The 56,989-nt window shown below is 36.0% G+C and overlaps 5 protein-coding genes and 1 long non-coding RNA gene across 8 annotated transcripts; 3 read left to right on the top strand and 3 right to left on the bottom strand.

Moving 5' to 3' along the window:
- The first annotated feature begins 6,279 nt into the window (after nt 1-6,279).
- Nucleotides 6,280-20,664, top strand: LOC111811408 (calmodulin-binding transcription activator 2-like). Of its 2 annotated transcripts, none has more exons than XM_023698234.1 (13): nt 6,280-6,449; nt 9,257-9,376; nt 10,917-11,032; nt 11,271-11,359; nt 12,463-12,505; nt 15,292-15,469; nt 15,670-15,792; nt 15,929-16,236; nt 16,898-17,434; nt 17,686-18,377; nt 18,870-19,452; nt 19,706-20,029; nt 20,226-20,664. In XM_023698234.1, exons 1-13 carry the CDS (start codon nt 6,410-6,412, stop codon nt 20,337-20,339), a joined length of 3,267 nt encoding a protein of 1,088 aa, XP_023554002.1. In that variant the 5' UTR covers nt 6,280-6,409; the 3' UTR covers nt 20,340-20,664. The 2 variants fall into 2 exon arrangements, with proteins under 2 accessions (XP_023554002.1, XP_023554001.1); XM_023698233.1 differs by having other exon boundaries at nt 15,667-15,792.
- Nucleotides 20,665-21,833: 1,169 nt separating this feature from the next.
- On the top strand, nt 21,834-24,257 carry LOC111811134 (pentatricopeptide repeat-containing protein At2g21090). The gene has a single exon (XM_023697875.1). The coding sequence runs from the start codon at nt 22,232-22,234 to the stop codon at nt 24,065-24,067; it is 1,836 nt and encodes a 611-aa protein (XP_023553643.1). The 5' UTR covers nt 21,834-22,231; the 3' UTR covers nt 24,068-24,257.
- A 2,222-nt stretch (nt 24,258-26,479) lies between these two features.
- Nucleotides 26,480-32,446, bottom strand: LOC111776454 (tobamovirus multiplication protein 1-like). 2 transcript variants are annotated; one of them, XM_023655889.1, is made up of 12 exons: nt 32,176-32,446; nt 31,301-31,391; nt 31,164-31,216; nt 30,318-30,410; nt 30,132-30,203; nt 29,932-30,004; nt 29,737-29,782; nt 29,602-29,665; nt 28,930-28,983; nt 28,755-28,832; nt 27,020-27,130; nt 26,480-26,826 (listed from the first exon to the last, which is right to left on the bottom strand). In XM_023655889.1, exons 1-11 carry the CDS (start codon nt 32,311-32,313, stop codon nt 27,038-27,040), a joined length of 855 nt encoding a protein of 284 aa, XP_023511657.1. In that variant the 5' UTR covers nt 32,314-32,446; the 3' UTR covers nt 26,480-26,826; nt 27,020-27,037. The 2 variants fall into 2 exon arrangements, with proteins under 2 accessions (XP_023511657.1, XP_023511656.1); XM_023655888.1 differs by having other exon boundaries at nt 26,480-26,832; nt 32,176-32,445.
- Nucleotides 32,447-33,320: 874 nt separating this feature from the next.
- LOC111776244 (outer envelope protein 64, mitochondrial) lies at nt 33,321-41,032 on the top strand. Its single transcript, XM_023655641.1, has 13 exons — nt 33,321-33,858; nt 33,953-34,105; nt 34,182-34,306; nt 35,164-35,289; nt 35,374-35,556; nt 35,665-35,809; nt 36,715-36,883; nt 37,449-37,583; nt 37,669-37,872; nt 38,584-38,711; nt 38,804-38,855; nt 40,150-40,219; nt 40,648-41,032. Exons 1-13 carry the CDS (start codon nt 33,614-33,616, stop codon nt 40,728-40,730), a joined length of 1,818 nt encoding a protein of 605 aa, XP_023511409.1. The 5' UTR covers nt 33,321-33,613; the 3' UTR covers nt 40,731-41,032.
- Nucleotides 41,033-43,311: 2,279 nt separating this feature from the next.
- LOC111811364 (metacaspase-1-like) lies at nt 43,312-47,938 on the bottom strand. Its single transcript, XM_023698175.1, has 5 exons — nt 47,614-47,938; nt 45,242-45,572; nt 45,066-45,177; nt 44,101-44,286; nt 43,312-43,525 (listed from the first exon to the last, which is right to left on the bottom strand). Exons 1-5 carry the CDS (start codon nt 47,936-47,938, stop codon nt 43,466-43,468), a joined length of 1,014 nt encoding a protein of 337 aa, XP_023553943.1. The 3' UTR covers nt 43,312-43,465.
- A 4,841-nt stretch (nt 47,939-52,779) lies between these two features.
- Nucleotides 52,780-53,962, bottom strand: LOC111776304. The gene is made up of 3 exons (XR_002812233.1): nt 53,801-53,962; nt 53,624-53,681; nt 52,780-52,823 (listed from the first exon to the last, which is right to left on the bottom strand). It is a non-coding gene; the product is annotated as an uncharacterized LOC111776304 (long non-coding RNA).
- Nucleotides 53,963-56,989: the final 3,027 nt, after the last annotated feature.

The raw sequence follows: 56,989 nt of genomic DNA, 5'->3' as shown, positions 1-56,989 counted from the left end.
TAGTACACACTCACACTATCGAAAACCAATAAAATAAAAACAAGAACATGTATGTAGCAATCGGCTTCGATTGCTAGTAGATATTGTCCTCTTTGAGCTTTCTCTTGTAGGCTTTCCCTCAGGGTGTTAAAATGCGTCCACTGGGAAGAGGTTTCCACACCCTATTAAACAATGCTTCTCTCCTCCCTCCAACCGACGTGGGACCTCACAATCCACCTCCATTGGAGCCCTGCATCCTCGCTAGCACACTGCCCAATGTCTGTCTCTAATACCATTTGTAACCGTCCAAATCCACCACCAGCAAACGCATTTTAAAATCATGAGGTTAATGGTGATACGTAACGACCCAAAACGGACAATATATGATAGCAGTGAGCTTTCATTGTCACAAAATCTAATATTATAGTGTTTGCATTCATGCATAACATACGAGAGAAGCAATTCATACTCATATAGCAAACAACATACATGAGGTCCCACATTAAATTTTATACACATAATACTTCCCTACTTAACATGACAAGAAATCCCTATGAGATGTGCATACATATTCACAGTGTTTCATACATAGTAGTACTTCATAATGTCTCACATGCATGAACGTAATCCTATCAATATAACAAAACATTGTTTGATGCATGAACGTAATCCTATCAATATAACAAAACATGTTCTACAAACAAGAACTACACCCAATACTAAAATTCATTAGAATATAATAACATACAATAATATCACATAAAAAAAAGGTTACTAATTACACGATATTCACGTACTAACCAATTCATTCCATTATTTGAACACCCACAAATTAGATTGGAGTCCATTATATATATACATACATATACACATACACATACACGTACACGTACATAGATACACGCGCGCGCACATATATATGTGTGTGTGTTATGTGTGTATGTGTATATGTATATGTATATATATTGTATTAATATAGAAATTGACGCGTGACGACCACCAAAAGCGGGAAAGCAATAGGACATTGGCGATGAGGAGGACAGATGGCGCATGGACTTTAGATTTTGACCCATTCAAACTCACCCTTGGAATTGAAAGAATTCCACTTTTATTCAACACACTTGGATTTTGACCAAGTCTTCCTTCGTCTATTTTACATTCTTATTTGCACTAAAATCCATTTCATTCCCATGCTACCTATCCATAGTCAACGATAACCACAACGATGATAACTATTCGATTGAATTTAGGTGGACCCGTTTAGGATTAGTCGTACGTTTTCAAATAATTATCCGTAATAGTACTTTTAAAAGGATCGTTATAGTATAAGTATTTGATAAATCTCGATTTTAAATTTGGAACATTAGGTTCGGTGAATTAATACTAAGTTATTGTGATTTAGCTATACACAATAACTTTTACGAGATGTTTTTTCTCGAGATGTTCTAATTACAGTTAGGTTAAAAGTTATTTTAATTTTTAACTCCAATAATTACATTTTATGTTTTCAGTAATACCGATATTCTAATGAACAATTTATTTATGATTCAACCATAAATTAAGTTACTCTTGAGCTAGTACAAGGGTCGGCCAATTATTCAAGTCTCAAAATCAATAATTAAAGGAATTACTCCTCTACTAACCCCGGTGTAGAAATGAGTGAATTTCATGTCGTGAAATTACGTTCTTAATTCTCGATTTAGTCAAGTCTCGAAAATGATAAGATTTATTGAATCGACTACAAAAGTCACCTCTCACTCATGTAAATCAAAAGCACTCGCAGACAAAAGTTCATGACTCACTCAATATTGAAATTGAGTCGCTATCATCATTTGAAATAATAATTTTCTCAATTAATAAATTTATAAAAAAAGAGATCGAATATTTCATGGCCTAATTTTCTACAAACTCATTGTATCAGTTAAAAATGAGTCGTTTCAATAGTGTTATCAAGTACCAAATTTCATCCATATACTATACACCAGCTTACGAGAACATGATTCTATTGTATGTCAACCACATAATATTCAAGATTACAAGAACAACCTTAATTTGACATACAATGGACAATATTAAATTGTCATAGAATATACTCTACGCTCAATTTATTATCTCAGCTATCCTTGAAAAAATGAGACACATTTATTAATGGTAGACATCTTAGGTGATTTTCAAACACTTTAGTTTGGACGGTCTTTTAATATAAATCAAGACGGGTTATCATTTATTTAAAAGTTTTGTTTATTTTTAAAAATTAAATATTTATTTTAAAAAAAATTATTGATTTATTATAATTATTAATAATTTTATAAATTGAGATCAATTAATTAATTAAATTTATTCAAAATAAAATAAAGTAACAGAGGAAATATTATCAAATTTTTATATAAATAAATAATATTTTTTAATTCTCCTAATATTATATTAGTTAATTTATATTTAATATTTATTAAGTCAAATAATTAAAATAATTTTAAATAATTAATTTTTCATTAATATATTATTAAGTTTTTTAAGCGGTGGATATTAATAATTAGTGTCAATATTACTAATTATGCTAGAAGAATTAAAAAAGAGAAATAACAACAAACATANAAAAAAAAAAAAAAAAAAAAAAAGATCTCACAATCTACTCTCTCCGTGGTCCAACGTATGTGGGACTCCCAATACACCTCACTTTGGAATTCAACGTCCTTGCTGGCACATCGCCTCGTGTCCACCTTCCTTCAAGACTCAGCCTCCTCGCCGACACATCATTCGGTGTTTGGCTCTGATATTATTTGTAACAGCCCAGAGCCCTACTGCTAACAAATATTATCTTCATTGGGTTTTCTCACTCAGACTTCCCCTCAAGGTTTTTAAAACGCGTCTGCTAGAGAGAGGTTTCAATGTTTCGTTTTCCTCCCCAAACTGATGTAAGATCTCACATAATATAAAGGTATATTTAAAAAAAGTAACACAAAATATGATCTATCGACCAAGATGTTTGAGGTTCAGATATCCCGTATATGATGTTTATATTAAAAAAATAGACTAAATTAATAAAAATGATCATAAAATTAATAAAATGAACATACAATATGTACGAGGTCCAACATTTTAAATTGTTACTTTAATGATACGATACACAATAACATGTATCGAATTAATTTTTTAACGCCTCGAAATACATGTCAATAATCACGTTCATATTCATGAAATCTCGTGTATCATGTATATAGTCATACAAAATCACGATTCATCATACATGAATGCATGCATATCACATAAAGACATATATATATATATATATATATATATATATATATATATATATATATAATCATTCAATTTAATAATGTTAAACAAAAGTTACAAAATACGTGTTATCCATGCATCAAATAATTCCATCGAACTTACTCTGTAGTATTATCGACTATCATTTTTTATTATTTTTTTAAATCCTCATATTTCAATTTATTTCGTCATGAAATCATGTAAATAATTACTTTTTAAAATGTTTTTATAAAATCACTATCGAATGTATTTAGAATATATTCTTTATAAATAATTGGTGGAAATTAAAATGCTATTCCTTTTTATTATTCTACCAGCTATTATTTGACTAATGTACACATTAATGAGTGAGGTACACCATGGACTAATGATAATATTTTTTAATGAAAAAACTAAAGTCAAAAAGTAATAGTTCACCTACAACATTGCCTTTGAATATCTTGAGCAATATGTGATGATATTTACAAAACCTAACTAAAAAAAGTCAAAGTCAACAAGTCAAATGGTTTATGGGTTACTGTAATTAACCAGACTCACTAGCAGATATTTTCCTCTTTGACGTTCCCTATCAGGTTTTCCTCTTTGGCTGTCTTTCCGTTTGAGGCTTTCCTCTTTAGCTTTCCCTTTCAAGCTTTCTCTTAAGGCTTTAAAAACGCGTTTGTAGGGGAAGGTTTCTACACCCTGTGGGACATCACAATTCACCCCTCTTCAGGGCTTACTGGCACACCGTCTCGTGTCTACCCCCTTTCGGAGAACAGCGAGAAGGCTGACACATCGTCTGGTGTCTGGCTCTAATATCATTTGTAACGACCAGGCCCACTGCTAGTAAATATTGTCCCTTTCCCTTTCAGGCTTCCTCTTAAGGCTTTAAAATGACGTCTGTAGGGGAAGGATTCCACACCCTGTGGGACATCACAATCCACCCCCCTGTAGGGCTTACTGGCACACCGCCTCGTGTCTACCCCCTTTCGGAGAACAGCGAGAAGGCTGACACATCGTCTCGTGTCTGGCTCTGATACCATTTGTAACGACCAGACCCACTACTAGTAGATATTGTCCTCTTTGGCTTTCCCTTTCAGGCTTCCTCGTCCTCTTTGGCTTTCCCTTTCAGGCTTCCTCTTAAGGCTTTAAAACACGTCTATAAGGGAAGGTTTCTACACCCTGTGGGACATCACAATCCACCCCCCTTCAAGGCTTACTGGCACACCGCCTTGTGTCTACCTCCCTTCAGGGAACAGCGAGAAGGGTGGCACATTGTCCGGTGTCTGGCTTTGAAACCATTTGTAATGACCCAAACCCACTGCTAGTAGATATTGTCCTCTTTGGGCTTTCCCTTTTGAGTTTCCCCTCAAGGCTTTAAAATTGCGTCTGCTAGGGGAAAGTTTCCACACCCTTATAAAGCGTGTTTTGTTCTCCTCCCCAACCAATGTGGGACATCACAATTAGATTTGACCTATTTTTCACCTACCCGATAGAACTCGCGAAATGTTCTATGAGTCTTTTGAAATCTCACGAACTCAGTCGTTTACCTCATTTATCTTCTGTAACGACCATATTTTTCTTAGTGAAATAGAGTCGCTACCACATGCATGACATGACATGTCTAATATGTGCAAAAGTTCATTCAAAACGATAGACGTTGCTATGGATTTAAGCGTTTGTAAAATTCATTTAAACTAATAATGACGGCCTCAAATAGTGAGAACGAAATAACAAGAATTCAAAGTAAGAAAACATCATGTTCTATCGTAAGGGTTACAACGTCAAATGTAAATGCGACTATCCTAACTTCATTTCCATGGTCCACCCCAGCGACATCGTCACCTGTCATTATCCTAACTCATTCATCTTTTTAGGATAATGACCACAGCAACGAGTTAAGATAGTCGCACCACGAGTGAGTTAAACGAACATTTACACTATGGTAGCAGCACCACGAGTGATTACGTTCATATAGGATGACTATCGTTTTAAAACGTTGATGTTCAAGTTTAATCCTAACTCATCCGTTTTCCATGGCCCACCACGAGTAGAATTAAACGAACATCAACTCAAAAAATTATGGGATGACTAAGCTATGCTATTATTAGCCAAACGGACCATCAAATGTGAGATTTAGCTTATGGAGGCACGATACTTCCATGTAGGATGATATTTTGAAACATTATGGGATATTTTTCTACAAGAATGCTAGTAGTTACTTATTTGTGTACATATGAATTGCGTTGGAACGGTATGATATGATCGTGGGGACGTTACTTATTTGTGTGCATGAGAATTATATCGTAGATAAGTGGGTTGGAGTATGAACTCTATTTTAGTTACTCGAGTCACCAATTCAGCTTGTGTACCGAAAGATACTTTAACCTATTTAACGAGTGAAAGAAGGTACAGAGGTCCCACTTAGAGATTCAGTCGAACTACTATTCTTCGCACGGTTCAAGAGGTCCCGTCATATGCACAAACAACGATACCGAGGAGCAAACCTTAAAGAGTCCAAACTATGGGCCAAAGATGATATTTAATGCTAAGAATTTGAAACCCGAAATTCATGAATTATCTGGTAACTAGAAGTGTGTTTGAACCTTTACAGGAGAGTAAACCAAACTTATTTTTAAGAGTTTAAATTATCGATTTTTAATATAATAATTAATATCTTATATATTAATAATTTAACTAGTTAATTAAAAAAAAAAAAAGGAGAAAATCATTTTAAATGTTTTATGAATTTTTTTAATATATAAAACAAGAGAGCAGTCAAATAAGCTAAAGATATAAATAATAATAATTATAATAATAATAAACAGCTTGAAATTTAATTGGATATTTAATATTTATCTCTTTGAGAGAAAAAAAGAAGAAAAGGACAAAGTGGGTCCCACGTTTTGGAAAATGATTTATTTATTTATTTATTTTTATTTTAGTGTGGTAAGAATATTATTACAGACGAAATAAATACAATAATAATAATAATAATAATAATAATAATATAATATAATATAATAATAGAAGCGAATGTCATCTCCGAGTTTCCCCGATGTTACGTCATTCACATTCACAGAGCTGACTGCCTAAGTCTTTCCCCCATTTCTACCTCTTCCATTTCCCTCCCTTTTCCCCCCTCAAATTCCTCTCGCTGATTCACTCTCCTCCCATGGCGGACCGTGGATCTTACGGCTTGGCTCCTCGTCTAGGTCGGATTCCGATTCTCCTTCTTTCTTTTTCTCTATTTTAGTTCTTATGCCTTTTTCTCTGTTACTTTTTGAACTCTATGATCGTTTCTTTTCTTTGATTCGATGCGAGTTTTTGATTGGNTTTCTTTTGAGCTAGGAACTGTTGTTGAATGGAGGCTTCCGTGGGGATGAATCACCGCGAATGTGATTCCGGATTCTCGGTTTGTTTTAGCAATTATTGAGTGTTTCAAATCTTGAGTTCTGTTGTTGATAAGGTCATTTTGAGTTCTTAATTCTATTGAGTATGGCGCTTGAACTAGTTTTCTTTAGCTGTAGTTGCATCTGCATGAGTCTGTTTTTCTTTTTGTTTGTTTTTTGTGTAATTGACTTGCTTGGAATTTACAGTTTCAATGGGTAGTTCAATTTTTATCATTATGCAGATGCCAATCTGTTTTGCATGATGCTTATGCTCTGTTTCTTGTGAGGAAGAACTCAGGGGATTGTATATTTGAAGGATCTTGTTAGTTACTTACCCTTTATGACCTTAATGGTTACTTACTAGTATTTCCGTGGAAAGTCGAGCTTCCTTCTGCAAACAAACTATTCATGTACTCCTTGGATACCTTGGACTTGCAACTATATTTTTTACCCGCTTATAAATCTTTTTTAAATCCTGCAAATTCGCCTGGTTATGTAGTTAGTTTACTTGTTTCTGAAAACCCCAAAAGGATTCTTTTTTCCATTTTGATGGTAGCTATTGGAAAATTTGTTCAAATTGCTAGTAGTCCAGCTCACAAGAAAAATCCCAGTTTGGCCTCGAGTTCCTGAAGAAACATCTTGTGCGAAAGCTCGGAGGAATATGTTGATCACACTTTAATCAAGTGATCCTTCTCACCCTTACTTCAAGGGAAGTTATGAAGTTTTGCCTAGTTTCCTATTGATAGCTATGGTAATTCATTGGTTTCAAGGCCAATGCTAAATTTATATGAGCTATTGTTTTAAGTTTTCTAGGAAGTTTATAGAAAAAGCCTTTTCAATAGGCATCGATTCAAAGGGGTATGATTTCACAACGTCGTAATACGCTTGCCTAGAAAGTAGAAACGAGCAAGGAAACTGTTTATGAGCACATGGAAATTTCTATCTTGACTTGTGAGCATACAAAATTTAGAAGTTCTTTCTTACCGCATCACGTAACAAGTATCAAGAACTACTTTATTCTCAAGACCTTAACTTTGCCAATACAGGGATGATTGGTGAGGTGTTGAACAAAAATATGGAAATTGGTGCACTTGCATCATTTTTTAATAAGAAATGCAGAACTCCTACCGCCATGCATAGGTCAAAACTAATGAATAATTATAGATGTTCATGGTTTTCTTCGTTTCCCACTGTGGATGTGTCATTGAAGTGAAAGCTAGGTTCTAGATCCCCTTTTGTAGTTTATTACAAATGTTCACAATTAACTGTAAGGACTTGAGTTTTCCACAAGACATGGGATAGCATGGCAGCTTTCCAAAGGATCGTTATGAGCAGCTTGATAGACTCTATCTAGGGTGCAGGAACAAAAAAAAAAAAAACTATTAAATTGATCAAAGGAAATGGAGTGAGGAAATTGTGGTTTTATTTGAGTTATGGGGTTGATGCCAATAAAATGGAACTCCAGTTTGAGAACATTTTGGGAGTTCAGCTCCGTTGCCCTCACGATCCATCTTCCAATCTTTTTCTCATTCATGATCCGCAAGAGCTTCACCTTCAGGCAACATATAGAGTATTATGTTATTTGAAAGGATCTTCGAAAAAAAGAATTTTGTTCAAACGGAACAATTCCTTTGGATTAGAAGCTTACACTGATGCCGATCCTGCTGGATCAATAGTAGATAGAAGATCTACGATGAGTTGTTGTACTTTTCCTGGAGGTAATTTGGTAACATTGAGAAATAAAAAGAAAATGTGGTGGTTAGATGATCTGCTGAAATAGAATTTCGACCTATTGCACAAGGGTTATGTGGTTATGTGAATCTTATGGTTGAAGATAATCCTTGATGACTTACAGATTAAGGGAGAAGGTTCGATAAAGTTATATTGTGACAACAATCTGCTATCAGTAATGCACATAATTTTATCCAACATGATATGACGCAATATATTGAAATTGATCGACATTTTATCAAGGAGAAATTAGAGAATGGTAGGATGCATTAGTTTTGTGCCTTACAACTTCAACTAGTAGATGTACTTACAAAAGAGCTTCATAAGTCATTGTTTCATGAGTTAGTATCCAAGTTGTCAACTTGAGGGGAGTGTTGAAGGAATGACTTTGATTTAAAGAATATTTTTTTAATGTAATTTCTAGCATTTAATTAGGAAATATTTATGTAATCCCATTAAATAAGAGAAATAATTGACCTCCTTAATTATCAGTATTGTTACCTAGTAATTAGGGAATTATTTAGATTTTTTTATTACCTAGTGTATAGGGATTTAGTTAGTTTTTTTGTATTACAATAGACCCATATTCCTCTCTGAAAATTCATATGAATGCAAGCAAGATAATTTATCAACAGTCTGCAATCTTGTTTTTAACTTTGCACTGGTTCTCAAAGCTCCGAGTTGGTCATATACTTGCTCACATCTCACAGCTGTGAAAACTCTTCTCTATTGAGTATTGTCTTCTATTGAACCGTTCTAGTAAGCCTAAAGCGTAGTTTTAATGCCTACCGTTGCCCACCATTTCGACTTGCAATTAAATGCATCTAGTGTTTGGGTTTGTGAAGTTAACTACTGTTTTAATGTCTTCTTTCATGGCTGACACACTTATGTTCATGCAGATATTGACCAGTTATTGATAGAAGCAAAACATCGTTGGTTACGTCCAGCTGAAATTTGTGAAATACTCCGTAACTATCCTAAGTTTCAAATTGCTTCAGAGCCTCCAGATAGACCTTCAAGTATGATTTCCACAATCATTACTATTTTTATTTTTATTTTTTTTTATTGTGTGAACTTAACTGCTGAGGTTGCTTGAGGGTTTCTTAATCACCGGCTTTTGTACATTGTTGGTATCTTTTGTTTTTCTTCTTTGAGATTGATAAACAGAAAGTAAGATAATTGAAAGTTTTTGCCAGGAATATTGCCAACCCGGTAAGTAATTTGAATACAGAATAAAATGATTACTTGTTAATTGGGGAATAATTAGCAACAACCTGAGTTGTATAATCTGAAAATTTAAGGAAATAAAAGAATGATGATTGATGAAACAGAACAAGATCCTCTTTCATGTCCTGCCACACTTGATGTCAGAAACTGGGAATTTTATATTTTTCGGCCATGTTGAAAAATTTTATAAAAGTGACACCAGCAAAAATCTAGACATTTTTTACGTTATATTGCCAGTATATTGATGCATTTAATTTCAAGTACAATCTTTGCCAGTATATTGCCAGTATATTGACGTTAATAGTAGTCTTCAAGTGCAATCTTCAGGGTATTTCTAGTACAATCCTTGCCAGTATAGGCTAAAATTTTCTTATCCAATATATAATTCATTTGCAATTCTTGAGTTATTTATACTTAAGATTCTTCCCCCATAAGAAAGCATAATTGTTTGAAGCAACTATCTATAGTAACGTCAATATACTTGCAAAGATTGTACTTGAAAGACCCTGAAGATTGCACTTGATGTCAGAAACTGGGAATTTTATATTTTTCGGCCATGTTGAAAAATTTATAAAAGTCACACCAGCAAAAATCTGCACATTCTTTACTTGTATTCTTGTAAATTATGTAAGTACAATGGGGGTTTCCTCGTAAATGCATCTATCCTTGTGCTCATCGTAATAGGTAATGTAGAAATTATACACATCTTTCTATGTGTCGGGAGCATGGTAATGCACTCTTAAAAAGTGCTAATTTCGCTCCTTTTTGTATTTTAAAAATGTTTCTTATCCAATATATAATTCATTTTCTATTCATGAGTTAGTTATACTTCAGATTCTTCCCCCATAAGAAAGAATATTGGTTTAAAGCAACTATCTATAGTAACGTCAATATACTGGCAAAGATTGTATTTGAAAGACCCTGAAGATTGCTAGTCTTTACTAAGGCACTAAAGGTAACCAAAAGAGACAATAGCCAATCCAAGGCGAGTGCCTCTTTGAAATTTTTGGCCGTGACTGCCTTCTTGGTGCATTTGTTCTCTTCCCCTTGTTTATTTCCAGTGTCACCCTGAAAGCACTATGCCATAGTACAGGACCTGTGTGCCTTCCCAGCCTTATGTTTCGGATATTATTTTAATATTGCATTGTATTCATAAAAAATGATATTGTTAGATCTTATGATGAGAAATGGAACTTTAATATCTCTCTTTCTTCTCTTCTTCTTTTTAAGTCATCAACTTGAAATAGTTTAACTAGTATTGTTCCATTTACCACTACGGCTAACATTCCTTGGACATAACTTTGGCCGTTGACATGTACTTGTACCTTTCAGGTGGGTCACTTTTTCTCTTTGATCGAAAGGTTCTGAGGTACTTTAGAAAGGATGGACATAAATGGAGGAAGAAGAAAGATGGCAAAACAGTAAGAGAAGCACATGAGAAGCTGAAGGTAACTTACAGAAGACGCCATTTTCTTTATCTAGATTGCTTATCTACACTCTTCATTATCTAAGTTTCACAAAATAAGCTATTTAACTATTTTCTATTTGGTTATTTTATCTTGTTCTGATTTTCTCTTTGGCTTTCCTTGTTTCTTGATTTTTTTTTCCTTATTACTCTTTTTAATGGGAAATACGTATTTTATTATATACTTTTGGAGGTAACTTTCTTTCTAGCTATATTATTAGGTTGGAAGCATTGATGTATTGCACTGCTATTATGCCCATGGAGAAGAAAATGAGAACTTTCAAAGGCGCAGTTATTGGATGCTTGAAGAGTAAGTATGATGCAGCTGTAAATCTTTATCAGCCTTTCCCTTTTACATTATGATTATAATCTACTTTATGCTTCGTTCTTATCTTCTTTAGATTGATCCTCAATTACTACCCCCCCCCCCAAAAAAAAAAAAAGTTTTGAAAAATGTTTGTTCAATTTTTATTTTGTGACTATCACTCTGCATTTGTATTAGAATTATCAGGAAAAGGCTCTTTTTGGGATAAGATGTAGGGCTATCATCATGAAATATGAAATATGAAAATTGAAATTTTAAACAAATAAGGCCATGGAGAATGAATCTAACCAACGATCTATAGTAGAAAGGGAAAAATCGTTACAATTGAAGGCCCAAAATCTCAATAACAAAATTTATAATCTTGTTACAAGGTCTATAATCGTCAATGGTAAACCTAGGGGTAGATTTCATGCCTTTAGAGGTCTAAGATAAAGTGATCATATTTCTCCTTTTCTATTTTTCCTTGTGGTGGACATTCTAAGTAGGATCACCCCTTGAAGGTGAGGGCAATGTCCTTGAGGGTTTTCAGGTGGTTGGAGACAATTGACCTTGTCTCATCTACAGTTCGCCAAAGATATCTTCTTTTCCTTGGGAAGGAAGAGTCCTTTATTAATCTAAATCACTTTCTATTTTTTACCGAGACCATGTCAAAATTAAAGATTAATAGGGGAAAAATCTTCTGTTAGTAGATGGGCTTCTTGGGTGGGTTGTGTGGTAGGACTTCCCTATTTAAAATTTAAAATTTAAAATAATACAAATTTAAAATTCATTATTTACAGAAACATTAGATTTTTTGTTCCGTTTTTGTTTTTGCTTTAATTTAAAAAATTGGTATGTTATAGCATAATTTATGACATAATTTTAATCTTAAGCAATAATATCACATCTGAATAATTTTACCTAATTTGTTTTTTCTTAAAACTATAATTTATAAAATAAAATGCTAAGATTCTTGTTTTAAGAAATTTAATTATTTCTTTTTAATTTATTTTAAAGCTTAAAATTTCAAAATTACTCATTTATTTTATAATAAAGCAATTCCCCCTTTTCGGTGATTCTTTTCCCTCATCCGCTTTTGCTTGTTGCAGGCATTTAATGCACATCGTTTTTGTCCACTACTTGGAAGTTAAGGTAATCTAGTGCTTTACTTGTTCATTCTTTCTGTCGTTTAATTGGTATAATTTTCCTTACTGTTGTTTTAATTTATCATGATTTCTCCGATAAATTATTTTTTTACTCCTCTGGCGATTAATATTGTTAATTGATTTGACCACGGGGTGATATTGTAGCGACCTTACTTTTATCATAAGATTGGACTGTTACTCGTGCATGTCATGGTGTTTTCAACCAATGTCAAGCGGAGATAGAAACTTAACTAAAACAACAAGTACTAACAGAAACTCCATCAATGGAAACTAAATTCAATCTATGCTTATTACGAAAACCATGAACTAAGAAAATTGACACACCTATCTAAAATAACAGAAAACATTATTTACCATGGAAAAACTATCTAGAAGAAACAATGTTCCATAGCCTCCGTTGCAGAAGCCGTTATTCGACCAACGGTCCCTTGCCTTTACCTAGAAAAATGATAGGAAAAGAATGAATATTTAAAAATACTCAATAATTGCAAACACATAAATCATTCAATATGAGTGGTGAAACCTAAATTTATGACTGGCTTTGGCCCTTAAGCTCTACTTTCATTCTCGAGTATAATTGGCTGTATAGTATTTCTCTACACATAACCCATTCATATGCTCATGGACCCACTAAGCGAGCTTGTTAATGTACTCCCTGAGCTTAAATAAGGGCTAGTGCATGCTCATGCTCGATATAAATCATCAATTCAATTGATGTACATAAACACTTTCATACATTTTGTAACTTTAACTTGTCATGAGTATACAATCGGTATTGAAGGAGCCCATGTTAAATATAATTCATGACTCCATGAGCATAGGAGAAACATGCTTTGTTAAAGGAGCCCATGTTAAATGTAATTACTTCCTTTCTGTTTGTTGTGTAAACCAACTGAAAATATTTTTAACTCCCCATTCGGTGTACGCCCCTTCTTTGTTGTGTTCAAGTCCTTTGTGTACTTTCAAACATCGATGGAAAGTTTATGTGTCGTTTGATAGCACTCTTGTTTCTCATTTCCTGTTTTCCATTTCAAATTTTTAGAGTTTTTAAAGGTCTACTGGGCTCCTTTAGCAAAGCATGCTCGAGGCACATGTCTCAATGCCTCAAGCCTGACTGCCTACTTTTTTTATGAAAGAAAATTCTAACTTCTAAGGAAGAAACTCACGAAAATTCTTAGAAGGCATTAATTTTTTTCCTACCATCTCAAATAAAAGCGCTATTTTATTAAGCTCTTCATCATCTTATTTTCTTCATATATCAAAAATTTATTTACATTCCTCTGCTGTGATCTTCAATAAAAAAAAGTACATACTTTCTTTTAGCTTCGCGCTTCATCTCTAAAGAGCTATTGCACTTCAGTATGCTTTGAGCCTTAAAAAGCATGGGATCTTATAATGCAGAGACTTGGTCTCCTTGTTTACAACCCAGGCATTAGTATTTCAAAATTATCCTGCCATGAGAACTTATAGCATGACCAAGCAAAGTTAGATGTTAAATATGAAAGTTTGTAGATGGAAATGCTGTAATATATTACGGTTCTTTTCTATTTTGTTAGATAACAGGTGTGGTGATTATAGATAGAGAGGGAGAGGCTTGAGAGGCGTGCAGGCTGCTTTAGGGGAAGTTTAGTGGAAGTGCTCTAAGATTCTTGAAAATTTAGAAAATCCTTCTAGTCCTTTTAGTAATAATTCCCATCAGTTGTATTTACCACAACTTTCCATCCACAATTCCAGCTCAAAACACTACAGCAAGAACATAATAAACAAGAACATATGCTTATGTTTTTTTTTGTAATCTGAGGGAAACAAACAAGAACATAATAAACGATCTCACTTGTACAACTGTGTTTTTGAGTTCTAAAAACTATGAAATAATAAGATTGCTTCTTATCGAGAAATAAGTGAATGAAGCTTTTTAGGTTAAACATAGCCTTGAATAATAAAATCGTATACAGAGTGTTTTAAAAGGTCCTCCACATTGAAGCACTTAAAGGCATGTACCTCAAAATATTTTTATTAATATTTTATTTTGAAAACAAATAAGAAAACGAATTGCCTAAAAGCCCATATCATTACTGAGTTCCTCCAGAAAAGTTCTCATTTATTTCATTTTTTTATTGAGAAGACTTTCTTTCATTGAGAGGAAAATGATGAATACATGGGCAAGAACCTACAAAAAGGAGGCAGCCTACAAGAAAAGGCTCCCATCAAGATAAATAAGACCTAATGAATAATTTAAAAAAAAAAAGAAAAAGAAAAAAAGAAACTGAGGCTCAGGGAGAAAGAAAGATTCTAACAAAGGAGCAAACATCAGTAGAAGAACTATATTTTCACATACCCTTGATTCATAATACTATGTTTTTACATTTATAAAATTTTTATTTATATTTTTAAATTGTGCAATCAAAACAATTATTTTTCTTTCTTTCCTTTTTTTTCGGTGCTTCATGCTAAAACTGAGAGGACTATTGTGTGTCTGTGTGCTTTGCACTTTAGAAAGTACGGATTGCTCCCTCCATGCTTAAAAGAAACACATACACAAATTTGCCTAAGTTTTTTATTAAATGGCTAAGATCTCATTCTTCATTGGTATGCATCCCCAGATAGCATGAAGCATTTTTCCATCTTTTGCAATTTAATATTTATATTTCTGAGTGTCCTGCCAGTTTGGATTTTTGCTGTACCTGCATAGTTTTTTTAAAAAATAATTTTGGATTCTGTCAATAATATTTAATTTAAATATTCAACTCATATGATCAATTTTTAAATCAGGGTAATAGAACCAATATTGGAGCTGTCGTTGAGACTGATGAGGTTTCATCAAGTTCACAGAAGAGCAGCCCTACGAGTGCTAGCTATTCCAGCAGTTATAATCAAGCAGCTTCTGAAAATGCAGATTCCCCCAGTCCAACTAGCCCTTTGACACCATTTTGTGAAGATGGTGATACGGGTATTTTCATTTTCTTTGGTTGTTTATTGCCTGCTCTTTGAATTGTTTCTATTTTTATGTAGGATCTCAAGGTCTTGAGATTATTTTATTCAGTGTCTGATAATGTTAACCCACACTTGATACTTCGATCTTAGTTACCGAAATTTTTATTCTCAGTTGTTATGGAGGTTTCTACTTGAATTTGCAATTTTGTGCAGAAGACACCGGCCAAGCAACTTCAAGATTTCGCTCATTTCCCACGTCACCAAAAATGGGAAATGGTCTTCTGATGAATAAACAAGATGCTGGTCAATCAAATTTTTATTTTCCGCATTCTTCTTCCAGTAAGCCCATTTTAATTCTTTTTTCCCCAAATTCCATTGCAATAATTCACATATATAATATATTCATCAAGTGCTTCCCGATAGAAGCTTTGACATAATCTGACACTTCAAAATGTTGACTATTGTAACACTCCAGACACATCAGTTCCTGCTGTGGATTATGTATCACAAGTTCAGAAAGATGTACTTGGGGGTAACATTTGTGGTACCAATGTGACGGATTCTCAGAAGACGCTCAGTTCTGCCTCGTGGGAAGAGATCTTGCAACATTGTACAACTGGATTTCAGACTGTACCTTCTCATGTTTTATCCTCTTTGATTGAACCTGTTTCTTCTGGAATTGTCGTTGGACAAGAGAATTCAATTCCTGGCCAGCCTTCAACCAGTAATAGTGCTATTACAGAGGATTTTGGGAGTTCTCTGACAATGAACTCAAACTGGCAGGTATTTTGAAGTTTTTTCATTTCCATTTCTTTATTCTAAAATCCTATCTGTATATCTGATTAAAGAAAACACTACAATTTACATAGGCTTTAAAGTCATCTCAAGGATACTGGGGTTGGTTGGGTTTCGGGTAGACTAGATTGGGATGATGAAGTTTAGTTTATTTTACCAGCCTGGCATTGTATCATGAAGGGTCAAGTGATTCTTAGCCTGGCCTATTGTTTTACTTCTTCTGTGTCAGACTGTACTTCCACGTAATTTAATGTCTGTATAGTGCTAAAGAGCTACTTCTATGACTGTAGTTGCACATAGTTAAATGACTATAACTGCTCAATTACTTATCTGATTCACTTAGTCGCTTAGCTATTCTGTTTCTGCTCTCTGTAACCAACTTCTCTAAAAGGATGAAGACATAATTAAAAAACTACTGTTGAAAATGATGAGTTGTTGTCCGTTGGCTTATTCTTGATATAAACTTTTATGAATTGAATGGCTTACGCTATTCTGTGGAGAGTGTTGCTTGGGGTGGTCGGACTTGCACTCAAATTCTTAGGTTGCTTCTGAAGTTCGTTGAGTTATTTGGCACTCTTAGTACAACTGAGTTTAACTAAAATTTTGCGCTGCAGATAGTATGTAACTTTTTTTCTGGATTCAACTGCAGGTTTCTTTTGAAGACAATACTTCGTCCTTTTCAAAAGAGTACGTTGACCAGTTTCCAGAATTGTATTCAGTTTATGACATAGATAGCAGGTTAACTGAGCAGAATTCTCATAATGCAACTTTTGGAAGTGGTCGTGAGATGTCTTGTGCTCATCCTGGCATAGAGAATGAGGAGATTTTGCCAAACAACCTTGAATTACAGGTCAAAGAAGGAGAATCGTATTCTGCTATGAGGTTGAGTTCTGAAAATGATAAATCTAAAGAAGGTACCGTTGGCTATTCTTTGAGTTTGAAACAATCATTAATAGACGGAGAGGAGAGTTTAAAGAAAGTTGACAGCTTCTCGAGGTGGGTATCCAGAGAGCTTGTCGAAGTTGATGATTTGCACATGCATCCATCATCTGGCTTGTCTTGGAGCACCGTAGAATGTGGTGATATGGTAGATAATTCATCATTAACCCCTTCTCTTTCTGAAGACCAGCTTTTCAGTATAACAGAATTTTCTCCAAAGTGGACACTTGCAGATTTGGAAACTGAGGTAAATAAACGTATGAAAAAACTGAGAGAGTTATTTTGAATCAACCTTGAGAAAAGACTCACCAAAGATTTTGAATTTCATTGATTATTGTCTCCATTTTTCTACAGTTTCTTATTCACTTCTGTCACTTTCCCCTCTAAATATGTTACCCTCTTCATTTTTATGTTTCACGCAATTTTCGGACTTGTGAAACATTGAAGATTTTTTTGTCAGAAGACTAAATTATCTCTGTTTTCTTTAAACCCTAACAGGTTGTGATTATAGGGAAGTTTCTGGGGAACAATCATGGCACAAAATGTTATTGGTCATGTATGTTTGGGGAAGTCGAAGTTCCTGCAGAGGTTTTGGCTGATGGGATCCTATGCTGCCATGCACCACCACATAGTGTTGGGCAAGTCCCTTTTTATGTCACATGTTCCAACAGATTAGCATGCAGTGAGATTCGTGAGTTTGATTACTTGGCAGGCTCTGCTCAAGATGTCGATGTTACCGAAGTATATACTGCTGGTGCTACAGAGGAATTATATTTGCATATGCGATTGGAGAGGTTACTGTCCCATAGATCTTCAAATCCTCCAAATAATCTCTCTGAAGGTGCTTTGGCGAAACGGAACTTAATCAGAGAGCTTATCTCAATAAAAGAAGAAGAAGATTGTTATGGGGAGGAGCCAAATTCTCATAATGTTCAAATTCAGCATCAAAACAAGGAGTTTCTTTTTGTAAAGCTGATGAAAGAAAAAGTGTACTCATGGCTTATCCGCAAAGTCATTGAAGGTGGCAAAGGTCCTCATATATTGGATGATGAGGGACAGGGGTTAATTCATTTAGCAGCAGCCCTCGGTTATGATTGGGCAATCCGACCAATTGTCGCTGCAGGAGTGAGCATAAACTTCCGAGACGTTAATGGATGGACTGCTCTCCATTGGGCAGCATTCTGTGGCAGGTAAGGACCCTGAAACTCCCGAAAGAAAACCCTTTCATTCATGCTAATCAAACTCATTGATAAAACTGAAAAAGAATGCTTGGTGCCTAGTCCTTTAATATCAAGAAACCCCTTTTTCCTCAAGTATTTTAAAATTTTCGAAGATTATGAAATAACGTCACTGACTGGAATCAGGCCTTGTTAGGTCATGCTAAGCATGCATGTAGGTACAAATACCTACAGTATGATTAGTGTAGATGCAAGTATGGACCTAAAAAAATGAAGGAACAGTAATGTTAATATTGAAGTATTAGCGTACGATGATAATCTTTATGTTGATTTAGTGATGAAAGAATAATTATGAGATATTTGAATATGAAGAATGTATTAAGCCATATAATGGTAAATATGAAGAACAGTAATATTTTGCTTCCTCCTAATTACTTCTTTATTAACGACACTGCGAATCTCAACTTGAGTAGATTTCCATGCTGATGACCCTGTTTCATGCAGGGAGTTGACAGTTGGAACCCTTATAACATTGAATGCTGCTCCTGGATTGCCGGCTGATCCTTCTCCAAAAAATCCTTTGGGGATATCGCCATCTGAGCTTGCATCGATGAGTGGGCACAAAGGGATTGCTGGTTTCCTTGCAGAGTCATCATTGACCAGCTATATCGAATCCATATCAATGGGGGAGACCGTAAAAGATGGTGTGCTGGATGTTTCAAAGAGGAAACCTGTGCATACTATTTCTGAACGAAGGGCAACACCGATAAGTGATGGTTTTATGCCTGCTGATTTGTCCTTGAAGGATTCATTGACTGCTGTCTGCAATGCTACTCAAGCTGCTGGGCGTATACATCTGATGTTTAGAATGCAGTCATTTCAGAGGAAAAAATTATCGGAGTGTAGTCCTGATGAACTTGGATCCTCAGATGATACTGCTATTTCATTTGCCAAAGCCAGGGCACGTAAGTCTGGACTAAGTAACAGCCCGGCCCATGCCGCTGCAGTTCACATACAGAAAAAGTTCCGTGGTTGGAGAATGAGAAAAGAGTTCTTGCTAATACGTCAAAGAATAGTGAAAATTCAGGTTTGTTTACACGCTTTCATACGCAATTAATAAGCTCCTTTACATTGATGATTTGCTTGGTAAATTATGAACATTTTAATCGGATGAGAATAGGAAAAGAAAACTTCTAAGCTCTAATTAATATGGTGGTATGATTTAGAAGATCTTTGTACATGAAAATAGATTGGTCTGTTCAGCCCCATGATTTATGATTAATGAGCTTCCTTCTGCTACATGAAACAAAAAAGTAACATCTAATTTTCATAATTGCAAGGCCCACGTGAGAGGACACCAGGTGAGGAAGCAATATAAAAAGATCGTCTGGTCCGTAGGCATATTAGACAAGATTATTTTGAGATGGAGACGGAAGGGGAGTGGTTTGCGAGGTTTCCGATCAGATGCAGCTGCGAAGAATCCATCCGCCGTGATGGAACCACCTAAAGAGGATGATTATGATTTTCTGGCGAAAGGAAGGAAGCAGACTGAGGAAAGATTTCAAAAAGCACTGACTAGAGTCAAGTCCATGGCTCAGTATCCCGAGGGACGAGACCAATACCGTAGGCTTCTTACCGTCGTTCAAAAGTGCCAAGAAACCAAGGTATTGAGATCTGTCATTTTCGATTCATCACTTGTCTTGTTCTGTTATTGAATCTAGTTCTAGTTCCATTTCTTGTTCGTTGCTAGATAATTATCATCTTGCCTATTCTATGGCAATGTGTCAGGCGACACCTTGCTCGACTTCTAATAATATGCGCGTATTGATGCATGTTGTATTGTTTGGAAAAATTGATCAGGCAAGTAATATGGCTATTACTAGCACTAGAGAAGAGATAATAGAAGGCGATGACATGATTGATATCGACTCACTTCTGGACGACGACGCTTTGATGTCTATGACATTTGATTGAGTAAACAGCTTGTGTTATCAATCAACCTACTATTTCTGGTGCATACTAACTTCAGCATTTGCTTGTAAATTCTACTCTAACTACTAGTGTATCAAAAAGTTCATATCTCTATATTGTGATCACTCAGTGTTGGCTGCCTACCAAAAATGGTGTAGATTTCATAGGTTGGTGATAGGGCTTACCTGATTGTTTGTGTCCATTGATTATATTTGAACCGAATTAGTAGCGAATTTGTATAGGATGATAAGAACACTCATTACTGCCATAAACTTGTATGTTTTAGTGTCATATTATGAAGGTAATTTTGAAGTTTGATCTGATCGTATCAGACGTTTCGTTTCGTTTCGTTTCGTTCCGTTTTTCTACTCTACTTATAGGAATTTCATCAACTTTCATATTGAAGATTTCTTGAATTTAGTGGTACTTATACATATAATATCTTGTACACACTCACCTTGTCTTCTCCATCCTTTGGATATTATCTCCTTAATTTCTTGTCTTCTTCACTTTAGTTTCCTATGTTCTTTCTTGTTTTATCATTGGTTTTTGTTACTGTGTTTGCTCAATCTGTGTGACAGTTAGGGCCGTTTGGTGGGTTTTACCCTTATTTGTTTTAAGTTTTTTATTATTTTTTTTTTCTCTTAAAACTATGATGTTCGGAAAAATTATTTGAAATATCTCTCGGGGCCATTTGGTTGGAGGTTTTGTTTACGATGTTTGAGAATAAAATATGTATATATATACACATGCTTTTTAGCTATATTTTGAAACTCTAATGGTAAATGTTAAGCCAAATTATGTTGATCAATTATGTTAGTAGAACATTTTATATATTTGGCCAATTATGTTAGGAAAACATTTTATATATATATTTGCTTATGTATATTGATTTGTTAGGATTTTTTTTTACCATTTTTAAAATAAAGATTATATTGAAAAACTAGAACTTTAAAATAACTATTTTTTTTAAACGAGTTATAAACGGGAAAAAATTGTTTGGGATATCTAAATAACAAACAAAATAATACAGTAACGGAACCATCATAGTATTTATTTACTTTTACTAAAAAAAGGAATTCCATTGTTTTGGATCCGATAGATCCTCCCTTTTCTATTCCTTCGATGGAAGGTAAAAATGAATTCCATTGTGGAGTCGTATGCATTGCACAAAGGATGCCTGTATGGTTGTTAATCCTCTCTTTTTTATTCTCTTTACTCATCATGATCATGCGAGATAGAGAGGAATCGAATTCCCACACATTTATGTCTCGATCCTTGCAAAAATAAATAGAGAATTTCATTCCCACAAATTTATGTCTCGATTCTTGCAAAAATAAATGGAGAATTTCATGAAAATGAATAATATGAAACATGATGAAACATATTTCTATATATTAATTATATATATATATATATATTTGGACAATTATTAGGGCTTTTTAAAATAAAATACAAAATTCAAGAGTATTTTATATAATTTAGTGAAATGGTTAAGTGGAAAGTCTACAGCTGTTTTCAATAATTTAGTTAAAAAAAAAAACAAAAAACAGTCGTAAACCTTCTTTTCCCTCGTCTTCTCCCCCCGCCGCCGTTCATTCTTCCATCGGGCTTCTTCTCCGGCGACGTCTAACCATTGTGCGCGGAGCTTTGTCTTCTCTTTCTTTCTTGGAGGTGAACACGATGGGTCAACGGGCCAAATTTCATTGGTGTTCTAGACCCCCGGGTTTTTCGATTTCCGATCTGAATGCTCCTTAACTTGTAAACCTCAGATTTGTGAGTTTGAACCTTCTCTCTTCGGACTGCGATGAGCATCTTCAACGCCGCCGCCGCCGCCGCCGCTGCTAGCCCCTACAGATGAATGGGTTCTCTATCTCGCATGGTGCCCCTCTGCAATGCCCTCTTTCTCTTCCCAAGCCCTAAAAAACCCCGCTGTGTTTCGCCCCAAATCCAAGCAACTCCCGGATTCCACTCGCCCTTGTATCGTTCAGTCCCTTCTCAACCACTCTTCTCAGGGGAACCTCCCGGAAGCCCTCTCCCACCTCGACCCACTTGTCCAAAGAGGCATACGCTTACCCACTAGCGTTTTCGTCCACCTCTTGCGACTTTGTGCCAAAGCCAAGTCATTAAAAGGAGGAAAATCGGTTCATCTGCATTTGAAACTCACGGGCTTCAAACGCCCTACAACTATCATTGCGAACCATTTGATTGGTATGTACTTTCAATGTGGCAGTGACATAGAGGCACGTAAGGTGTTTGATAAAATGTCTGTAAGAAATTTGTACTCTTGGAACCATATGCTTGCTGGGTATGCTAAGTTGGGAAATGTATATCAAGCTAGGAAGTTGTTCGATACAATGATAGAGAAGGATGTCATATCATGGAACACAATGGTTCTTGCTTATGCTAAGAAGGGGTGTTTGAATGAAGCTATTGGGTTGTACAGAGACTTTAGGAGACAAGATATGGGGTTCAATGAGTTTAGTTTTGCTGGTCTTTTGATTCTTTGTGTGAAGCTCAAGGAATTGCAGCTCGCCAAGCAGGTTCATACGCAGGTGTTGGTTGTTGGATTCTTGTCTAATATAGTTCTTTCTAGTTCAATTGTTGATGCATATGCAAAATGTGGAGAGATGGAATGTGCAAAGAGATTGTTTGATGAAATGCCTGTTAAAGATATCCTTGCATGGACTACAATGGTCTCTGGATATGCTAAATGGGGTGATATGAATTTAGCTAGCGGATTGTTTCATCAAATGCCTGAAAAGAATCCTGTCTCCTGGACAGCTTTGATATCAGGCTATGCAAGAAACAGTTTGGGACATGAAGCACTCGATTACTTTACACAAATGATGAAGTTTCGAGTTAATCCCGACCAATTTACGTTCAGTAGTTGTCTCTGTGCTTGTGCCAGCATTGCTGCACTAAAGCATGGTAAACAAGTTCATGCCTATTTGATCAGAACCAACTTCAGATGCAACACAATAGTCGTCAGCTCTCTCATCGACATGTATTCGAAGTGTGGCATGTTAGAAGCTGCCTGCAGCGTTTTTTACCTTTTGGGAAACAAGCAGGATGTTGTATTGTGGAATACGATGATATCCGCCCTCGCTCAGCACGGTCACGGGAAAAAAGCAATGCAGATGTTCAGTGACATGGTTGAATCAGGATTGAAGCCTGATAGGATCACATTCATCGTGATCCTTAGCGCGTGTAGTCATTCAGGTCTCGTGCACGAAGGACTTCAGTTTTTCAAGGCCATGAGCTACGATCACGGCGTTCTCCCCGATCAAGAACACTACGCATGCTTAATCGACCTCTTGGGTCGAGCTGGATGTTTTACCGAGTTGGTAAACGAGCTAGAGAAGATGCCTTGTAAACCCGACGATCGGATATGGAATGCATTACTCGGAGTCTGTAGGATACATGGCAATATAGAGCTTGGAAGAAAAGTAGCTGAGCACGTAATCGAGCTGGAGCCTCGATCTTCTGCAGCCTATGTATCTCTTGCGAGTTTGTATGCGTTTCTCGGCAAATGGGAGTCGGTAGAGCAGGTCAGGGAAGTAATGGAAGAGAGATTAGTGAGGAAAGAGCGTGCTATAAGCTGGATTGACATTGAAAACAAGGTACATTCTTTCATAGCTTCTGATAGATTTCATCCATTGAAGGAGGAAATATACTCTCTATTAGAACAGCTAGCCAGCCACACAGAAGAGGATTTTTCAATCGTTTGAAAAGAATTTCAAAGTTATTGCCATGCAGGTTGTTTTCAAGAAGATCTGCTCCCAAGTTTTACCTGTTAAGAATGGAACAAACCACATAGAATGTGATAATTGAACACAATGGGTATTACTCCTTCATCATAATTTGTTTTTATCTCATTGTTAATCAATAATAATGGCTCGAGTTAGTTTCTTGATTATACTTTTGTGTGTATATGTTGCCTTATTTAAGTCCTGATGCAAAATAGAAAAACGAGAATGAAGTTCAATGATTTATATAAAATGTTACTGTTAGGCTAGACGAACACGACTCTCCACAATAGTACGATGTTGTTCATTTTGAGCATAAGTTCTCATTGCTTTGCCTTGGGCTTCTCCAAGCATCTCAAGCTTCTCCAAAATGACTCATACCAATACCAATGGAGATTGTATTCCTTGATTATAAACCGACTCTCCACAATAGTATATGATATTGTCTACTTTGAGCATAAGCCCTCATGGCTTTGCTTTAGGCTTTTCCAAAATACCTCGTACCAACGGAGATTATATTCCTTGATTATAAACTGACTCTCCACAATGGTATGAATTGTCCACTTTGAGTATAAGCTATCATGGCTTCGCTTTGGGATTCTAAAAAATGACTCATACCAATGGAGATTGTATTCCTTGATTATAAACGATCATTCCTTTTCATCCAATACTTATAAAATTGATTATAAACGATCATTCCCTATAATATATTAAAATTCAAAGTTAAATTATGGAGAGAATGAAGGTGAAAATAGGACGCTATATTCTTTCTCACTTATATTTTATCATTTCAGTCGCAAGCCGTCTCCCTTTCTCTCTCCTTTGACCTCCCTCTCTCTCTCTTGTTTGACTGCCATGGCTAGACAGCCCTCTTCCTCTTGTTCGACTGCACAGCCACCCTACAATTTTTGTTTCCTACTGGTGATTTTCGTTCTCTGAGTAGCAAAATCGCAAACCAAACCGGTTTGGTTTGGTTTGGTTTGTTCGGTTCTTGATCGAGCCCAAAACCAAAGGAACCGAACTGACTATCATCCTTTTAAGTCCAAGACTCCAAGTCTCTCTATCACTAATGAAATGTACTCTATCAACCACATGCTACATTGAGGTGTGAGTCTTCATTTCATTGATTTTACCGGACTCAATATCATAAAACAAAATGGCTCGGGTCGGTGAAATAGCAGTGCCAAAAGAGAGACAAAATATAATCTTAAACGAGAAAGGGTAGAATACCTCAAATTACATGAGGTTGTCTTTGAATGGATACAAGCATTCATCTTAATTTAAAACCATTCACAAAAAAGGAAAAAAGAAAAACTACTCTCTTGACATTATTGGTTCAAGAATTTGTTTCAATTCTTCAAATTACTTACGTTTTCATTTTTGCTATGGGTAACTAAGATAGTCTCCAACCAACCTCCTTGAAGAATGAATATTGTAACCTACCAAAATCGTCACCAAAGCTTCGTCTCCTATTCGAATGAAACCCCAAACTTTACTTCTAGTCGAGATGTGCACAAGTTAAGATATATATATATAGCTGTCTTATGAAGTCGAAATGTGCACAAATTAAGATATATATATAGCTGTCCTATGAAGATAGTCGAGATGTGCACAATTTAAGATCATATGATTCTTCAACACTAATCACCGATATTTTGAAGTGGTTCTCTAACCTAGTTAGACGAGGCGTAAAACTACGACAATTCCAAAGCATCAATGTTGAAACAGCTGACAGATCATATTCCTTAGCCCCTAAACCTAGCATCAAAAAAAAAAAAAAAAAAAATCCAAACATTTTCGACTCAACTACAATAACAGAATACAGATAGCATCAACCCTCTCTGGCTCCCTTTTCCCATATTGCTTTAGTATCCAAAAAAAACAATTTTCCACAATAGACACACAAAAGATTATAAAATTGGTTCACTTAAAGTATCTTTATAATATGATATGAACCAAGAGACTTGAAAAATATAGTAAAGGGAGCATTTGTGATTTGTGCTTTCTTTAGCTGATGACTAAGTTTATTTGCAATTCTATATAATTTAGGTTGCATGTAGAATCATTCAAGCTCGACATGATCAATCTTGCTTATAGAGTGATTCGAATCTCAGACAATGTTTTTGCCTTGAGATATTCGATCAATAAGGTAATCCGAATCTACTCCCTTGTAGTGATTTTCACTTATCACTTTACTTCGCCGATAATTTTATACACATTTTAATTTAGTAGGTTCCTCTCTAGTGTATTATAAATTAGACTGCTCTCGCATGGCCAACATTAAAGAATTTATTACAGGTGCTTTAATTAAAGCAATCATAAAGCATCTTGAAAATAATGGGAGCTTTTGTATATGACATGCGTAATCTTTTAGGCATACTTTTCTTTTCTAGGTGAAACAAATAGGTATATTAAATTAGAAGCCACACAAAATGTGTATGGTAAATGCAGCCAAAACAGACCAACAAAAGAATGGGGGAAAGTAAAAGAAAACAGCAATGGAAGTCCTAAAGAACAAAACGTCTACAAAAATTAAATACACAATTAAAAATGGAGAGTTCTGCTGACCAGAAATTGTTGAGAGCTTCATTCAGTAGGGTGTATTTCGAATGGAGAGTTCGGCTGCCAGAAACTGTCGAGATCTTTCATTCGATGGGGCGAAAACCGACCGACCAGGTACATGCCTTGGAGGAAGTTTTCTCAGTATAAAGAACCAATGCTGATGGAATAAACGCTATCAACTGCAGCTGCATGCACGTTGAAAGATGTAATATTTTGGGCGGATATTGTTTTTAGCTTATGGAACCACTTTTGGATTAAATTAGAAGGCTAGCCAATCAGAGAAAAAACAGAAATCTCTAATATCAAAGTCCTAAGATCAAAACGTCATCTGCACAAAGTAGATGCATAGTTAGAATGGAAAGTTCTGCTGACCAGAAATTGTCGAGAGCTTCATTCGATGGGATGATACCGATCGGATATACGCCTCGGAGGAAGTTTCCTCAGTATAAATAGAACCAATGCCGAAGGTACAATCTCTACCAACTGCAGAAACATACGCATCGAATTCATTAGAATTCTACACAACTAGAAGTAAATAAATTAGAAAACGAAAATGAAAGGTTTGCTCAACTTCAATGGATAAGTTAACAAGAAAACTAAACCCCACAAAAGTACTCTAGTTGCGTATGAGCAATTCGCCAACAATTTTTATCTTGTGGAGCTTAATCATCACGTGATTCAGTTTGACTGAATTTGGACTCATTTTGAAGAATGTTTTGAAACCCACATTGAAGCACAAGAGAAGAGGAGGGAAAGTTTGGTGCTCGTACTATTACAATAGGCAGCCAAAGAACGCAACAAAAAGGGAGTCCAAAAACTGGGTTAAGAAAGGAACCTCAATCCAACAAAATCAAATGAAGATCGTAATTATAAAAAGGCCTAATAACCGCCCCCATCATGAGGTATTAAACTTAGCCAGAGGTTGATCTTTTCACCACAAAACAGCAAAGAAACTAGCGGGCTACAAAAACTTTGGATTTCTACTGAACAATGAACCCAAAAGCACCTCCTCGATCATAGAGTAACAACCTCTACTTTAAGACGAGTATAAACCAAATGACCTTGTCAACTAGCTCATGAGAAAATAAGCAATCTGTAAACCCCACATGAAGTGTTGGAGGTCCTCCTCTTGCCACTTCAAAGAATGAACTATCGTGGGTACAACACAAAGGAAGAGTGTTGTTCAGCATGATCCATAGTGTTACGTAAAACATGCCACACAAAAAATCTGACATTCGTTGAGATCGTAACCTTTCAAAGAGGAAAAAGTGAGGCAGCTCGAACAGGGACTGCAAACCATATGGGAAAAAAGAACTAAAAAAAAAGCCTCTAGAAGAATCAGGAGTCAAAATCCTAGTGGTTACCCATGCTGACTATGAAGGGAAAGAAGCTGATTATGAAGGGAAAGAAGACACGCCACATCTATGGCCTCTTTCCTCAAAAAGAGGGCAACAAAAACCAAAGGAAAGGACGAAAGGGGGATCTAAGGAGGGAACAACCAAAGTCATTGAATGCAACCTCTTACGCAGGAGATGATATAAGCGTAGAAACAATCTTCCCAAAATAAACTTCCGAGCTTTACCAATGGAGCATCTAATAAGAACCTGAGAAACAAAAGAGAACTAGAGGCAATAGGTTCTCAAAAGTTCTTACTGGGGCTCTTAAAACTACCACTTGCAACCCAATCAAAAAGGTGCATTCCTACTCAAGCTAACTTTGTACTCCATGAAGGACTACAACAACCAGCTCCATGGAGGACTACTACAATCACTTAGCCAGAAGATCCTTGTTATGTAATCCAAGTTCCGAAGCCCCAATCTACCTATCTCCACGGGCTTTACCACCACCTCCCACTTAACCAAACCCCCTTCATCAACTTCTCCCACGAGCAACTTTTCATCACTCAATCAATAATCTTACTAGCCGAAACTGGAGAATAAAAGCCGAATTCGTGCTGTCATAATAATTCGTAAAGGCAACCTCGCACATTGAAAGGACAATTAAATATTTAAGGCAAAATATTTTACTCACAGTTTCTACCTAAAAAAGGGTAATCTATGCATTGTAGATAAAATATTAGAATATAAACTAGGGATTGAAAACTTGCCAGGTAGTATATCAGGTTAAGAATGGGATGATCTAGGACGTCAAGATCTGCATCCTTGTCAAATGCAGAGAGAGCAAGCTACAAGGTGAACAAATATGCATATATATTGTCACTTAAAGAATGTTGATCAAGATTACTGTAACGTTGATCAAGATTACTGTAACCCTAAACTCACCACCAAACATCGTATAGAGAAACAGCTAAAACAAATTGATGTCACAAAACCAACCTGCGAAGATAAGAAAAAAATAAGAATTTTTTTATATCCATGAGTGCTTCAGTCAACTTCATTGTCACGGGATAATCACAGACTCTATTACATTTGTTGCCACGATAGCTCATAAAATATTATATTCAAAGTAGGTGGTCACCATGATTCGAACTCTTCCCTCCAAGCCCTTCAATATTTACATAGACCACATGACCATATTGACCATGAGACCAACCCGTAGTAGTTAATAATTTGAAATCAACATGAGCTTCATTAAAACTTAATCTTTTAAGAGGTTAAACTCATCATTGAACCTTGAAATATACACATTCATCAATTATGTCCTTGATGTTTAAAAAGCTAATCTCATTCCAATTTCTCAACCAAACCCTGATTGAAACTGAATAATGGAACAGCAGCGTAGCATTTGAAATATCTTTTGATCATTCTAATCGGGATAGACTTCTCTAATTAAATACAAAATGAGCTATGAAATCTTGAAATACAAAGATGTCGCAACGAATTTCTAATACAATGATATTATTAAGCAGGGTAAATTTGTAAAATATACAGCTTTCACAAAATCTATTGCTTTAAGCGTTTTTAATCCTGTGTAAAACACATTAAGATACCTACCTCATACAACTTTTTTTGGCGTCCTCTAGATTCAATAGGGAACTGCCTCAGCATGACAAATAGCCTGTTAAGAGAGTAATTGTTAAGAGTGGAACATAATTAACCACAGCTCCTGAATTCATACTCGTTTTTTACCTCCCACCATATATCAGGAAACCCACTGCAGCAGAAAATGCCACCACTGGAAATAATAAAGAAAAAAATTACTATGCCTCCATAAACTAGAATGTGGAAGCCAAAAGGTTCCAGTTGAAATGGACACCGATTATACATCACAAAAAATAGTATTTGCTTTAGATGTAAGAGAGAGTGCAGGTTTCGAGCTGCAACCTGAAAAGAAGAGCTTGGCAGCTATAACTGCACCAGGAGATTGGTCTAACATCACAATTATCCAAATGCAGATCTAAAACACGATGACAAATAAAACAATTGAATAAAGCTGAATGTAAACAAATCGACCAAATCAGTGCATTCTGTGTTTCATATAGTACTGACAAGTGACAACTTTTGGCTGACACCTTTTACTTTACCTGTATAATGTACATAACTCCGTTGATGATACAGTAAGTAGGCTTCAGCTTACGAATAGGAAGACTTCGTGCCTGAAAGAAAAATAATCACCGATATGGATTGCCAATGATGAATCTTGCGTAGAATTGATATAATATGTAATATAATATTGTTCAGATTAAATAATAATCATAATAACAAATTACCTGATGGTATATCTCTGCCCAAAATAAAACAAGCAGTGTGTACGTTGAAAAAAATAGAAGTCCAGGAATCTCCATAACCACCATTTCAAGAACCTTTACCAGCATGAAAGTTTCAAGCCGTACAGTAGAGAGAAAATAATCGCAGTTACAACATGGGAAAAGGAACGTGGGTCTCTCTGCATATCTAAATTATCAATTTTAAGTCTACAAATTGACATGCTTTTTTATATGGGAATATGATGCCCTGCTGACAGTGGATGATGATCGGTAATAAAACTACATAATGAAAAGAATCTCTAAAAATGCCATGGTTTCCCAGTATCAGAGGGGGGAAGAAATCCTTGGATTATTATGCCTTACAGTTTAACAGAAAGCACAATGCTTTTATTTGTTTATGTTTACTTATTCATTTCACCTTCAGAAACCCTTCTGGATGTCTCATAGTTCGGAAATAAATAAACTTGAATATGGTATTACCATAAATACAAAAACAAATAATAAATAAATAATAATAATAATAAATAATCAACTTGTGCATGAATAACTGTTACTAGTATTTCTTTCTATTCTTCCTTGTCTTCTGTTTAAGTATCTCGATATGTTGAATATTCTAGAAATATTCTGAAAAAACGTGTAACCTAATAACAAAGGGGAGGTGCTTATAATAAGATCAATCAAAAGTTTTAGTTTAGATTATCATGCTTTTAACTCTTATATAATCCCAAAAGAATATCAATATGAGGCCTAGATATACTCAATCATTAAGTGATAACCATGGCTTGAATAGGACATTAAGAGTTTAAGACGATCATAGTTGGCAATAGTGAATTAATATAAGAAACCAACCTTCGGTCTAATGAGGAAGACACTCTTATAAAGCCCAAAGATAATAGCCCTCACTGTCAAAATGAAACTAAGGTAGCATTACCTCATCAAATAGAATATCAAATACGAAAATAAAACTAACAAATATACAATCTTACATCCATTTACAATGAAATTCATCAAATGGAACCCCTTTTGTGTTGTCCACTCGAACTCTGGCACTCTTATTTGAATCCGAATAAGTTGAACCTGAAAACTTGAGCAATTACTCTACGTATTAGGCGTTAATTATGACAACAACATGTTGTGTTCTTTTCCTCAAGACGGCCCATTAAGTTAATTTAAGTTCCTTTTTTTTTTTCCTAATCAGAAACCAACTAGCTATATCATAGAAGGGCTCCAATCAAAGATAACTATGCCTAAAGAATAGTTATGAAATTCCTTTGATAGCGATGCCCAAAAGGAATTATTAAATCTAATCACCAAATTTGGCTGTTGACTTGATACATAATTAATTGAGTCTGCTAGACCCTTACATATACTCTAGTGTCGGTCTTGTTTCATAACCAACGTGTGATAGCTATATCGAGTTTCCATANAAAAAAAAAAAAAAAAAAAAAAAAAAAAAAAAAAAAAAAAAAAATTAATTGATCACTCAAAATTACCGAAGGATTAAATCCCAACTCATATGAGTGTGAAACTCAAATTAATATCTAAAAATTAATCTAGAAAATCAGTTCTTCTAACCATTTTTGTTAGCTCACACATACAGCATAAGCACACAGCACACCCACAAATCTATTTTAGTTTAAAACCTAATAAATAAATAAATATGAAAGAGATATCCCAATTCTGTCGATTTGATGATACATGAGAGTGCAATGTGGAAGACAGATTCAATCCATCAGGTAGGAAGCCATGTTAATTCCAATAAAAAGAAGAACTCANAATTAAGGAAAAAATGACAACAAAAGAAATAAAAAAAAGACTATTGACAATATTACTAGTGTGAGATCAGAGAAAAGTGGAGTACTAAGGCAATGATCGATAGGAGGCCATAAGAGGAGGACAAGGCGGAATAAATCCCCTTCTGCCATTGCTCCGATTCATCAATTCCATTCCACCATTCCAATCCCTCAACCGCCGAGCCGGTCGCCAAAGCCCTCGTCATTAGAGCTTCAAAAAACGGAAAAAAAGAAAATCGCAGAAGGAGAAGCCTTCTTGTTCTTGGTTAATGCCGCGCGAAATGGAGCAGGGGAGAAGCTTTCTTCGCCATTAATGACGGGCGCGGCTACGAGAGAGCGTAATTTGGTCTATGAGAGAGAAATCTGTGACACGTGGACGGCTTCTCACTTGTCTTGTGGGAAACTTAATGACACGTATGATAATATGACGTGGATTAAAATATGATATCATTATCGGGATATTAATTTTAATTTTAAATTCCTTAATTATTTTTCAATTTGTCTTTTATTAAAAAAAAAAAAAAAATATATATATATATATAATTATTATTTTAAAATTTTGTAATATTTTTTCCTAAGTCATCACCACACAATTTTATTTAAAATTTTACATAGTTTTGAAAATTTTATTAATGGTAATATTGATAATATAAGTAATTTTTTTAAATAAATGACAAAATTTTAGGGTATTTTTTAAATTAAATTTTATAAACAAATAATTCAAATTAGTTTATTTTGAGTATGAGACGGTAAGTCGGATAGGAAGTGGTGTTTCCAGTGGCGGATGAGTGAGTATGAGACGGTAAGTCAAATGGGAAGTGGTGTTTCCAGTGGCGAACGAGTGAGTAATGCGTAAAAACATACTCTTGGGAGGGAAACAACAGCTGCAGCTGGCTGCTAATACCTCGTATGCTAAGGAGCAAAAGGAGGAATCCGTGTAAGGAGGGGCTCGCGTCTGATTAACTAGTTGGTGAGATAATAGCTTACTAAATGATCAGTAGCTAGTTCGAGAGGATGATCAGCCACCCAAATTCTTAATAGAGGTAGTAGTAGGGAATTTTTCGCAATGGACGAAAGTATGATGAAACAATGCCGTATGAAGGTAGAAGGCCTACGGTCGAGATGATTATGACTATGATCAACATGGGTATCTAGACAATGGAGTCCAATCGACTGTAAGTCCCTTTATTGAAACCACCACGTCGCCGATCGGGTGGCTGGAGAGGTGAGACATGGGCGTCGCCAGCTGCAATGCTCGAGGGTGGGGGCTTCGCGAGTGCATGAAACTGAAATGGAGTGTGGCTGAGATGGGGTTTCTTTCATGGGCCATGAGTAATTGGGTAGAGACATGGGCTTAAATGGGTAATGGGTATTAGACATGAGCTTGTATGAACTGGAGACCGAATCAAATTGATCGGTTTAAACCTTCCTAAAACCCTCCGTTTCTTCTAATTTCTTCATTCATTTTGATTCTCAACCCCAATCAATCTGTTCCGATTCCGATTCATGTCAAAACCCCTAAAGTTCATGCAATCCAATGCTTCTAACCCCAAACTCTGGATCCTGATCGGGGTTAGCGTCGCCGGAATCGTAATTTATGCAGAGACCCGAAGGAGAAGAAATGGCAAAGTGTTGCAGAGAGAGGACTTTGGTGCCTTCGTCCATCGTTTTGAGCTTAAACCTTTCCCTCAGCCGCCGCCGCCCGCCGCCAGACTTCCCCTTACCGGTCTCACTTTCGCCGTCAAGGATGTGTTCGTATTCTTCCTTTTTCTCTCTGCGATTTCTTGTTTCTTAATCTCACAGGGGTTTGTGTTCTTGATCGTTTGATTTTGTGGGTTGCTTTAGATTCGACGTGAAGGACTATGTGACGGGGTTTGGCAATCCGGACTGGAAGAGGACTCATGATGTTGCTGAGAAGACCAATGGGGTGGTAACTCTTCTGCTCATGAATGGGGCTGCTTGTGTTGGGAAGACTGTGATGGATGAACTGGGTTTTGGGTAAGCCGCTGTTCATATTCTCCCAGTAAATTTGTTTGTCAATGTTCTTGAGGTGTTTGTTTGATTGTTAATTTAGGATTACTGGGGAGAACAAGCAATATGGAACTCCTACCAATCCAAAGTTTCTATCATTTGTATCTGGAGGTTCTTCTAGTGGGTCTGCCGTGGCTGTTGCAGGAGAGCTTGTTGACTTTGCTCTTGGTTAGTATAGTTTCCATTTCTTTTTATAATGTATTGCTAAATTTTTGAGTGAATAGGCAATCCAATCCGAAAATACATACATTTATGTATATATATATATCTATTTCTCGATGGGGGCAAGGCAAGAAATATAACTCAGCAGTAGAGTGTTGCCTTGACGTGACGGAAGTCATTGGTTTGAGCCTGATTATCCCTAAACCCAATGTGAGTTTTTCTATTTTTACTTTCTCCCCTGCTGTGATCGAATGAGAATGGATAAGAGGCTCATGGGATTGACGTGAAGGGGTGGGGATTGCTATATTTCTGGGAGCGAACTCTAGGTGAATATGAAGCGCATGGATACAAGCTATATATATATATATGTATGTATATGCAGTGTGCACGTAGATAAGGAAAGCCAAATCTCTGTGGGGGGGCTGGTACCTTTCTTTTACGGCCTAAATTCCTATTTGTCAGCAGTGGGGAACTATTGCTCGATAGGGAAGAGGCGAAAGGCTTGGGCCTACCTATCCCGATAGGACCTTATAAAGGAATGAGAGTGAGAGGTTCCATATTGCAGAGCCGAAGGGCAGCACTTTTGTATGTGATTGTAGTATGTCACCTCGTCTCGTCCCGGTACCACAACATTTCAGAGTATCTATGATATATATACAAGTCTATATCTATCTATCTATATATATATATATATATTGGTGCACTTTCTTTATAAGAGCATTAGAATGTTCTCTTAAATGAAAAATCTTTACTCTGAGAAGCATTTCCAAAGACAGTTCAAGTCTGTTTCTGTTTTAGTATATACGAGGCTCGCGAGTCTAGCAAGATTCAATCTCATAATGAAGTAATTTCTTATATTTTAGGCACGGATACGGTTGGTTGCATCAGAATTCCAGCTTCATTTTGTGGTATATTTGCATTTCGACCCTCTCATGGAGTCATACCAATGAATAGAGTTTTGTCGAATTCGCCGAGCTTGGATACTGTTGGTAAGATGGCACATCAATTGACATTTTTCTTCATTTTTCTATCACGGATATTCATTCGAGTACTTTTTGTATGTCATTGTTAAGGATGGTTTGCTCGTGATCCATCCATTCTACATCGTGTTGGGCATGTTCTACTCAAACTGAATTCAGTAGAACCTCGAAGGATGCGACGCCTTGTTTTTGCTGATGATCTATTTCAGCTTTCCAAGGTTCCTTTGCAAAAGACTGTTCATGTCGTTAAAAAGGCTATAGAAAATCTATCTGGTTGTAAGTTTCAGGACCGTTCACACGTATTTCCTATCGAAGCTTTCAGTTCAAGTGCTTTAAAGGTTATTTTAGGTTTATATTGATTTTTTGAGCTTTTTGCATCTGCAGATCAGTCTCCAAAACACATGAACTTTGGTCAGTACTTGGTGTCTAAAATCCCGAGCCTGAAAGAGTTCCTCCAACAACCACCGAACTCGCAAAAAGGAATTTCTATTTTCAAAGCTTTGTCATCTGTTATGATTTTATTACAGAGGTAAGCTCAGGTGATTCTAACTACTTCATGTCAGTCTACTTATGGATTAAGAAGCAGAGTCGCGTATATATTACACCTATATTTCTTTTGATAAGATCGTCGCCCCTATATTTCATGAAGCACAAATAGACATTGGATGCTGCTCGACTTCCCACCCGATACTATTGCGGGTGATCATCCCTTTGTGCATGCACCATAGTGAAATCAACTTATGTAATATTTATTTATTTTTCACCTTAACCTTTTGTTTCCTTTATTTTCTTACTTATAGATAATTGCATTTTTTCCTGGGCGTTGCACCTAAAATTGTGCACATGTGTGAGATCCCACATCGGTTGGGGAGGAGAACGAAACACCCTTTATAAGGGTATGGAACCCTCTCCCTAGAATACGCGTTTTAAAAACCCTGAGGGGAACCCTGAAAGGGAAGACCCAAAGAGGACAATGTCTGCTAGCGGTGGACTTTGGTCGTTACAACATGATGCGTGTCAAATGACATGCTAATTTTTGTGTTACGTGAAACCATGTGATCCATTATAAATTCTCAAAATTTAGAAGCGTGTGGGTGAGAAATAGCTGCAATAGGACGAACCCGTTACTCTTTACTTTTAACTTAAAATTATTAGGCTTCTCCATATTCTTTCGGTATTGTCTGTTGTGTTGGTGCTGTACATTACGTAATAGAACGAACATCTCATTTTGGTCTTTGAGTCACGTTGCTCAATGGTGACCTTTTCTTTCACTGTTGAACTGTAATTGCTACATAATGGTGGCTGTTAAAATGCATAATTGTCGATATATTAGCTACATTGTATGTTCGATAATATGTTCCATCTTCAAATTGTTGTTTTCTTTCAGGACAATAAACCCCTACTAATGAATCTGTTGTGGCATGCACTTTTCAGATGCGAATTTAAAATAAATCACGAAGAATGGATTAAGTCGGTCAAACCCAAGTTAGGATCTAACGTATCTGAAGATGTTCTTGCAGCAATTAAAACATCTTATGATGATATGAAAACGCTTTATAAAGTCAGAACGGAGACGAGACTTGCACTTCAAAGTTTATTAAAGGTATCCCCAATTCATTGTTGTGTACCTTGAAATGAGTGTATGTAAATATGAATCTTTTGCAGCAATTCTAATATTTTGCATTATAAAATACGAGGAATTCTCGAGTGTTTGATAAGAAGACTTCCCTTATTATTGTGATTTTGTACCGTTTATGTGTTAGGATCGCAAAATAATACACACACTCGATCTAAATGAACACAAAAAACAGGAGACGGAAAATGCAAGGAGGAATATTGGCTAAAGGTTTATATTGATGACTTCAACTATCTACAGTAATAGAGAATACACGGTCTAAGGGGATATGTATAGCTTTACGAGATATAACCATCTATATATAACTATCTACCATATATAGGTTTACCAGATATAGCCTTTTAATGTACGTAGTTGTTTATTATATATGACCACTTACTATATATGACCATAGACTCTACTATATATGACCATAGACTCCATAACCGAACATTATGACCACTCACGTGGTTGTTGGTCAGTAATTCTTAAAATAATTATTTATGTACACTAAATTGATCTGTTTTTGTTCTTATATTATTATTCACTCTAGGATGATGGCATATTAGTAATTCCCACAACTGCAGACTCCCCACCAAAGCTAAGTACAAAGAAGGGAATTTCTTCGGAGTTTCGTGATAGGATATTTGCATTATCAAGCATTTCAAGCGTGTCTGGTTGCTGTGAAGTAAGTTAACAATCTCGTTTCAGTTATTTTCTGTCGACCGCTCGAAGAGTGACATGTTATTGTTGTTATAACATCGTATTGTCAGGTTGTTGTTCCTTTGGGAAGGCAGGATGATTGTCCCATATCCATTTCACTTTTAACATTCCATGGTGCTGATAAGTTTCTTCTAGACACAGTCTTGGATATTTTCTCAGCTCTTCAAGAGCAAGTCAGCATAGCGTCTAACAGTCTATCGCCATTTGCTGATACCAACGGCGACATGGATGCCTCTGAACTATTGAAAGAAAAGGTTTGCCTCTATTGTCGATGCGATTAATAATGTCCGTCTTGATTCTGCCATGATGATGTTATTCGATGTGAAGTAGGTTCTTATTCAAGCACTCATAAGATCCTTTTTGCTAAAATTTACAGTTTCTGATTTAATTAAAAGATCCATTTGTTTTTCTCCTCTGCTTTTAAAAACTATGTGGCTGGTCAATGAAAAATAAATGTGATTTGACATCAGACGAGTAAGAAACGTGTAGTAATTTCCCGGGGATCCGGTGAAAGTCCTAGGTGAATCAGTAACAGTTTCAGATTTTGATTTCAGGCATAAAACCTCGAATTACATACCATAAAAAAAATAGTTTCCACCTTTTCGGTCTACTCAACTTGTATTTCGATTTTCACTTCTCGTACTCCCTTTCGAGGGCCAAATTTGTTATTTCGTGTTCATATACTGATTCTGCGGTTATGATCGTCACAAATTTTTGAGCTTTGATATTGGAAATATTGCCCAAACATTTATGTAGTGGCAGGAGATTCTACATGAAGTGAGGGCTCGTATGATTGCCATCTTCGTTTGCTTTCGCTTTGTTCGTTCTAAAACATCTGGGGTTGCCTGTTTTTCATTGTTCATAAAAAGTTGACTAGCTTACATGTTCCAATACATTGTTATTGTTGATGAACATACTCAATTTTCTTAGTTGAACAGTTTACTTACAAAAGGAATGATTTGCAGGGCAATGCAGCTTTTAAAGGAAGACAGTGGAATAAAGCTGTTAATTACTATACAGAAGCGATTAAATTAAACGGGACGAACGCAACTTATTATTGCAACCGAGCTGCCGCTTACTTAGAGTTAGGCTGGTATGTTACCCACAAATATTTCAGTCAGCTATTTACTTATTCTACTTGGTGTGTACTGAATTCATCAATTACTTGAATTTCAATACATGTAGCTTTCAACAAGCTGAAGATGACTGCAGCAAAGCCATATTACTTGATAAGAAGGTAACTATCTGATTTATACTTGGCTATATAGAAAAACAACCAAACACACACAAACATACATTCAAAGGCAAAAACTAAAAGAAAGGATTACAAAAAAGGCCAAATATCAACGAACTGAGATCCCTCAACGGTTGGGGAGGAGAACGAAACACCCTTTATAAGAGTGTGGAAACCTCTCCCTAGTAGACGCGTTTTAGAAACCTTGAGGGGAAGCCAGAAAGGGAAAGCCCAAAGAGAATAATAACTACTAGCGGTGGGCTTGGGTCGTTACAAAGGATAGTTGTGGAACATTCTAGTCATTAACGGCTAAATGAAGGTGTTTTACCTAGCCATAGACCCCGAGCGGCGGTCAAACAGAGGCATGAATGCAAGATGCCATCTGTACTACCTCCTAATAGGGCTCCAATGGAATTTTAATATTTGTTGCTATATGCACCAGATATGTTTAGACTAAAACTTCCTGCAGGTTTCTTTTTGTTGTTGCTGTTGTTGCTGCTGTCTCTCTTAATTATTATTATAAAATTTATTCATGGGGTAGCTTCCCGTGATGGTATACTCTGTTACTATGTATGTTGAGTGTCACAATTGTACTCTTCCGGCAGTGGAACAACGATTGTACAACATTTGTTCTAATCCTATGAACAAGTCAGCCGTGAGAAATTCGGATTTCGCGGACAACGTCGGCGTATGCTCGAGCCTCGAGTCACGTTTGCGAGAAATGTTTTAAAAAACATGAGCGGGGAAATACATTTGAAAACAATTTGAAAGAATGGAAGAATGTAACGTTATATGGCTATAAGTAAAGAAAGAAACAGGACTTAAATAACATATAACTCAGAGTAGGAAGAATTGATGACTAGTCGCATCCCCATATAGTACATTTTGGGGCATTTTAGCGGGTGTAGACATGATTTTGGTGACAGGTCATATACCTCCTTATTGACACAACATGAAATAGTGAAAGTCTATCTAAGATGAAAGCATGATAAAAGGGGTTTGGAACGGGCATGCGACCATGGACAACACGTCTTAGACAAGCATGACCGGGACATCCGACATGCGGCCATAAGCAACATGCCTTGGACAAGTATGATCGTGACACTGAGCAGGAACATATTTAAGCCTTTGGTTTGAGCAGGAACGTATAAACATAATTCATTTTGGGTTGAAATACTCTGTTACTATGTATGCTGAGCTGGTGTTTTTAGTCGTTAAAAAACGATCGATTTATCTTTACGTTAGACAATCTGCAAAAGAGATGATGATATTCTTAACGTTTCGTTTCTTCACGCAGAATGTGAAGGCATATCTCAGACGAGGAACTGCCAGAGAGTCTCTTCTTCTCTATAAAGAAGCCATCAAAGGTGAGATGATTTTTATCACTAAAATATCTGAAGCTGCATTGTTTACGTTCTAGAACCGCTGTTTCGTTGCATGTGAACGTATGCGTATGCATTGACGTGAACATGTTGCTCAATCGATTAGGATTATGTAAACAACTTAAGAGAAAAATTATATAAACTTAGTATTAGATTGATTTTGTGCATCTAGCAGACCTTTTGGCTATCGTTACGAACCCTGAAATTTCGAGATAGATTTGAATAATTGACACAAATCGACCTCGTAAAAGAAAACGGGGATGTCAAGTTTTGTCATTATAGACTAATGGTGGTTTCAGAACTGGCCATGGAATGCTTGCCTTTATTTAGACGAGAGTGTTTTCTCTGTTAATGAAAGCGTGTTTCGGTGCACGTTCGATAAATATTTGCTTTGGTTTCTCATACTTCTGCAGATTTCAAGCATGCTCTCGTCCTCGAACCGCAGAATAAAGTTGCGAATCTTGCTGAAAAGAGATTAAGAAAACTGATCAGTTGAGGATGCAATTCTCGTATCGAAAACGAAAAGAAAACCCGAAAAAGAATAGCAAAAAGAAAACACAAAGCCAAGCTGATAGAAGCATTGTAATTGTGCATTGTCAAGTGAAAATAAAGAGTAGAGCTGGAAAGGAGTCAGAGCCCAGCAGCAGCTGCCAATTTTGTGAGTATATATTTGAACTTTAGTGAACCTTAGTTTGGCACAGGACCATGTGGAATTCTTTTATCCATTGAACCGTGTGGGAAGTTTCAATTCAAAATTTGGGTGCTTGTTCAGTGTTGTGAAAATATTCTCTCTTTTTTGATCTTTTTCTGAACCTGTTCACTGTGATCATTTACATTTAGGTTGATTTTAGAGAGTTGCGTAACAACAAGTCCACCGCTAGCAGATATTGTCTTCTTTGGGCTTTTCCTTTCGGGCTTTCTACTAGGGAGAAGTTTTCACACCTTTATGAAGAATGTTTCGTTTCCATCTCCATCTCCAACCGATGTGGGATCTCATCTCCCTTTGAGGCTCAACGTCCTCGATGGTACACCGCTCGGTTGGAAAGAGAAACGAGTGCCAGCGAGGACGTTGGGTCCCGAAGGGAGGTGGATTGTGAGATCCCACGTCGGTTGGAGAAGAGAACGAATCATTCTTCATAAATGTGTGGAAGCAGACGATTTTTAAAAACCTTGAGGGAAAGTCCAAAAGGGAAACCTCAAAGAGAACAATATCTATTAGCAGTGGGCTTAGGTTGTTACGGATAACTTTATGNTCAATCGATTAGGATTATGTAAACAACTTAAGAGAAAAATTATATAAACTTAGTATTAGATTGATTTTGTGCATCTAGCAGACCTTTTGGCTATCGTTACGAACCCTGAAATTTCGAGATAGATTTGAATAATTGACACAAATCGACCTCGTAAAAGAAAACGGGGATGTCAAGTTTTGTCATTATAGACTAATGGTGGTTTCAGAACTGGCCATGGAATGCTTGCCTTTATTTAGACGAGAGTGTTTTCTCTGTTAATGAAAGCGTGTTTCGGTGCACGTTCGATAAATATTTGCTTTGGTTTCTCATACTTCTGCAGATTTCAAGCATGCTCTCGTCCTCGAACCGCAGAATAAAGTTGCGAATCTTGCTGAAAAGAGATTAAGAAAACTGATCAGTTGAGGATGCAATTCTCGTATCGAAAACGAAAAGAAAACCCGAAAAAGAATAGCAAAAAGAAAACACAAAGCCAAGCTGATAGAAGCATTGTAATTGTGCATTGTCAAGTGAAAATAAAGAGTAGAGCTGGAAAGGAGTCAGAGCCCAGCAGCAGCTGCCAATTTTGTGAGTATATATTTGAACTTTAGTGAACCTTAGTTTGGCACAGGACCATGTGGAATTCTTTTATCCATTGAACCGTGTGGGAAGTTTCAATTCAAAATTTGGGTGCTTGTTCAGTGTTGTGAAAATATTCTCTCTTTTTTGATCTTTTTCTGAACCTGTTCACTGTGATCATTTACATTTAGGTTGATTTTAGAGAGTTGCGTAACAACAAGTCCACCGCTAGCAGATATTGTCTTCTTTGGGCTTTTCCTTTCGGGCTTTCTACTAGGGAGAAGTTTTCACACCTTTATGAAGAATGTTTCGTTTCCATCTCCATCTCCAACCGATGTGGGATCTCATCTCCCTTTGAGGCTCAACGTCCTCGATGGTACACCGCTCGGTTGGAAAGAGAAACGAGTGCCAGCGAGGACGTTGGGTCCCGAAGGGAGGTGGATTGTGAGATCCCACGTCGGTTGGAGAAGAGAACGAATCATTCTTCATAAATGTGTGGAAGCAGACGATTTTTAAAAACCTTGAGGGAAAGTCCAAAAGGGAAACCTCAAAGAGAACAATATCTATTAGCAGTGGGCTTAGGTTGTTACGGATAACTTTATGATTTTTTTCCAGCTAAACACCTTGTTTCATGACTTGATTTCGGGTGAAAAGTTCTTGTATTATGCCGAAGTTTTAATACCAACTGAAAGAGGACAATGAATACTTGAAATGATCTATTCTATGGGTTGTATAGTTATGTCTTTTGAGTTCGACGTTCCATAGGTTGTACAACTATGTCTTTGAGTTCGAGGAGACAATGAAAACGTTCTATAGGTTGTATGGTTGTGTCTTTGAGCTTGAAGGAGACAATTAAGGCANTTATTATTATTATTATTATTATTATTATTATTATTATTATTATTATGTTCGATGGATTCATTTTGTTGCAATATTATTATAAATTTTTAGTTCATCGATTAGTAGCGGTAAAGAATTGAATATTTAACTTTTTAGTTGAGGATATATGTCGTTATTAGTTGAGTTATGTTGGGATAGATAAGTATTTTACTATTTTATTTATACTTTTTTTTTGGGTATGTTCTTCGAAGGAAAAACAATAAAATTAATTGTTAAGGTTGGAAAATCGTCATCGTGATGTTTTTTTTTTTTTTATGAGATTAAGGTTAGTAGTTATACGTCGTCAATCTATGTTTTAAAATTTAAAATATAAATTACAATCTCAATCTAATGATGTAATTAATAAATATTAACTTCAATCAATATTAATTCGGGGTCGAACTTTCATCTAGTTTCAACCAAGTTAAGTTATTACAAAACAATAATTAGATATTCGTTTACAATGAAAACCTCCCTATCGGAGAGAGTTAGAGTTTTCTCTCTAAACAATTTCAAATTATTTTTTAGTAGGAAAAATCTGGAGTTATAATGTAAATATTTTCTTGTGCACGTCAAAGATCTCTGATGATGAGAGTCGAGGTTCCTGCAAAATATCAAATTAAAACGAAAAACGTAAAAATTAGTATGAAAAATGCGAAGGTCTTTTCCATGGTAAATACTCTCGATTGCTAGTACATACTTATAATATAGATACACCGACACCATTCAATATTTTAGCCGCCCCGTTACTTCTAGGACGTCAAATCTACAACAACCACTATTCCAATTGGTTGGCTTGTGAATTCACATCTGATTGTTATTATAAAATGGTCGTACAGTGACGACCTCATTAAATAACATTTCCACTCTAAGAGCCTTCTCATAACAATGCCTTAGGGATATTCAAGTAAATTCACATTTGTGACGTGTGTGGGGAAGGAGGTCATCCAGAGGAGAACGAGAAAGAGACAGGAAAACTCGACACTGAATAACTCGACACTTTAACCAAAGTTTTGTTGTTTAAATTTGATCGTTCGTATCAAGTTCAAGAAGTCAATTTCGAGTGTTCTAATAGTTGAATTATGTAGAATTCATTAGTTTCTTCACTAGCAATCGATGACGAGAAAAAAAAAACGTTGAAAAAGAAGAAAAAAAATGAAAGGGTAATGAGTAAATGACCTGAATTTGTTTGTATTCGAACAATTTTCTGAAAAAAACACATGGGAGGCATCCTTTTTTGTTGGCCCTTTGAACGGCTTCTTGCATGCAATCAAGCAGGCGTCCATACGTTATTTCTCCAAATCTCTTAACCAAATCGATAAGAATGAATGTCAATGCTCCGTTCATCGTCTTTCTTGATAATATCTGCATATTATTCCCAACAATCGTCAACAACCCTAAACTTTCTCGAGCAAATTAGTTCTTTTGATCGTTCTTAAGTTCTTCTCATTTTGGTCTATAAAGTTCTCACTTTGTTCTATTTTGATCTCTCAACTTCTAAAATATCGGTTCAGGGTCCAACATCGTCACTGACACTCATTCCTTTCTCCAATGGATGTGGGACCCCCCAATCTACCCCTCTTTGGGACCCAACATCCATAAGTGGCACACCACCTATCCTCACGACACTCGTTCCCTTCTCTAATGGATGTGGGACCTCCTAATCCACCCCTTTTCGGGACCCAGCATCCATACTAGCACACCGCCTTGTGTTCACCTCCTTCGGGGCTCAGCCTCTTTGTTGACACATCGCTCGGTGTCATACTCTGATACCATTTGTAACAACTCAAGCCCACCACCAGATAAATTGTCATCTTTAAGTTTTCCGTTTCAGACTTCCCCTCAAACGTTTTTAAAATGTCTACTAGGGAGAGAGTTTCACACCTTTACAAAAAAAATGTTTAGTTCTCTTCCCAAGAGACGTAGAATCTCACAAAAATGCAACTGTTCAACCAATCTAGTTTTCATTCATCCGAAACCATCTCAACCGGAACCGTACGGGTTNAAATAAAAATAATCAAAGAGAAACCACACACTCCAAGTCAACCTCTCCAAAGGCTTGAGTTGGAATATAAACTAAAAATTAAATTAAAAAAACTCGTACTAAAAAGGAAGATAATAGGGAATATTATGTGGATGCTTACAGAAGTATCAGCAGCAAATTGATCATCTCCACAAGCACTCAAACAAATCGCCAATCCACCACTCGTCGCCTTCCACGCTCCCGACGGCGGCCTGTTGTCCACCCACTCATCCCTAAAACCCCATATTCCAAAATCAAAATCGAACCCAAATTCAAAATCAAATGAAATAACCGAACCTGTTGCGGTCATAAACATAGGCGAGATCGAGCATTGTGGCGCTGTGGCAGGCGTCGACGATGCTGTGGAGGTTCACGCCAGCCTTCAGAGGTGAAACAATGGTGGCGTTGATCTCGTTGTCGCTTATCATCCCTTCCTCCATGAAGTCCACTGGGCATATCGTCTCATCGTAGCCGTCGATCTCGTCCATCGCGAAATCCGGCTGCCGTAATCCATGGCCGGAGAAGTAGAACACCAGGCTTTCGCCTCCCCTGCAACCTTCAACTAGCCATTTTAGTCCGCTTTGGATGTTCTTCTTTGTTGGTACTCGTTCTGGGTTTGTTTCGTACTCTGCTCCGGTTCCAACCATAAATATTTTAGATTAGGTGGTTGGAGTCGTTCGAGTCACCTATTCAATTTTTTGTGCCCATACCATGTATATTTATTTTATTTTCAAACATTTGATTAATATTTGTTTTATTTGGTTTTTAAAATTATACCGAATGATTAGAATGCTTCGTTCTCCTCTCCAACCAATTTGGATCTCACAATCCACTTCAACGTCCTTGTCGACACTCGTTCCTCTCTTCAACCAATGTGGATCTTATAATCCACTCCTTTTGGAGCCAGCGTCCTCGCTGGCACTTATTCTCCTCTCCAACTAACGTAGGATCTCACAATCCACCTCCTTCAGGACCCAGCGTCCTCGCTGACACTTGTTTCCCTGTCCAATCGATGTGGGATCTCACAATCCATCCCTTCGAGGCCCAACGTCCTCATTGACACTCTTCTTCTCCAACTAATGTGGGATCTCACAATTCACTTCCTTTGGGGCCCAACGTCTCTCGGTGACACATTGACTGATGTTCACCCATTTCATGATTCAACATCCTCGTTGGCACATTGCCTGAAACCAGACTCTAACCCCTCAAGATTTTTAAAATGCCTCTACGAAGGAGATGTTTCCACACCATTTTAAAGAATGTTTCATGCCTCCACTAGGGAGAGGTTTCCACACCTTTTTAAAGAATGTTTCGTTTCACTCTCTGTCTCAACCTTTCAGTATGATTTTACAGAGGATAATAAATAATAAAAATAAAATAAATATATGTATATAATTTNCTCGAAAAATCTGATCAACTCAATCCGACTTATACGATTTGAGTTGTGTTAATTTCAAATAAATGAAGATTTTATGAATTGGATTAGTTCATTGGTTCGTCTAATGCTAGATTGGGTTAAATCCAATATAATGTGTTATTTATATATATATATATATATATATATATATATATATAAATAACACATTATATTGGATTTAACCCAATCTAGCATTAGACGAACCAATGAACTAATCCAATTCATAAAATCTTCATTTATTTGAAATTAACACAACTCAAATCGTATAAGTCGGATTGAGTTGATCAGATTTTTCGAGTCTAAAAAATATTGAAATGAGAAACAGTAAATATAAGTATCATATTCTTGTAATATTAGAAATGTTCGGGTTTAGATGTTCATTATCTACATTTTTACTTGGTCAAAAGGTAACATTAAAAGCTTTAAAGATGCTTCAAAAGAAGGCGTTCTTGTCAAATTGTCTAAAAAGAAATATGCTTCTCTTGACTACGCTATTCTCGAAAATTATCTCATACTTATTATTAATTAATAATTAACGATAAATTTATATTCCTAAATTTTGGAGGTTTATCGTTAATAATTGTATCAGCAATTTAGACCTTATAATTAGATTCCGTTTTAAAAATATTAATCTAGTTTTCATAAGTGTTTAAAATTTTTTAAATACCAAAATTAATAAATAAAATTTAGGTTGATTATTAATTTTAAAATATACATTTTTATTTAAGTCACAATTATCTATACATATATTACTTTATTTAATTTCATAATTATTATTTTTATTATTTATTCTTTAAAAACTCTTAAAAATAACTTTTTAAATAAGGTAATTTCTTAAAATATATATTTGAAAATAAATAAATAAATATTTTACCAACTAACATTTTACTTTTATTAAAAAAAAAAAAAACTTTGAATAAATTACCGGAATGAATCGAACCAACCCAACTCAACGTGGGTTAGTTTCATTATTTAATAAAGACGGTTTAGTTTGAAAAAATTTATAACCCGAACAATTAGGATGTGTGTAAAAGATGTCTAAATCTAATCTAACCCAAATCCACGAACACCCTTAATCTATAAGTTCTTATGATAATTCAATTGGATCATTATCGAATGTAAGTCATTTTCGTACCAACCCACATATTTTTTTAAAAAGTTATTCCTTAAAAACCCCGAAAAAACAAAAAATAGCACAAAAATTGTCACAAAAATAAATGATCATAAATTTAGAAGGCAGAGATGACATAACCTGTGAGAATACGAATGTTATGTTTGGAATATCCAAAATGATTGATCAACAAATCTTGCATATTCCGAACATCATTCAATGTCCCAAGTAGCCTATGTTTCCAGTTCTTGTAACTCACCCCACAGAGGAGAGCTCGCTTTCTCGGCCGCCCGTCCGAGGCAGCGGAGGAGAGGCTTTTCATCGGCCGCGGTGGCAGCCCGAGAGCTGTTTCAGCTCTCGGGTCATCATCTCGACTTGTGTTTCGTCTTGTTTGCAACGTCCCGGCACCGGAGGAGGAGGAGTGGTTCTTGATCTTGGAACAGCAACGTTCACTTTTGGTATCCATTTTTGTGCCATTCCTTAAGCCTAAGGAGTGAAAATTGGGAATATATAAAAGCCTCATATGGAATAAGTTCAAGAAGAATATGTAAAATTACAAAAGCTTAGATTTTCTTTTGATTATTCTTCGAATTTATTGGTTTATATTTCGATTTGATTCTTAAACTCTTCGAATTTGCGTTGTATTTTAGCATTGGTCGAACTTTTACACAAAATATTAAATTTTATTAATGCATGAACTTAAAAAAGTTTTAATAAACGTTTAGCTTTAGGGTCGTTTTTTTCTTCATTCACACGAGAATATTTGATATTTTCTCTAAAATTTACTCGGTAAACTAAGAAAACGCGTGAAGTGGAGTGAAGGATTATATTAATATAATGTTTGAATATGATGTTTTAATTTTTTTTAAAAAATTTTAAGAATATTAATATTATTTTGAAAAGTTCATAGATATTTTTGAAATGTAATATGAATGATATTTTTAAAATTTCATCGGTATTAATATTACATTTGAAAGTTGGCATTATTAATAATAAATATATATTTTTTAGTTTTTCTTTTAAAATTTAAAAGTGTTTTAAAGGTATTTTTGATTTTTTTTTTTTTAAATTTAAAAAGATATTAACGAAACAAACAAAATATTATTTATCGTATTTTTTTTTACATTTTTTGTGATGTCCCACGGGGAGGAGAACAAAACATCCTTGTATGAAAACCTTCCATTAGCAGCAGACGCGTTTTAAAGCCTTGAGGGGAAGACCAAAAGAGAAAGTCCAAAGTGGATAATATCTGCTAGCGGTGGATGTGGGTCGTTACATTTTTTTAAAGTTGGTATCAATTTTCTTTTAAATGAATAATTTTGCTAGGTCCAAAATATTCTTAAAGAGATAGGGAGCTATATCTACCTAGGGAACTTAACAATAATTCAAATGGAATATTTTTAAGATTCCAAATAACGATTCGACTTTTTAAACTTTTAGATTGTGTTGGGGCTCGTTAATGAATGCNAAAAAAAAAAAAAAAAAAAAAAAAAAAAAAAAAAAAAAAAAAAAAAAAACATGCACGTTACAAACTCATGTATGTCATTTTATCAATCACGAGATACCCATTATTTAAATGAAAATAAGGGTAAAAGAAATACAAAATCAATAAGTAAAGCATAAGAACCTACACTCATTTGAATGGTCACAATAAATATCGAGAAATTAAAGAACCTACAATCATTCGAATGGTCAACTTCCATGTACAAATAAATGATTAGTTACCACACCGCCTGATCTTGAAGAAGTGGTACAATTTTTATACGCACAGATAGGTTGCTACCCTCAAAGCCACGTCCCATAATTCAAAGTAACTTTCTCGGCCTAATAGTTGCGAACAAGAAGCTTGCTGCCCGCTAGCTGATGCGACTTGGAATCCCGCATCGCAACTCAAAGTTTGTGCTGCGACCTAAAGTCCGTGCCTTAACTTGCCGCACCTTTCCCATGCGTACGGGAGTGCCAAGGTGCCTCCACACTGTGACTCACCCTTGGCTCGATTGAGTAGCCAAACATTCCTCTATGTTGATCATGTAGTAAGATTAGATAGAATAGAGCATGCTTCTATATCGACCACGTAATAGGCCTGAACAACAGAGGAATCAAGCACCCCTTCGACATACTATTACCCCTAGTGGAGGTTTGAATAAGTTGACATATCTTATGGCTGCAAGGTTGTTGGAGTCTTCGGAGACTAAGTTGCGTTTATGGACTTTTTGGAGCGTGATGGGCACACTATGCCATTTATGAGGTATGGGGTGAAGGATAGCCTAGGAGATGACAATTATCAATGGGCTTTGGGAGGGAGGAGGGGGCGAGACGAAGTCCAGTAGCAACATGTAGTTATCAAGATCATATGGTCGCGTTCTAAGCCGTCCCTAGGTCAGGACAAGCATGCTCACAAAATTAAGGACGTGGAACTGCCATGGAAGTCCAGGGAACCTTGGAGTTGAGTGCAGCAGGAAAAATGGTCAAGCTATGACCACACCTTCATCGTTTGGAGAGAGAAAGTCTAGACACGTGTTAGTAGGAACCTACCATCAAATAGGTTATCTGGATTATGAAGAGTAGGACTCTAGTTCCATACATTAGTGTGATTGACATACTTATGAAACATGCTCAGATAGAGGCAAAGCCTCTAGATAACGTGATTTAAGAAACTACCTCAGTAGTGGTAGTGTTCGTAGTTAACAAACAGGTAAGACTCGATGGGGACATGGTATGTTGAAGGGGAAACTTGGACAAAAGATATTGCTCTAACCTATAGAGGAAGCATCGCCACAACTTTAGAAAGGCTAGCCACAACACAAAAGCTTTCGGTGAGTTCCTTAAGATCTTGTACAAAAACTTAAGAGATCTACATGCTCGAAAGTTGTAGTGATAAGATACTACTGCGAGAGGAGGCATGACTAGATCAACCATAAGACATTGCAGGAGTTAACCTAGGTGAAGCCATTACAGATCATCCATTATTTTTAGGAACTGGTCACTAACGTACTAGTTGAGTGGTCAATATTTCTATGTACCGATTAAGATCGAACTAGATAAACCTGATCAAGGAAAGGTTATGAGTGAGTGATCTCTTTGTAAAAATAAAACTAGTCCCTGATTTTTTTCTATTATTATATTATTATTATTTTTTGTTGTTGCTATACGTATGTTACATGTTATTTCTAGGTAAATGCAAGAAATGGTGTGAAAGTGACGAGTAGGGTTTATGAGGATAAGGTGATTGTGAATTGATGGTACTTTTCGAATAAAATTTACAGTATCAGTCGGCTTTATAAACACATGTCCTTTCAAAGGTTTTTGGGCATTTTAAGCACGTTTTTTCTAATGTCTAATGCAATTTTTCTCGTTTTTTAATTACAAAAGTCTTGCTTTAAGTAACAATCTTGATTGGTATAGTGGGAAAAGTTATGTCATTACAATATTAAACTAAAATAGAATAAGTAAATATAAATAGTATTTTAACTTTTTGATATTCTAGAGTTGAATGAATGCTCTTATTTTTCAATTTCGAATAATATAAAACTAATATAATTTGGTCAAACATTCTTAAGGAATGAGAGAGAGGATTTTGCGACATTAATGAGAGACAAAGATCTATGTAGTTGTCTTTATTTGACTAAGCTATAAAGTAGTAACAAAGAATACTATGCTTGATTCGTTGCTTGGTGTGTTTGAAATTGAAATATTAGCTTAGATTTGATGCTACAAACACTTGATTCCCACCTCACCAATTAGTTCATTATCACTTTATTTGTAGATATGAATTTAAGCTCAAAATCTTGCATTAATATCTAAGAGTTTAAGTTTTCGAATAAAGTTTCCTTTCGTGAGTAAACGTTGTGTAGGTACGAAAATTCTGTAAAATCGCACGCCCAAGATTTAGAATTTAGATTCGGGACCTGATGGCCTCGACATTCCTTTGTTTTCGTTGTGACATGGTCACTTTTAAGACTATTCCGACAAACCGGGGTATTTTCAACAAATGACATGATCACATTACTTATTTCTTGCTTCTAAGAGTGAAGACTATTCTCACAAACAAGCATGAGTTCTTTTAGTATACTTTGTCCTCACTCAGATGTTTCTTAGGAAAACTCCAGGATATCACTCAATATAGAATTGCTTAAAGTAAAATACGCTTAAGTTTTGAGTTTTTATGATTGAGTCACTGAAAAAGAAGTAACTTTCAATTTTTTTAAGTTTTTCTTAGTCATTATATCGTCAAGATTTCTCTCATCTGGATGTGGTCTCGGTTCATTTATGTTCCTCTCTTTTACTTAGGTGTCAAAATTTCCTCTACTATCGATTACGTATCTACAAAGAAGAAAAGAGTAAGAAGAATTGATATTGGGTTGAGTTGAGAAAACTCTAATGGTCAAGTTAGCAATATGAAGTTAGAGTGTTACAGATGGGTGTCCATTAAAACTCCCTATTTAGAATGATTTTTTTAAATGCTTAAGACCCTTTTTTTAGTTACTGGTCTCGTTGCTTCGATGAATCACTTGAGCCCTAATACATTTTCAGTGCCATGAACTTAGACCAGTGAATTATTACGCTTTCTTCAAAGGATGACTGCTTCCAAGCCTACTTACTAGTTGTCATCGCTCAATCACTTTCCTTTCCACTTAGCATACGATCTAATCATGAAGTCATTTCAAATATACCTAGTATTATGTTCATTAATCTTCATAGTTCATACCATTTCCAAATTGGTAAGGATTTTCACCTAATCCTTCTACATGTTGTCATGAGAAAACTCGTAAGATATTAAACAGGTTTTAGAGGTCTTTTGATCTTATAAGATATGAGTCTATAAAAGCTTATCTAGTTTTAATATTCTAGGTAGTTGTTAGTTGATGCCTTTACAACTGGTAGGAATATATGCGTAAGCATAGCTACTTAGGTTTTAAAGTTGAACAAGACAATTGGATAGAATGCTTTAGAAGTTTGATGGGATGATGCAGAATCGTGGGAACAGGTCACTTTGGCACGTTGTAAAATTAAAATAGCCTTTTAGAGGCGTTTGGTAAGGAGAGTGTAACGCCCCTAATTTTCTTTAACTTAATTAGTGACGTCACCCATGCATACTTATCTCATTAGGCGGAAACTCATCATAAATAACCTTGAAATAGTCTTTCATAAAAATTCATGAATCCAAAACAAAACCTAAACTTCGAAAATAAACCTTCAATACTGAATTCAAAATAAATCCAAATAAAACCATACTCAATCCTATAACTTAAAACAGTCTAATAAAAGTAAACTCCTAAAAATATCCCGTCTCCAACTTCCATGGTGGCCTCAGCTCCGCCGTCAACCGTACATTGGCGCCTTGCCTTTACCTGAAAAATGTAGGTAGCACGTGGCTTGAGTATTTTATGAAATACTCAGTAAGTCACCCCACTGTTGGGGTTAGGAATGCAAACACATGCAACATATGAGCGGGACCTAACTTTTCATAAACTTTTCATAGCCTTGGGCGCTTTTCTATTCCGGGTAGGGTTGGATGTGTGGTACTCCTTCACACATGGCCCATGTACGTGTACATGAACCCACCAGGCGGGCTCTTAAACATACCCCCTGGGCCTGACTTGGTCGGGCAAAACGTGTTACACGTAGCCGGACACCACAGAACAGAAAAGGGCCCGCATGATATCATGGCGAACATAAATATCGTATTTCATTCTTTCGTATCATAAAGGGGAAGAATCCCGATGCACGTGACATACATATATGCATGAGGTCCCTTAACATATTTAACATGGCATTACATAAGCAGTGCTAACATCGCATTTACGTTTCTTACATCACATGGCATCTCACATGACTTACATTACATGGCATATTACATAAACATTCCAGTTGCATAAACATCTCATGACATGACTCGATAATTCTACGTGTATCTATGGCATCAAACAACATATTCATGGCATACAATACTAACATCTCATTCATGACATAACATAAACAGTCAACAGTCAACACAAGTTCATACATCACATAACATACACAATCTACGGTCAACACAATCTATACATCACATAATCATATCACATAAAATATGGTGCATGCAGGGGCCACAGGGCACACACCATCATACACCACGTAGAAAGCTAACTCCAACAGTAAGGTCACTTACCTCGATGGTCTTGGTTGAAGTCACTCACAACGAGCTAATCCCAGCGGTTAAATATGTCCTATGATAACCACATAAACATTTAGAACCTTTCATAAGGTACCCTAGCTAAACCTCATGCTATTTATCAAAATAAACCCTCGACCTAATCAGTCTTTAACGTTTAGGAGCCATACTGACCTCGGATGGTAAAACTAAGGGCAGAAACGGCTTCGGAAGGGCCAAAAACCTTGGAATCGATATATTATAGTGATACCGATTCACCAAGCTGAGCTGCTGAGCCGACCAATTAAGCTGCCAAGCTGAGCTGCGGGATTTGACGGAGCCGAGCTGCGGGTTTTGACGGAGCCGAGCCGCCGTACACGTCAAGCCGAGCCGAGAGCACGCGTGCGGCGCCGAGACCAAGGCTGCAGCGCCCGTCCGCATTGGGCCGAAACGCACAGGGCCCGCGTTCGTTCCGTGGGCTGGTCCAGAGGCCAAACGTGAACCCAACCCGTTTTCCTTCGTCTTCCTTACCCGAAATCTCGCAAAAACCCTAATCGTCGCTGCGCCGCCAACGACGACGTCACAACCCCGATTCCGACGATGCGACGACACCCCTTGCCTATTCCGACCGACGCGCAACGATATTCAACACCGATAGCCTCGGTCGCTTCTCCCTCCGGCTACTCACCGAAGAAAATCCAGCGAACCACCTCACACGTTTTTCCTGGCTAACCCTCTCGATTTTTCTGTACTCTCAGATACCCTCGAAAACCCTAAACGTTTGGAGAGAAAAAGTTGTTTTCAATGAAGGAGGAGAGTTGTATATGGGAATATAAAAGGTCTTTATGACTTTTCCATTAAGGCATTAATTTCCTTGCTAGAAATCCTACCTTTTCCAGCGACAATAAATGCAGCATAATATCTTTTCGTTTTGGCAGCAAAAATAAAATCTTAGCATAAAATGTAAAATAAATAAAACAAAAATTCGAATCCTTACAGAGAGTACTGGAAAAACTTGGTCATTTTCAAGACAAGTGTCTCTGAAAGGCCTGGTACCGATCTTCTAGCCAATGTGATACAACTCCTTTCAATGACCCTCACAATCCTCCCCTCGAACAGAATTCGACAATTGAGAATTATGTTGGTTGGCTAAGTTAAGAGCATGACTTTGTACCATGTTAGGAATCACGACCCTCCACAATGGTATGTATAGTCCACATAATCCTAGAAAATCCTCCCTTCAATCAAAGTGGACCATAGAGTCTCTTCTGAGACCTCATTCTCTCGAGCTCTCGAACAACGTCCTCTTAATTTATTTTTTTAAAAATTTGAAATCGATTGCATTTAAAAATAAAACAACTTAGACCGCTAGAGATAAGAATAGTAAATCTTAAAGATTGCAAACTCTAAAAAAATATAAACATAATAACCCAATAACATTTAGCCGTCCACACATCCCTAAACAAATGCTATAATCTAACCATCCTAATACTAAGTAGTTCATCAAGACTACTAAAAGTCCACTACTTTTAATGAGATTTTTGATAACGAAACTGAACTCTGACTTTCACGGGTACAAATTTGAGCATTATCTTTGTCATTTCTAAATTTTAAGGAATTTTTAGTATATTTCTTAGAGTAGATTGCATCCGAGTCATTCAATGAAGTTTTGATCAAGTTTGATTGTGAAGTGACTCAATTTAGAACAAGATTTCAAATTTTGATTCTAATGTTTGATCTTGAAGTAATTTAATTCTAGCCTAATCTCTTGATTGATCTGAATTTTGTATAAGAAGATATTAATTTATTTGATTTAAGGATTCTTGCTTCAAGAAAAACTTATATAATTGGACTGAAGATTAGGATTACTTTTATCATCGTCATTTTCATTTGTTGACATCCCTTTCAATCTCTCCTTTAGTCACTTATGCACTTTATACTAGGTAGTTAGCTAGCCCTTGATTTACACCTTTAAGGTGGAATAACGAATGCGAAAATCTCTCATTCACATAGTAAGCCATACAAACTAATAAGTTCCAATCACAAACAAAAGAGAAAGAAAAGAAACCACATCAAATGCGATATTAGATCTAAAACTTTGAATTACGTAAAATCTTCTATAATTACCAGTTCTTTTTGAACGAATATATTTCTATGGAAAAATCGAATATCTTATCGAAGTGTTTGCTAATTATTTTTCGGCTATCTTACGGGCCTTCAAGGATCCTTTCATACATTATGTTAGATATCAAGAAAAATTGATTCTGGTTTTAAAAGATACGCCACTCCCGATAAATAAGTGGAAATATTACCTTTATTTTCCTCTACAAACAACCCTTTGCAATGATGTAACCTCTCTGCAATGTCGGACGGTCTTCCCTTGACCGATCATTCATGCCACGATAACAATTTTGGCAATTGAAATATACAAACAATCAATCTAATGAACCATACCCAGGATTCGAAATATGAATTCTCCTGCATTCTCTAGTGCATGGTCATATTACTTATTTCTTGTGTCTAAAAGTGAAGTTTAACCTCAAAAACCAACACTGGTCATGTTAATTTTTCACAGCTTTGTCTCACTCACATGCATCCTAGAAAAATTTCTAAGTCAGTCAACATAAACTCCTCCAAACAAAGCACGTTTAACTTGGAAGTTCCTATAATTGAGCCACTAAATAAGAAGGTGCACCTTATTGGCAAAGGTAGTAACTTTGAATTCTTTTAAAGTCTTTTATATTCTCAAGGTCGCTCTCATTCGTATGTGGTCATGTTCATTCATGTATTCCGTGAATAATTATATGAGCCCATTATATATTTATTTTAGGAAATTGATTTAAGTATTTCGGGAATAAATATACTTAATTATTTTGTTTCCCAGAAAGAGTTGTGTTCAACAATCTGATATCATTGTCCACTTTGAGCGGTGCACTATAGAGCCTCCAACAATCCTCCCCTCGAACAAAGTACACTATAGAGTCTATGCGAGTGTTTCCCGTAAAGAGTTGTGTTAAAAAATCTGGTATCAGAGCGAAGTTAGTGTAGGTTGTCTGATCTCTTGAAATAACAACTCTCCACAATAGTATGATATTGTCCACTTTGAACATAAGCTCTCCTGACTTTGCTTTGCTGTTTCTCCAAAAGGTCTTATATGAATGAAGATGTATTCCTTACTTATAAGACACACGATCATTCCCTAAATTAGCCAATGATGGACTCCCTCCCAACAATCCTCAACATTCTTTTTTCGATCAAATTTCACATCATACGCGACCTAGAAGAGAACCGAACTAACAGTGAATGATTACTTAAAAACAAAGAAAATAAATTTAGAGACACTTTCTTTCACGTTCAACATCACGAGAAAAAAAATTTAGAGAC

Source organism: Cucurbita pepo, chromosome LG15 (assembly GCF_002806865.2).
Source record: "Cucurbita pepo subsp. pepo cultivar mu-cu-16 chromosome LG15, ASM280686v2, whole genome shotgun sequence".
In the NCBI taxonomy this organism is placed as follows: domain Eukaryota; kingdom Viridiplantae; phylum Streptophyta; class Magnoliopsida; order Cucurbitales; family Cucurbitaceae; genus Cucurbita; species Cucurbita pepo.
This window is presented reverse-complemented; position numbering and strand designations above follow the sequence as displayed.

Coding starts and splice junctions, on each gene's coding strand:
- LOC111811408 (XM_023698233.1), top strand. CDS start 6,410: ATGGCGGACCGTGGATCTTACGGCTTGGCTCCTCGTCTAG. Junction 16,237..16,897: donor CAATGAACTCAAACTGGCAG/GTATTTTGAAGT, acceptor ATTCAACTGCAG/GTTTCTTTTGAAGACAATAC. Junction 17,435..17,685: donor TTGCAGATTTGGAAACTGAG/GTAAATAAACGT, acceptor AAACCCTAACAG/GTTGTGATTATAGGGAAGTT.
- LOC111811134 (XM_023697875.1), top strand. CDS start 22,232: ATGCCCTCTTTCTCTTCCCAAGCCCTAAAAAACCCCGCTGTGTTTCGC.
- LOC111776454 (XM_023655889.1), bottom strand. CDS start 32,313: ATGACGAGGGCTTTGGCGACCGGCTCGGCGGTTGAGGGATTGGAATGG. Junction 30,411..31,163: donor TCTTCCTCATTAGACCGAAG/GTTGGTTTCTTA, acceptor ATGCTGGTAAAG/GTTCTTGAAATGGTGGTTAT. Junction 30,005..30,131: donor GAGTTATGTACATTATACAG/GTAAAGTAAAAG, acceptor ATCGTGTTTTAG/ATCTGCATTTGGATAATTGT.
- LOC111776244 (XM_023655641.1), top strand. CDS start 33,614: ATGTCAAAACCCCTAAAGTTCATGCAATCCAATGCTTCTAACCCCAAA. Junction 34,307..35,163: donor GCTTGTTGACTTTGCTCTTG/GTTAGTATAGTT, acceptor CTTATATTTTAG/GCACGGATACGGTTGGTTGC. Junction 36,884..37,448: donor CACTTCAAAGTTTATTAAAG/GTATCCCCAATT, acceptor TATTCACTCTAG/GATGATGGCATATTAGTAAT.
- LOC111811364 (XM_023698175.1), bottom strand. CDS start 47,938: ATGGATACCAAAAGTGAACGTTGCTGTTCCAAGATCAAGAACCACTCC. Junction 45,573..47,613: donor TAACATTCGTATTCTCACAG/GTTATGTCATCT, acceptor GAACCGGAGCAG/AGTACGAAACAAACCCAGAA. Junction 45,178..45,241: donor TATGTTTATGACCGCAACAG/GTTCGGTTATTT, acceptor ATGGGGTTTTAG/GGATGAGTGGGTGGACAACA.